Source organism: Panthera tigris, chromosome A2, assembly GCF_018350195.1.
Source record: "Panthera tigris isolate Pti1 chromosome A2, P.tigris_Pti1_mat1.1, whole genome shotgun sequence".
NCBI classification, from domain to species: domain Eukaryota; kingdom Metazoa; phylum Chordata; class Mammalia; order Carnivora; family Felidae; genus Panthera; species Panthera tigris.
The window spans coordinates 4833602-4894549 of NC_056661.1; the positions used below are offsets into that span (position 1 = coordinate 4833602).

The 60948-nt window shown below is 48.6% G+C and overlaps 2 protein-coding genes across 2 annotated transcripts; both read right to left on the reverse strand.

The window, feature by feature from the left end:
- Positions 1-11762: 11762 nt before the first annotated feature.
- TNFSF14 (TNF superfamily member 14) lies at positions 11763-15565 on the reverse strand. The gene is made up of 4 exons (XM_007075133.3): positions 15222-15565; positions 13893-13929; positions 13587-13628; positions 11763-12998 (listed from the first exon to the last, which is right to left on the reverse strand). Exons 1-4 carry the CDS (start codon positions 15441-15443, stop codon positions 12571-12573), a joined length of 729 nt encoding a protein of 242 aa, XP_007075195.2. The 5' UTR covers positions 15444-15565; the 3' UTR covers positions 11763-12570.
- Positions 15566-20785: 5220 nt separating this feature from the next.
- LOC102968326 (complement C3-like) lies at positions 20786-60745 on the reverse strand. Its single transcript, XM_042977955.1, has 41 exons — positions 60634-60745; positions 60050-60242; positions 59487-59649; positions 59320-59390; positions 57479-57573; positions 57316-57398; positions 57143-57233; positions 56766-56868; positions 56548-56674; positions 54939-55054; positions 54687-54833; positions 54081-54290; positions 53757-53963; positions 53273-53431; positions 52839-52968; positions 52493-52564; positions 52136-52333; positions 43416-43524; positions 43050-43135; positions 38289-38431; positions 37971-38183; positions 35858-35924; positions 35663-35749; positions 34705-34908; positions 34195-34270; positions 33748-33907; positions 32737-32835; positions 29877-30033; positions 27821-27984; positions 26586-26744; positions 26382-26441; positions 26175-26265; positions 26006-26057; positions 24616-24703; positions 24446-24535; positions 22484-22589; positions 22195-22284; positions 21935-22018; positions 21294-21377; positions 21067-21202; positions 20786-20970 (listed from the first exon to the last, which is right to left on the reverse strand). The coding sequence occupies exons 1-41, from the start codon at positions 60708-60710 to the stop codon at positions 20829-20831; spliced, it is 4989 nt and encodes a 1662-aa protein (XP_042833889.1). The 5' UTR covers positions 60711-60745; the 3' UTR covers positions 20786-20828.
- Positions 60746-60948: the final 203 nt, after the last annotated feature.

The following is a 60948-nucleotide window of genomic DNA, read 5'->3' on the forward strand; positions in this document are numbered from 1 at the left end:
TTCCTCACCAATATCTATTGATCTATACATTCAGTGCGATCTCATCAGGGAATGAATGTGTGAGTGTTTGTGTGAGTGCGTGGGTGGGTGGGTGATACCGATTCAAACGATACAAAGAAATGCAAATGACCCAAGATAGCCTGGATGGGGTTCCTAGGTGGCTTAGCTGGTTAAGCAGCGTCTGACTTGGGCTCAGGTCATGATCTCACGGGTTCGTGATTTTGGGCTCTGTGCTGACAGCTCCGAGCCTGCTTTGGATTCTGTGTCCCCCTCTCTGCCCCTCCCCTGCTCACCTCTCTTTCTGTCTCTCAAAAATAAATAAACATTAAAAAAAATAGGCTGGATGATCTTCAAGAAAAGAAACAAAATGGAGAGTTACCCTTCCAGATAGTAAGACCTATCATAAGGCTACAGTAATTTAGACAATTAAGGTATTAGTGCTAGGATGAACTATAATCCAGGTAGATTATAAATATAAAAGTGAAGGTAAAACAATAACACTTATAGAAAGAGAATATTTATATTCTTGTAGGACAATATTTATGTTAAGGTAAGCAAAGAGTTTTAAAAACAGAGCACAAAAACACTATAAATGTAAAGGAAGATATTAAATTTATTATTAAATTAAGTTATTCTTAGAGTATATTAAAGTAAATTAATTAAATTAAATTATTCTTAGAGTATATTAAAAGTAAGATCTTCTGTTTTTCAAAAGATACCAGTTCAGAGAATGAAAGGTGATCCACAGAGCAAGAGAGAGAATATTTGCAAAAATATAATTGACAAAGGGCTTGTTTCCAGATTATATAAAGAATTCCTATAAATCAAAAAGAAAAAGGCAGCCCAATTAAAAAAGGGCCAAAAGATGTGACCCAATACTTCACATAAAACAATATGTAAATGGACAATAGACAGAAAGCAGTGCTGAACATATTAACCATCAGGAAAATGTAATTTAAAACTACAAGGGGTTGGGGGCACCCAGTTGGCTCCAACAGTGGAGCATGTGACCCTTGATCTTGAGATTGTGAGTTCAAGTCCCATGTTGGGTGTAGAGATTCCCTAAAAATAAAATCTCCCTCTAAAAAACAAAACAAAACAAACAAAAAAAAAAAAAAAGAAAAAAGGTGTATCTCATTACAGAACAGTGAAAACTGAAGGCCAGCAACGCTGGGTTGGTGTGTTATAAAGCAATGGGAACTCTCACACTTGGTGGGTGGAGATGATGTAGTGACACCTTCTTTGCAAAACTGGTATTATTTCATAAAGTGGAACATAGGAAAACCCACTCCTAGATACCCACTCAGCACGAATGTATACATATGGCCACTAAAATGCGCAAGAATGCACTAATTTCATTTATAAACTTATATGCAAAAGTTCTAATAAAGATACTAGTAAGCACCCAGTAGGGATCAAAAAGAAAAAACCAAGGGACACAAGGAAAAGGTGTTCAGTGTCACTAATCATCAGCGAAATGCAGATCAAAGCCACAGTGAGATATCATCCCCTAGTGTCAGGACGGCTACAATCCATCCAACACAAAATCCCAGACAAATGGGAACAGGCACTGCTGAGGATGTGGAGAAGTTGAGACCCTTGTACACTGTTGGTGGTGGGAATGCAAAATGGTGCTGCTGCCATGGAAACTGGTGTGGAGGTTTCTCAAACATTGAACATAGAACTACCTTACCCCCCAGTAATCCTACTTCTGGGTATAAACCCCCAATAATTGAAATTGGCATCTCCAAGAGATCCTACACTTCCATGTTCATTGAAGCATTATTTACAGAAGAAAAGCCGTGGAAACAACCCAAGCCATGGAATGGATAAAAGACCATATTTTTCAGGCTTAAGAAAGAAGTTAGTTCTGCCATTTACTGCATGAAATTAGGCAGACACAAAAGAACAAAGATAATTCCACTTATATGAGGGATCTGGTAGCCAAATGTATAGAGATAGAAAGTACAATGATGTCACCAGGCGCTGGAGAGAGGAATGGGGAGCTGGTGTTTAATGGGTATGAAGTTCTAGTTATAGAGGATGAGTAAGTCCTAGGAACCTACTATAAAGCATAATGCATATAGTTAACAATACTGTAATGTCTACTTAAAAATTTTTGAAAGAGGACAGATCTTATAGTAAATGTTCTTATCACACACACACACGCACACACACACAAAGAAGGAAAGAGGAAACTTTTAGAAGTGATGGTTAAGCTTATAGCTTTGTGGTGACAGTTTCGTGGCTGTTTACTTATCTTTAAACTCATCAATATGTACATACTAAATATACATAGCATTTTTCATATGTATGAAAACCATACCTCAGCGAAAAAAATAAATGTAGGGGTTTTTTTTAAGCCACTAAAAAAGAAAGTGAACTCGCAATCTTTTGTGTTGTTTTTTGGGTTTTTTTTGGTTTTTTTGTTGTTTTTTTTTGCTTCTTATGATACTTGGGTTGGTTTTTGTTCTTTTGGTGAGTAATTCCATTTCTGAAACAATAGAAAAAAGATATTTTTATCCTAAAAATGTTTGTGGTCACATAGATGTCTTTACATGAGATTATCTGTGATTTTAAGTAAACATTACACATAAAAAAAAAAAAAGTTTACCCCAAAATCTCACTTGACTGCCATGCAGAGAATGGCCTGTAGGAGGCGAAAGTGGATACAGGCAGCCCGTAGGAGGCTTCCGGAGATGAAACCCTGAAAAGCCTTAGAGTCTGACACATTAAATCTGTACGTTAAGATGTCTAAGGAAATGGCCAAAAGAATAAGAACAGAATACATTGTTTCTGAACTAAGTAGAAGAAAAAACTGTAGTGAGAAAAAAAAAAGTCCAAAATAAAGCAAGGAGGAAGAGTAAAAGAAATATAGAAAAGGAGGGATGGTCAGAAGTCACAAAATAAATCCAAACCCATCAGTAATTGGAATGAACACAGATACTCTATATCTCTGCCACCCGAAACAGTGGGCGCAAGCCGGCCAGTGCTGTGGAACACCTGAAAGGTGGGCGGTCTGGGCTGAGATCGTCTGGTGCCAGTGGGAAATTCACTGCAACAGTATTTGGAGACCTGGAATAAAAAAAGAGTGTAAAGTACCTTATGAGTCACTTTATTCTGATTACACTTTGACATGATTAACATTCTGGATGCGTTGGTAAGTGAAATATATTATTAAAATTCACCATTCTTAAACTCTTAATTGTGGCTGCTAGAGAAAAATTATAGAGCTGGCTCACATTATGTTTGCATTGGACAGCACTGGTCTAAGTACTCAAATTAAAAGACAAATACTGTCAGGCTGGATAAGAAAACTTAAAATCCAGCAACATGTTGTTTACATTTGAACATAAAAGATATAACAAGTTTCTAGTTAAAGGATGTAAATAGCTAGAGAGAAAATTGGTTTAGCCCTATTAGTAACAGCACAGAGTTTAATGTAAAAAGCGTTACTAGATATAACTAAATCTCTGCCATGGGAATATAAAACAGTTTTAGTGTGCATGCACTTTAAAACGGTCTTGAAGTAAGTGAAGCAAAAACTGACAGAACTACTCAAACGTGGACAGTATGAATTGAGATGTGCTGTTAGTGTAAAATGATCTGCAAACATTGAAGACCGGGAATGAAAAAAAAAAAAAAAAAAAAAAAGGAAGGATAAAATAGCTTGTGTTAGATAATTACACCACTGAAGCGGGAGATTTTAAAAACACCTCACTTGTCCATTGATATATCAAGCGGGCAAAAAATAAGAATATAGATTTGGACAATGCAATGAACAAACTTGATCTCATGGTCACATATACATGTCCCCAGACACTGCAAAATACACGGTAAAAAAATGCTTAGGGAGCTGGTAGGAATGTAAAATGGTGCAGTCACACAAGGGAATATTTTTAAGCGTTAAAAAGGAAGGACATTCTAACACCTGCTACAACGTGGATGGACCTTGAGGACATTATGCTCGGTTGACATAAGCCAGTCACAGAAAGGTCAAATACTGTATGGTCCCACTCAAATGAAATATTTAGAGTGGCCAGATTCATAGAGACAGAAAACAGAATGGAGTTGCCAGGGTGGGGTTGGGTGGGGAGTTACTGTTTCACAGGGACAGATTCTCAAATTTGGGAGGGTGAGAAAGTTCTGGAGGGGGATGATTGCATGACAACATGAATGTCCTAATGCTGGTGAACTATACACTTAAAAATGGTTTAAATAGTAAGTTTTATGTTGTGTATGTTTTACCACAATTAACAATAAAACTAATTTTAAAACACTTAGAGAATCTCTCTCTTTCTCCTTCCCTCCCTTCTTTCCACCTCCTTTTTTTTTTTTTTTAACCAATCATTAAGAAGCCTTGTAGTTTTCAAGGGTGAGTGTGGGCATTTTGTTCATTGCTACCAACAGGTGATAAACAGGCGTGAGAAGCCCCAAAATTATGCAGGAGGCAAAAGGCAGAAAATGTTCATTAACAAAACAGAACACATGGAATGCAATGTTTTCATATCTAGGTGAAAATAGTTAAGTATCAAACTTACAACATGTAACCAAAAGAAAATTTTAGGTGAAAAATCTGCAGCCTTAAATGAAGACCAGTGAGCTTGATATTGAATTGAGAGTCAGAAAAGAACAGAATAAACCCATAGAAAGCATAAGGAAGGAAATAGCCAAAATAAGGGTAGAAACTTTAAAAAACCAACATAATAAAAAGACCAAGATTTAGTTTTTTGAAAACAAGAAGAGATGAACTTCTGGTGACACTGATCAAGCAAAAACCAAGAAAAGAAAAGGTGCAAATCAGAATTATTTATGATGGAAAAGGGAACATAATGACAGAGGCTACAGAGGTTGAAAAGGCAATGATTTTATTTACCAATATGACACCTATTCACCCATAATTGTGAAAATGTAAATAAAATATACAAATTTCTAGGAAAATGTGGCTTAGAAAACCAAGTCAAGAAGAAATACAAAATCTGAAACAGTTAAAAGTCATTAGAGAAACTGGATAACAAACTAAAAACCTCCCTCCACACACACACACACACACACACACACACACACACACAAAACCTTTCCACAAATAAGATGTCAGATCCAGATATTTTTACAAGTGAGTTTTACTGAATATCTGTGTGACTCAAAATGCTAACCATGTGCAATTCAATTCCAGCATATAGAACAAAAACACACCCGTTTTTTTTTTTTTTAAATGAGGTCAGCATTGCCTTAATACCAAAACCTGACAAGAATAGTATGAGTCAGAAAAGTCACACACCATGGTCCTCCAAAGCACAGATGCAAAAATCGTATCTAAAATATAAGTATATTAAATCTAGTAATGTATTAAAAAATATATCCTGATCAAGTTGGATTTATTCCATGAATAAAAAGTTGGATTAATGGGGCACCTGGGAGGCTCAGTCGGTTAAGCATCTGACTCAAGTCTTGTTCTCAGGGTCATGAGTTCAAGCCCCATTTTGGGCTTCGTACTGGGCACGGAGCTTACTTAAGAAAAAAAGTTAGATTAAGTTTAGAATACTGATGAATGTAATTCACCACACTGTCAGTTTAAAGGAGAAGAATTATGTGATACAGAGAAAACATTTAATAAAATTCAACATTTATGTATGATTTTTGAAAAACCTCTTAGAAAATTAGGAATAGAAGGGGATTTACTTAATTTGATAGGGGCTACCTGAAAAACCTAACAGCAGATTCATCCTTAAAGGCGAAACATGAAAAATATTCACTTAAAGATCAGAAATAAGACAAGGATGTCCAGTTTTTCAATGTTGTTGTGACAGCTACTGATACCTATCTCACTGTATATACCAGCAACAGATGTTGGAAAATATAATTTCCAAATGGCATGCCACTTACAATAGCACCAAGAAATGTAACACGCTTAGAAAGAAATCTAAAAATGATGTAAATTCTTTATGGAGAAAATTATGAAACATTCTTGAGAAACACTAAAAAGACCGTTTTGGAAAAAGAGTTATACCATGTTCATGGATTGCAAGACTCAGTGTTATGAAGATATCCATTCTTTGCAGTTTGATCTACAGATTCAATGCAGTTCCAATAAAAATCTCAACAGGGTTTTTCATGGAACTTGACAAGCTGAATACAAGGCATACATAACCGAGATAATCCTGAAGATGAAGAATAAAAATAGCAGGACTTACTATGTTCATTATATTCATTATATTAATGAAAGCAGTGTGGTACTGGTGTACGTATAGTTGGATAGGGTTTATCTGCCTGGCTTCCTCTTGGAAAACGAAGAATGCTCCCAGATGACTTTCTTGTCACCAGGATGATGACTATATGACAACCTATTGCTTCCTCTAAGTTGGATAGAAGTTTGGAATACAGACTAGCCCTGTTTTGTTTTTTTTTTTCTTCTTCTTAGTTTCACAGATTGTAACTTAAAATTTGGGTACATCCTACCATACATGCCTACATTATATGACTTAGTATTTCTTTACTTTATGCCAAAATAAATAGGTTGTTACTCTGCTTAAGTTTGATTTAGAATATGTGTGTATATCCATCCACTCATCATTCATCCATTTACTGTTTTATCTGTACACCCATCCATCTATCCAATTGATCATCCACTTATCAACTGCCCATCCACATATTTATCCAACCATTGACCCATACATCTTCTCACCCACCCATCCATACTTTAACCCGTCTACCTATTCATTCATCCTTCCCCTACCCATCTATCCACCTCTCTGTCTGTCTGCCTGCCTATGTGTACAACAATAGAAACAAGCTTGCAGGGTGCCTGGGTGGCTCCGTCATTAAGCATCTGACTTCGGCTAATCATGATACCATGATTTGTGAGTTCAAGTCCCACAACGGGTGACCTTGGGCCCCGCTGAGCTCGTGCCCCGCTTCGTTGAGTCCTGCTTCTCCTTCTCTCTTTCTCTACCCCTAGTGGGATTCTCTCTCTCTCTCTCTCTCTCTCTCTCTCTCTCTTGCCCCTTGCTCACTTGTGCACTCTCTCAAAAAAAAAAAAAAAAAAAAAAAGCTTGCAAGTTCTGTCAGTTACCTACTGATGCATAACAAACCAGTCTAAAACTTAGTGGTTTAAACCAACAACTGTTGTATTTGCTTACAATTCAATGAGATGGCCCTGCAGGGCGTGCGGGGGGATAGTTAGCTTCAGCCCCAAAAGCTGGGGCAGCTCATCTGGGGCTGGTAAAACTATTACGGCTTCACACCCTCCAGGACGTCTCTGTCCACCCGTCCTCACTCACAGGATAGCCATATTTCTTTGCACTTAGGACTCTGAGAAGGCAAGAGTGGAAGCTGCAGTCTTCTAAGGCCTACATTCTAGAATTCAGGTAATTCACTTCTGTCACATTTATTCATCAAGGTAAGTCACAGTTAATTTATTTAGCTGTTATTGTTTGAGAATTTACTGTGTATTAGGCACTGTTCTGGGTCCCGGCAATAAGAGGGAGAATAAAACACAAAACACAAGAGACAAAAGTTTCTGTCCCCACAGACTTTCTGTTAAGGAGAGACTCCGTACTCACTCACCTGTTGAGCAGGTCTAAGGTCTTGATTTCTTGTGGGAGACTTTTCTTCCCATCCATAATAGGTAGGGTTTTTCTAGACTCCCTTTATTAGAGAGCACTATTCTTCCAGGTTCCAGGTTCCAGCTTCTCTCCTTGGCTTGTAGATGGCTGCCTTCTCCCTGTGTCCTCACGTGGTCATCCCTCTGTGTGTGTCTGTGTCCTAATCTCCTCTTCTTATAAGGACCCAGCTCATATGGGATTAGTGCCTACTCTAATAACCTTATTTTACAGGAGGGGTGCCTGACTGGCTCAGTCAGTAGAGCATGCAACTCTTGATCTCAGGGTCGGGACTTCAAGCCCCATGAGCCCCATGTTGGGTGTATAGTATACTTTAAAAAAATACCCCTTATTTTACCTTAGTTTTCTCTTTAAAGGCCTGATTTCCAAAAGCAGTCACATTCTGAAGTACTGGGCGTTAGAGGTCAACATATGAATTTGGGGGGACACAGTTCAGCAGCCATAACAGGGGGAAGCTCCTGTGTTCAGCTTTTTGGAACAAAGAGAAGAGGTGGAGAAAGCTCCCCAGAGAAATTCTAGGGGCACCTCAAACTAGAAGAGCCTCGAGTCCTTCATTGCACAGCCCAGAGAAGTCGCAGGTCCCCAAAAAGGAAATGACTCGACGGTGTCTCTGGGCAGTTGAAGCCACAGACAGCCTCAAAGAGTTTCCGGTGCCTCAGCCTGGCTGAAAATCAGCCTTGTGAGCAAGTCTTGATAGGTCACAGGCATGAAAATGGAGGGCTGATGGGTAAAAAGCAGGCTGACAGTGGGCACCTGCGTGGACAGGTGAGAATCGTCTGGATCCCTCCATCAGTCTTAATGCTGAGGCATTGGCTAAGCTCCCTGAAATGTTTGCAGTCTTGGGAAAGCAGCATGTGGGAAGGGTCGTTCCCAATTGACTGATAATAGTTTTCAGCATCCTGGCGCAAAGGGCTCTCTGCACAAATCGAGTCGCATTAGGAATAAAAAGGAAGTTATGTTATCTGCACTCCTTGCAAATTGAGACTTATGTATGCTTATGTATTGCTTATATTATGCTTATGTACTGCGACTTATGTATGTGTTGCAGTTTGGGAGGACCCCGATAAAAAGACGTGGAGCCACACTTTCCCTCCAGAAGGCATGAAGCCATGCCGGCACATTGGTTTCAGTGCCATAAGACTCATTTCTGACTTCTGACTTCTAGAACTAAAAGATCATCAATCGTAGCATGTTAAGCAGCAGCAGGAAATGAATAATAACACTATGAACCCTCGCTCCTCTTGAAACTTGTGGTCATCCCAGGCTGTCATTTATTTTTCCACCTTCATCTCTCTGTGCTTAGATTTCCCCCTAAGGTGGGTATTACAACACTACCCACCCCACGGTCATTGCGAGGATTGAGTTACTGTGAATTAATGCGCTTAGCACAGTGTCTGGCAAGCGGTGAGGACATTAGAAGTATGACTGAGGATCCTTATTACTTTAAGAGCAAAACCACATAAACACATTGCTGAAAGGCAACTGACATTCAGCCTCTGTATGGGAGACCACGAGGAGTGGTGGAGACTGGTGAGACCCCATGCCCTATCCAACAGGGACAGCTACTGCCCAGCCTGGGTTGTTGTTCACAGCTTCCAAATTTCCAAGAAAATCCAGAAATTCAGATTTGTCCACATGCAAAGTTTTGTCATGTTTAAATATTGGCTACTAATTTCCGTTTTAAAAACACACCCCGTGACTAGATGTGGCCTGTGGGTGTGAGGTCACCTTTCCTATAATCAATGAAAAGAATTCAAACTTTAAATGGACACATGATTACAGCTATGTTTATACAAAAAAAAAAATCTACTGTGGATTAAAGAGCTCACTGTGGGCCAAGCTCTGGGAAACTACTTAAACACTCAAGCCATTTCATCTAACAATAACCACGGTAGGGTAGAGGCCACTATTTGTGTTCTTTTACAGATGAGGAAACTGAGGCCCAGAGAGGCCAAGGATGGATCCCGAGATCACCCAGCTGGGAAATGGCAGAGTGGAGGCCTGGCTTCCCTCAAAGACCCATTCTGTTTCTCTGAGACAATGCATCCCAGTATTTGAACACAGTGCTATTTAGCAGGAGGGACACAGCATTATAATATGAGATTAATAAATGATTTATCATCATTATTTTTACTTCTACTGCCTCTGGGTCTTGGCAAGAGGTGAAGGAGACCTTTCTAAGGGCTGGGGGAGGGTAGGAATGCACACTTCAGGTCTGGAGGAAAAGCTGATTGTGGGGGAAGATGATATCTGAACAGATGCCAGAGCATGGGAGGTGAAAGCGGAAATGAAATAGATAAACTTCTCAGAAGTTGTAAAGTAGGTCAATGGCCTGGACTGGGGGCTCACTACCCCGTGCGCTATCTGAAAGTCTAGGTCTCCTGGTGCACCAGCCTCGACACCTGCCTTCAGGGCTCTCTGCTCCTCCTCACTCCTGCCTCCCTCCATCTTTCCCTCCCCTCCCCTCCCTCTCTTTCCATGTCCCTCCTACCCTACCCGTCCTCTTACCCACCCTCTTTTCTTCCGCTTGCTGTACCACCTCAGGGCTGGAGGCCCCTCCCAGGAATGATCTTTGGAGGCTAAACTTAGTGACAGGTTCCATCCCCAGGCGGAAGTTGGTGGCTGCTGGTGGCTTTGTACTATATTGTCCCCACACCTTGGTCTCATCAAACCCACGGAAACAGAAAAAAACGGTGATAAGAGTAAAGGAAACTCCAGCGGGGGCTGGGGCTGGGCATTAGGGGCTGCCCCACCTCCCACCAGCCCTCAAGGGCAGAGAGGCGTGAAGCTGTGTGCCCTTGGTGGGAATGGAGGGGGAGTCCAGCATTCCTGCCTCTATGTCTGGAACATGGGGACGGCAATAGCTCCCGCCCAGGTATGTATATAAGGCATCTAAGGATGTGACTCACACAAGATGCCTGACATAGGGAAAGTGCCTGACAAATGCTATAATGGCCTTTTCTGTGTCTGATCTGATGCAATCTTTACAACAGCCCCACGGGCAAAAGCTGGTGTTACCTCCCACTTTACAGATGAGGAAACTTAGGCACTGAGAGGTGGTGGGACTTGCTTGAGGTCACACAGGAGCAGGTGGCAGAGTGGAATTGGAACCCAGGACCATCTGACTGCAAAGCCTGTTTCCCTCCCTCCCTGTTCAGGGCAACGATGACAGCACTATAAACAATAATAAATAAACACTAACAACAATAATCGTCTACCTCTGGGGTCTGAGCCCTCAGCTTTGGGTCCTGGGCACCAACACCTCCCTCCAGCCACACCAGGGTACATGCTCGTCTCTACAGACCGCCTGATTTGCATGCATATTGTTATCTGCCCCTCTCTCTCCTCACTCTTCCCGTGTTCCCACTTAGTTCAAGCTTCCAGCTGGCTGGGTAGACCGCCACTCTGTCCCGATGTCCGCAATCAGGGTTCTTGGCAGGGTGTAGCCTTCACTTCATCATCAGGAATGGGAGATTTGAGGGGGAGGCAGATCTGGGCATGAGGCTTCTGATTTCTCCCACCCTTCCCCCCGAGCTTCCTACAGGGAGTTGGGCCAGCTGGGTTCAGTTTACTTATCTGTAAAGTGACCTCCACAGGTGACCCCATCTACCGCCCCTCTGCCTCTACAAGCCACCATTCCCCTGAGAAGAGACAGACCCAGTTGCAACATTTACCATTTATTTCCAAGACCCATGGTCAGGGAGCCCAGGGCTGCCGACAGTGGTCCTCATCCCAGGATGTATTGATCTTAGCTGGGAGGAACCTCAGGCTATGTGTGATGTGGTGTGTGTGTGACGGGTTGGGACCATGATGCAGCATGTGATGTGATGTGCGTGGCATCCCATGTGTGACACTTGGTGTGACCGTATGGCCCCTTTGGGTCACTGTGGCTGTGATGATGACTTGTGTAGGATATATGTGTCATACGTCACATAATCTGACTGTGTGTTTGTGGTCCTATGACTTGTGTGTGACTGTGCGAGTATCTGATGTTTTGTGTGTACGAGTGCAGATCTGAAGGGCACCTTGTGATTTTCTGTGATGCCGTAGGCATGTCCACATTCTCTCTCCATCTTCCTTTCCTTCCCTCTTTCCCTTCTTCCTTCCCCTCCCCCCTTCTTCTTTTCCCTCCTCCCTCCCTCCCTTCTTTCCTACCCTCCTCCCTTCCTCCCTTTCTTCTCTCTGCAAACATTTTCCAGGTGCCTGCTACATGCCAGACCCTGACCTGGGTGCTGAAACACAGCCGTGTGCCCTGGTGGGATGTGAACACCCAGCAGTGCTGAGATCCAGCCAGCCAGCTGGTGATACGTTGGTAGCCAGAAACCAGACACGACGGGAGCCTTTACACCAAGGAAATCACAAACACTACAGAGCCTCTCCCTCCTGGGAGAGCTGGTGGTCAAACGGTCACCGGCACATCCCTGCGCCCGTGTCTCTGAGGGTGAACTTACACAGCCAGGAGGAGGTACAGCCACACACCTGTGAGCAGATCTTGAGTGTGTGGCTATGGCCGTGGGGGGCACTGGCTGGGCTGTCCACATGGGTCAGTCTTGATGATGACTCCCTTCCTCCAGCCACCCCCACTCATGAGAGTGGGGGAGGCTGGGGTTGCCCGTCCTGGGCCAAGTCTCTGGACCCCCACGTCCCACTCTTCTCTGAATCGAAAACATAAATACCCACCCCTCACCCCTTCTTCCTGAATATCAGGCAGATCAGCTTTCCCCCGGTTGGGGGGCCTACAGACCCTCAAGTCTCTGGGTCTTTGTCTTCAGTATTGCCCGTAGTGGCTCTGCAGTTTCCTTTGGGGCTCCAGAGGTGCCGGCTGGGTCTTCAACCTTCAGGGGTGGCTGGGTTGTCGGCCCCTGGAGGTGCCCGCTGAGCTCTTCGCTCACTGGGTTCTCGGTTCCCCAAGGCACCCTCTGAGGGAGGCATGACTGTCACTCCTTCCTTACACCATGAAGGCCCCAAAGTAGGAGCGGGTCCCGTCACGGAGTCGGACCAGGCGCTCATCCGGCACACGGACGACCACCTCCTCGCCAGCGTCCAGGTGCACCACGCCTCCCAGGAAGCTGCTGTCCCACCAGACGCGGGGGCCGGTGGCTCGCCCACAGGGTGACCGCCGACTGACCAGCAGCTCGAGCTCCTCGGGGTAGCGCGGTGTGCGTTTGTAGAGGCCATGCGTGATGGGCAGGCCGCTGCTCAGCCCCTGCGGGCAGCCCACGCCCCCCAGCTGCACCTTGGAGTAGATGTAATAGTAGCCGGCCCGGGCAATCACCAGGGAGCCGTCACGGTAGCTGAGGCCCCTCAAGAAGGCCAAGCCCAGCTTTGTCTCCCAGAGCAGCGGGCCCCCGCTGCCCGTCAGGCTGGAGTTGGCACCTGGGGGCAGAGACAGAGGGGTCTGGTCAGCATGTGTCCCTCTGCGGGTGGGCGAGGGTGACGACTCCCCTCCGTTTTAGGTTGGGGACTTTATATGTGTTAATTCACTTTATTCTCACTTTGAGGGGAGGGAACTGAGGCACCGAAAGGCCAAGTCACTTGCTTCTTACCCCCTCCCCTTGCAGGTGGGGAAACTGAGGCATGGAGCCATTAAGTGACCAGCCAAAAGCATCAAAACTTGTGAGTGGCATAACCAAGGAACAGAGAGAGCGTGCACCCCGGGCCAGAAGACTTGTAATCTCCATGCTCTTCAGTTTTTCTCCATTAAAATGGACATATGAATAGCGCCTCCTTGAGATTTAATGAATTAATATGTATAGAGCGTATTATAGCCCGTGACACACGGTGAACGCCTTGTAAGGGTTTATTCAATGATACGACAAATGCATGGACATAGGCAGCGGGGCAGGTCTGTGAATCAATAGTGAACGGGTGACTGAATGAATACTCAGACATGCTGGGTGTCTGTCTGGTCTCCCCAGGACACCCTCCCCCTCTCCCATGCCACGAGCCGGGGGTCCCCCTCACCTGTGAGGTGTGCTGCTGGGTTGGCCTGGAGGGACCTTCGTCCTGGAGAGAGATGGTGAGCGGTTAGGGGCAGAGGTGGTGAGGGGTGAGGGCCAGCCTCCAGCCAGGGTCATCAGGTCCACCTCCTGGTGTCAACCCCACCCTTTCCGGAGTGCCCCAGACTTCTGCTTCTCAGGCCTGGGGGAGGGGCACCTGTGGAGCTCAGGCCAGTTGTGTAAATCACATTGGGCAACCGGCTGAGGGGGCGGGGGCAACGTGGGAACCATCCTACCCCCGCCCTCCCCAGGACCCAGGACTCTGACTCACCTTGTGTCAGCTGCTTCCAGGATTCTGCTTCTCCATCCTGAAAATGCAGAGAAACCCACGGTGAGGACCTGCGTGGCCCACACCTTGGCATCCTCAGACTCATGGCTGTGAGACACACACAGATGCAGCACACAGACACTGTCCTCACCCCAGTGCCCAGGGCCACGTGCACACTCCTGCCCCACCCAGCAGCCTTGTAACCACCCGGGCTCTCATATTCTCCCTCTGCAAATAGACATATGAATATGGTGCCTATTTGAGACTCAGTGAATTCACAGGGACAAAAGCATGTTCCTCCAGTGCATAGCGCATAGTAAGCACAGTACGAGAGTTAATTAAATAAGTAATATTATAGATATATAGACATCGAGACGGCAAGACACGTGGACATCTGTGGCCACAAGTGGATATGGGCATGTGACACAGGGCACAGACCTGGACACTTATGTGACACGTGGACACAGATACATGGGTGTGTGGTTTATGGATCCGTGTGGGTCTGTGCACAATGTCAGCACATGGGCTGTAAACAGGCCAGTACGTGGACATGTGGGCACACGCACACAGGACAGCAGTACGGGTTCACACGGGCGACATGCCCATGCGGCCGTCAGATCCAGTCACAAGGACAGATGCTTTGGAAACACACAATGCAAAGGGCCAAGACCACACGGCCATGGCGTGGGATGCAGAGACTCACAGGTGTGGCAAACAGATACATCCACAGCCAACCGTAAAGAGAGGCAGAGAGAGATTCTCGCAGACTCGGACAACGTGAATTAGTGACAGTCCCGAATAATGGTGACCAGGGTATGGCTGACAATACTTCGCAATGTCAGAACATCAGTTCCGCGGGTTGCAGACAACCAGACTGTATTATAAACATGAAATGTGCTTTGAGACTAGGTTTTATTTGTTACGACTACTAGAAGAAATGGTACTTATGTGACCCCACAGCATGGTTAGCTACTGCTACAATAGCAATCATATTGCAGTATAAATGTATCAAATCCCTATGTTGTACACTTGAAACTGACAGAATGTTAACATGTCGTTTACATCTCAGCTTAAAAAAAATATCGGTTCTGGTTGAATTCTTGCCCTGGGCAGCCACTGACGGGCACCACACACGCAATATCGTATCTCGTTCCCTGTGAGGTGGGCACTCTTATTATCCCACCCATTTCACAGATGAGGAAACTGAGGTTCAGAGAAGTGAATTGACTTGCACTGAGCTGCTGTTAGCCTATGGTCTTGCACACACGTGCACAGAGACGTGCGCAGTGACACAGGAGACCCACCTGCCACGAGCCCCGAAGCCCCACTCACCAGCAGGGGTGTGACCATCTCCCCCAGTCGCCAGTGCAGCTGCAGCAGGAACCAGCCCTGGACGGCCAGCCCAGCCGCCAGCAGCAGCAGCAGGAGGCCCAGGCCCAGCTGGGACGCACTGCAGGGCTGTCTTTGGCGGCGGCTGGGCCCCAGCCGTGTGAATGGGATGTCTGTCTGTCCGTCCACCACAAACACTGAGGGTCGCACAACCGTCTCCTCCATGTCCTGAGACACCTCGGGGCTGGGCTCGCACGGCTGGGTCCCTGAGGGCAGGGAGGAAACCACGATTGCCCAATGCTTCTGGGCTTCGCACGCTGCAGACAGGCACCCGTGGGTCCCGGGGTTCAGCCTTTAGAGCAGGGGCTCAGCCCCTCCCCTTTCCCCACTGGCCCTCCTCTTCTTCCTGTCCTCCCACCCCCAGGCTGGCCCCATCTCACTCTCACTCATACAGCCTCTCACTCTTTCCAGGGGCATCTAAAGATGTGACTCAGGTAGGGATGGAGGGGGGAGGCCCCAGTTTTTCCCTGTGGCCACTTCATTCACTCCGTGACCAAATATTTGTAGATCATCTCTGTGTGCCAGGTACTGTTCTAGGCTTGAGGGCACAGGCGTGAACAAGAGAGACAAAAGTCCCTGGTCTTACAGAGCTCCCATTCTAGTGGGGTGAGAGACGATGAGCCCGTAAAGAAGAAAATACTATAGAGTGTTTGAGATGGTGGTTAGGGAAGTGCAAACTTCAAGAGTGGTTTTTGTGTGTGTGGGTGTGTCCAGGTGTGTATATTGGGTCCAGTGCACGTGTGCATGTGTATGCTGTGTGCGTGTGTGCATGGAGATGTGTGCAGGTGCAGGCATGTGTGTATGTGCACCTATGCACACATGCGGGTGTGTGCAGGTGTGTGTGTATGTGGGGGGTGTATGAGTGTGCATGTAGGTGTGTGTGCATGAGTGTGCATGCATGTGGGTGTCTGCAGGTGTGTGCATGTAGGTGCGTGTGCGTGTGAGGTGTGCATGAGTGTGCACGTGCACGGGTGTGTGCAGGAGCAGACACACATATGCCCGCATGTGTGGATGTGTGTACACGTGCATGAGTATGCCTGTGAATGTGTGTGTGCATGCTGTGTGCATGTGTGCATGGAGATGAGTGCAGGTGCAGGCATGCATGTTGGTGCATCTCTGCACACATGTGAGTGTGTAGGTGTGTGCATGTAGATGAATGGGTATGAGTGTGCATGCATGTGGGTGCATGTAGGTGTGTGTGCGTGTGAGGTGTGCATGAGTGTGCACATGCATAAGTGTGTGCGTGTGTGGTGTGCATGAGTGTGCATGCACGTGCGTGTGCATGTAGGTGCATGTGCGTGTGTGGTGTGCATGAGTGTACGTGCATTCAAGTGTGTGCAGGAGCAGACACACATACGCCCGCATGTGTGGATGTGTGTACACGTGCATGAGTGTGCCTGTGAGTGTGTGTGTGCATGCTGTGTGCATGTGTGCATGGAGATGAGGCAGGTACAGGCATGCATGTTGGTGCATCTATGCACACATGTGGGTGTGTAGGTGTGTGCACGTAGATGAATGGGTATGAGTGTGCATGCATGTGGGTGTCTGCAGGTGTGTGCATGTAGGTGCGTGTGCGTGTGAGGTGTGCATGAGTGTGCACGTGCACGGGTGTGTGCAGGAGCAGACACACATACGCCCGCATGTGTGGATGTGTGTTCACGTGCATGAGTGTGCCCGTGAGTGTGTGTGTGCATGCGTGCATGCATGGATGCAAGTTTAAATTGGAACTCACAGACAGGTGGTGTAACCACCAGCCGCTAGGTTAACTAGGCTAAATCCAAGGCCTGGAAGTCGTCCCGGGGGCAGCTCGAACTGGCCTGAGTAGCCCTCTTTCTCTTCTCCCCCACATCCCACCCTTTCGCAAGCCCTGGCCATTCAGTCCCAATGTCTGCTCTGAACCCAGCCGCCTGTTTCCAGACCCACTGCTACTACCTTTGCTAAGTGCTGTGGGCTGAGTGTCTGTGCCCCTCCCCCGTTCATTTGGTGATGTCCTGATCACCTACCTGATGGCCTCTGTAGGTGGGGCCCTGGGGAGGCGGTTAGGTCAGAAGGGTGGAGTCTTCCTGAATGGGATGAGTGCCCCTGACGGGAGGCTCTCTCCCTCCCTCTCTGTCTCTGCCATTTAAGACGTTTGAGGACCCAGTGAGAGGGCCACTGTCTACAAGCCAGGAACAGAGCCCTCACCAGAGCCCGACCAAGCTGGCACCTGTGTCTCAGACTTCCAGCTCCGGAACCCTGAGAAATGCACGTCTGCCGTTTGAGGCGCCCGGTGTAGGGCATCTTGTTACAGCCGCCAGACTGCACTAACACACTAGGGCATCCGTCATTTCTGGCCTGACTCTTGCAGTGGTTTCCAGCTGGACGTTCTCTCTGCCTCTTGCCACCTCATAATTCATTCTCTGCCCTCTACAAGTGTGGACTTGTGTATTTGTTTCCTTTAATTTATATGGTTTAATTTAATTTACTATTTTCTTTTATTTTAGAGGTGAAATTCACATAACGTAAAAGCAACCATTTTAAAGCGAGCAGTTCAGCGGTATTTAGGGCATTTCCACAGTCGGACAACTCTGTCTGGTCCCCAGACGTTTTCAGTGCCTCGAAAGGTAAGCCCATACCCATAAAGCAGTCCCCATCCCCCAGGCCTCCCAGCCCTTGGCAACCACTAGTCAGCTTTCCTGCTCTGTGGAGTTACCTGTCCTGAATAGTTCAGGTATTTCATAAAAGTGGAAATACACAACCTGTGGTCTTTTGTGTCTGGCTTCCTTCACTGAGTATAATGTTTTCAAGTCTCAGCCAGGTCCTTCCTTGTTAGGGCTGAGGAATGTTCTAGTGTATGGACACATCCCAGTTTGCTTGCCCATTCACACGCTGAGGAATGCTTCAGTCGTTTCCACCTTTGGGCTACTGGGCAAAGTGCTGCTATGAGCATGCTCGCACGTATATTTGTCTGGGTACCAGCTTCCAAGTCTTTGGGAATATAGCTAGGATTGGAATTGCTACCATCAGCTTTCCAAACACATAAGTCAGCCTTCATGTCTTCCCTGCTTAAAATCTTGCAGCGGCTGGGGCACCTGAGTGGCTCAGTCAGTTAAGCATCCGACTTCAGCTCAGGTCATGATCTCACGGTTTGTGAGTTTGAGCCCCGCGTCGGGCTCTGGGCTGACGGCTCAGAGCCTGGAGCCCGCTTTTGATTCTGGGTCTCCCTCTGTCTGTCCCTGTGCTGCTTGCACTCTGTCTCTCGCATTGTCTCAAAAATAAATAAACATTTAAAAAAAAATTTAAAAAATCTTGCAGTGGCTTCCCACGGAGTGGTCAGGGGCTACCACATTACGCCTCGTGGCTCAAATCCTCCAAGGCTTTCTCCTGTCATCTGTGTGTTGGCTTAAGAATCCCCTCCTCATGATAGGTTTCTTTGTATTCCCTGACCATCTGCATTGGTCATGACTCTCCAGAGAAAGAGAACCAGTAATATATGTCCATCCATCCATCCATCCATCCATTTGTCCACTCATCCATCCATCCATCCATCTACCACCTATTATCTATCATCTATCTGTCTGCACTCACACACAGACACACACACACACACATGCACACATACACAATTTATTTTAAGGAATTGGCTCATGTGACTGGGGTTTAGCAAGTCTAAAATCCACAGACAAGCCAGCAGGCTGGAGATTCATTTAAGAGTTGATGTTATAGTTTTGAGTCTAAAGACTAGAAACTCGGGCAGAATTTCTATGCTGATATCCTGAATTCCATCTTGCTTAGGAAACCGATTCTTTTCCTCTTCTGCCCTTCAACTGATTGGATGAGGCCCACTCACATCGTCAAGTGTAACCTGAAAGTCAACTGACTGTAGGTGTGAATCACATGTGAGATTTACCCATGCAGCAGCATGGAGATCAGTGTCTGAATAAACCATAGCTGTTAGACTGACACATAAAATGACCATTATTTGATCTAAACGACCATAGTGGTGGCCCCAACGTAGGCAGGTTTTCTCACAGTGCCCTGTTCTTCATTCCTTTTTGGACACCTTACATGTCTGAAATCAACTCTACACTGTCTTTAGAATGTGAGTTTCATGATCAGGTCTGTGCTGTTCGCAGTCTGGAACCACAGGTGCCCAAACAGAACAATACCCAGTGTCTTTTTTTTTTTTCTGAAAAAAAGGAAGAAAATGAATCCCAGGGCAGAAGAAAGGGGGAATTGGCATGAAAAACCATGACAAGAAGGACATAAAGGTGGCCGGAGGGGCAACCTGCCAGAGGTCGGCTGGGACACCTAGTGAGTGATGAGGACTTTTGAGTCTCCCCTTGACAGGGGTGCTGACAACCAGGGACTGGAAGTAGCAGGAGGGACGGTGAATATATTTCCCTCATATTCCTGGAATTGGGAGGTGGGGTTCACAGGACACAGCCAATTTCATACAGGAAATGGGCTGAGAAGGGGTGACTGCCAGGCTCAGGGCTTTTCCCATGATGACCTCATCTAGAGTCAGGGACTGGATCCCAACATCTACAGACCTAGACGTACTGGTGGTTATTAAACACAAGAGACATCCAGGGACTCAGTTCTGTCTGCAGAGAATGAAACTATTCACCTGTGACTGCTGCCCCCGATGCAGCGCACGTGGTGCTGTGACCGCAATACCCCCACGACAACCCCCCTTCAGCCCTTGAATGCTGACTCATTCCTTCCCCTCCCTGGTTCACCCTTATCTCCAGTGGAAATGAGCCCAGCCTGCCCCTTAACGCCCCCTTCTGGGCACAGCCGCTTGAAATGCAGGCAAAGTAGTGAATGGAGTTGTAAGTGAGCTGCATGTGAGGGGCAAGTGGGGAGAAGGTGAGGGGGGAGGATCCAGGTGGGAGGAGGTGAAGAGGCAGAGGATCCACGTGGGAGGAAGGTGAGGACACAATATCCAGGTGGGAGGAAGGTGAGGAGAGTGAGGGTCCAGATGGGAGGAAGGTGAGGAGGGGAGGATCCAGGTGGGAGGAAGGTGAGGAGAGTGAGGGTCCAGATGGGAGGAAGGTGAGGAGGCAGAGGTTCCAGGTGGGAAGAAGGTGAGGAGGGGGAGGATCCAGGTGGGAGGAAGGTGAGGAGGCAGAGGATCCAGGTGGGGATGAAGATGAGGAGGCAGAGGACTGTGGAGCCCTCGTGCATAGTGATGCTCGTGAGGGCTGGGGTACAGCAGGTGACGATACTGGTACCCACACAGTGGATGAGAGAAGGATGTAGGTGAAGATACTGGTGAGGACCCAGAGGACACACAGGTCACGATGCAGGTGGAAAGAAAGCAAGTAGGTGAGCACTTGGCGCAAATGCAGGCTCACTTCAGACTACGTGCGGGTGCAGTGCAGGTGCACGTGGGCGCGGGCTCCCCGGGGGAGGAAGCAAACGTGCAGGTGATCCACAGGGAGGAAGGAGTTGCAGGGGAGGAAGCAGGGGATCACAGCTGCCTCTTCCTCCCTCTCCAAGACCTTCCGACTTTGGGAGACCCATGAACTCACAGGGAAGCTTTATTGTGGGGACTGTGGGCAGGGGTCAGTTGGGACAGCCAAAGACAACCATGTTCTCAGTGAAGTTGGCCAGGTCTTGACACAGCTTCTCATTCTCCTCATCCTGGCATTCGTCAGCCTCTGGCCACTGTTCCAGCCAAGTGTCCTTCCCAATGATGTAGTTGATGCTGCGGGGAGGACGGCAGGTCAGGATCAGGGCAGGGAAAGCATGGGAAGGGGCGACCCACTGCGGGGGGTGGGGCATGCACAGGGCTGACACTCACTTGTGTTTCTCTCCCCACAGGTCAGTGGACACGCCCCACATGAGGTAGTGTTTCCCCTCCTGCAGCTTCAGGGCTTCTCTGCACTTGATGTGGCTGATGAACCTGCGCTCCTGTCCAACCTGCACCTCATCAGAGCCTGGAAGGGACGGACAGGGACGCTGAGTGGGGGAGGGCAGGGAACCAGCAAGAAGAAAGTGGAAAGACAGAACACAGACTGCAGGGCTGACCTGATTTGATGATCTGCTCGATGACCATTACGTAATCATCAAAGTCTTCTGACAGCTCCTTCTTGATAAGCCTGGTCTTGTACACTGATGGGGGAGGAGGGGAAGGACGGTGGGGTCACAGGCAAGGGGGGCTGCGGGGACCCTCAGCTGCAGGCGCACCTGGGCATATGGCATCCCCAAGCAGACACATGCAGGGTCACAGCCACACGTGCAACAGTCCCTGCCCCCCAGTAACACACCTGCCACATGTGTTCCCACAACCACCACGTCACACAGCCACACACGGCCATGTGCACAATTACAGTCGCCACGGTGGAGTCCTATGCATAGCCTCCCATCCACTATCCCCCACAAGCACTGTCTCTTATCTCCATGGCTTGGCACGACTACAATGTCACACACACAAGGGACAGACAAGCATATCCGCTCTCACACTGGCCGCACACCCGGCCGACTCATTAGCATGGCTCCCCATGCACTCATGGCCCCTCATAACACATTTACACCCACACACACATCGGCTGCAACCACAGCCTGACGTATAGCCATATGCAGCCAGGGGCACTCACAGCCAGTCACACACACAGCTATGGCCACGCAGTATCGCTCACCCAGGCACCCACATGCACGTGCCCACTCACCGTAGTCTACTCCTGGTTCACAGGCCTTGTCCAGACGGTCGTCCAGGGTGATCTCTTCATCCATCGGGTGCATGAAGCAGTTCTCTGTGTGGTGGATGAGTGGGGGACATGGTTGTATTACATGCGTTGTCCAGGGCCCCCCACCTCTGGGTCCGTGTGGGTGTCCACTGGGTGTGGGCTTTCAGAGCCCCCTTGGGCCACCCCCATGGAAGGAGGATCCAGGGGTGTGTGTCCACCCTTCCATGCTTCTCTGCACCCACCCTCAGCACAGCGGCACATGTCTTTGTGACAGAGCTTGCTCAGCAACCCGTCTTCTTTGTCTGGGTGGTAGAACCGGATGCAATTCTCATCTGTGGGCAGAGTAGCAGGGAGGTGTCAGAGGGCTAGGGCCTCCGGCCCAGAGACCCAGGGGCTTGGAGTCCCAGCTCCAGTCCCTCAGACCTGGAGAGGCCAGGTCCCCAACTCTGGGACCCTCAGGCCCCCGCCTCGCACGGATCCCTTGGACCCTCAGGCCGCCCAGGCCCCCCAGACCCTAGGTGGGCTGCTCACCCAGGTTGTAATAGGAGTACACCTTGACCGACCCGGGCTGGATAAGCCCCACGTTGAAGTACTGGTGCACTTTGAAGGTCAGACAGTCCTCCTGGTCATGTGAGATCTGGGGGGAAGGAGGAGGCTGGTCAGTGGGGCGACAGGTCGTGTGAGATCTGGGGGGAAGGAGGAGGCTGGTCAGTGGGGCAACAGGTCATGTGAGATCTGGGGGCGGGGAGGAGGCTGGTCAGTGGCGCGACAGGTTGTGTGAGATCTGGGGGGAAGGAGGAGGCTGGTCAGTGGGGCGACAGGTCATGTGAGATCTGGGGGGAAGGAGGAGGCTGGTCAGTGGGGCAACACAGAACGGAGCCCAGCATAGGGTCCTGGGGGTTGAGACAGTGGTGGAGAAAGTGAGGGAGCAGGAGTCTCCACCAAAAGACTGATGAGCACTTCAACACAGCCATTTTCCACTTCGCCAAGGCTTGAAGCTACATTATCCCTGTCAGCTTCCTTTCCTAGTTCAGTGTGGCCATGTGATTGAGTTCTGGCCACCGGACTGCTGTCTCTGCCCATAAAAACATCCAAGGTTAATGGTACTGAATGCTATATTTAAAAGTAGTTGTTGGGGTGGCACCAGGAGGGCATAGTGGGTTAAATATCCGACTCTTTATCTCAGGTCAGGTCATGATCTCATGGGTTTGTGACTTTGAGCCCCACATTGGGCTCTGCTCTGACAGCACAGAACCTTCTTGGGATTCTGTCTTTACTTCTCTTTGCCCCTTCCCTGCTTGTGTTCTCTCTCTGTCTCTCTTAAAATAAATAAATATTAGAAAATTGAAAAGAAAAACTTATTGAGAGGCTAGATCTTAAAAGTTCTCATCACACACACACACACACACACACACATGCATTAAAACTATGTGAAGTAATGAATGTGTTAAGTAAACTTATGGTGGTGATCATTTCCCAATATACACATACATCAAATCATTATGTTGTGCACCTTAAACTTACACAATTTTATATGTCAATGATACCCCATTCAAGCTGAAAAAATAAAGACAAAGAAAGGGAGAGAGAGAGAAACAGAAATAGATATGCATAGACAGGTGTACTTGGAGGAACAGGCTAGCACTTAATGAAGTTGGGTAGAGAGTATATGGAACTGTGTTTTACTGCTCTGCAATTTCCCTGTAAGGTTGGAATCCTATAAAAATTTAAGTGCACAAAAACTCCAGTACAAGAAAACGTCAACCACTAGCTCATGCACAATCCTCTTTTCTTCCAGAGAGGAGGGGTCCAGCAGAGGACTCTAAGATCCTAGGGATTGCAGAGCCCCAAGAAGGAATGTGAGCGGATCCCTGACTTACTGTGTGGAGCAGAAAACCCTTCCCTTAGCCTCCCGGCTGGACTTTACCTGAGTGGGAGGCACAAGACTCTTGTGTTGGGACCCTCATATTCTTGAGAGGCTTATTACAGCAGCTAGTGTTACTTATACTGACTAATATGGGGTGAGGGGACTTTGGGAATTTTGGAAGTTAGCAGGGGGCATGTGAAGATAGGGAAACGGAAAGATGTAAGTAGGGGAGAGGAGGAAGCTCAAGTCAATGTTAGAGAGGAAGGCAGTGACAGAAAGTCAGATGGAGAGCAAACATGGAGAGAGAAAACCCAGGGGGTGCGGAGCAAGGGGAATGCTTTTCAGCACTGAGCACTTTATTTTTTAAACCCAAGTGGCTCCTTTCAAAAGTTGTTGAAGACTACGATGAGAAATTGGAGGAAGCAAGTGTAAAATGAGGTTGGAAGGAGACTGGTCAGAAGGTAAGCTGCTTAGAAAAGATGAGATGACCTGGGTTGTCCACCTTCTTTTTATGCCCCTTCCCTCCACCACCCAGCAGCACAGACCCCTCACTTCCTAGACTGGGCCTGGTGTGGCCCAGAAGGAGGCCTGCCTGGTAGAGGTCAGATCCCCATTGGAAGCCTTACCTTGTCCAGGTAGATGGTGACGGTGTTCTTATTTGAGAAGGCCTTGTTCAGCTCGTACATAGAGATGTATCTGTCAACGCCGTTGCTCAACTGGGGAAGGGTAAGACTTAAGAATATCCTCCTGAAGCCTCCGCCCTCTGACCCAGCCCCCAAGCCCAAGCCCTTCATACCAGGTCAAGGTCACCAGTGTCAGGAGAAAAGCCAGTCATCATGGATATATCCAAGATCGACATGGTAGCATCCTGCTCTCCCAGGTACCTGTATAGGGCAGGGAGAGGGCACTTGGGTCCCAGGGTAGGGTCAGCCCTGGGGCACAGTGTCTGTACAAGGGGGTCTGGTCAGAGACTGGGGTTACTGGTTCCCACACAGCAGCACAGAAGGATATTAGATTGTGGGAAACATTCCCCAAATGGAATGAAGGAAAGGCAGTGTCATGGTCAAGGTGACTAAAAGCTCAGGCTCTGGAGCCCCTGTGCACGGGTTCAAATCCCAGCTCCATATGACATTTGATGAGTCGCTTGACCTCTCCATGCCTCAATTCGTCCAGAAAATGCAGACGAGAAAATGTTACCATGGTCTAGCTCAATAACGCCAGGCCCCCAGCACCAGGGTACAGTAGTCAATTGCATAAAGTACGAGTACAAATCTTCTCTCTGGATCTTGGGTCCACCAATCATTGTGCAAATCACAGACACGCATCACGGTCAGTGACCAATCACGTCATTCCTTTCAAAGTCTGCCCGTGATGGGTCACTGAGCAGTTCATGCACAGATAGCAAGGCCTGTGGTTGTGGTACTTCCTTATCTCCCAGGGATAAGCCGCATGACGTTTCACAAAACTGGTCAACTGGCAGAGGGAACTGCCAGCCAAGATGAAAGGCAGCAGAGAAATGAAGACACTGGAGGTAAAATTTGAAAGCACAGAAATGGAGTTAGAGAAGGAACAGCAGACTGTGCGAATGTCACCCTTGCTGCCATTGGAGGGACCGACCGGCTGTCTTGTGACATCGGCTGCTCAAAAGATTAGAGTTGGAAGCTGACCTAACTTAGAAGGGAGCGTGACAATTCACTATGTCATAGGAAAGATGCCGGCTCAGTCCTTATCCCAAGTGACACAACAGAAGGAAGACCCACAGCACTTTTGGTAAGTGTTTTACAAAGGAGAACAAGAATTGCTTGTTATCTCCATGTTCTAATGTTGTAGTTTACAGCATGCTAAACAAATTCTCATGTTACTGTAATTTCCATTTCTCTGTACCTTCCTAACTGGCATTTTGAGAGTTCTGAAGCTGTGATAAACGCTTTAAAGGTCATGCAACAATGGCAAATTCCCCCACTGATTTGTTGACACTGCTTGAATAATTTCAGGTTATGGGGCCATCGCTCGTGTTGGACTGCCAATGCAAAGTGAGGACTGCCTGGGGTACCCACCTCCTGGCAGGTACTTCAGACAATACCAGATGCACAATACGCTCTTAGAAAGGATTAGGTCATGGAAAGGAGAAGTCTTGCTATAGACAGAGGAATTGCCAAGATGACCCCCAGTGCCCCATCACTTACCTGGTACAGATGTCAAGGATCATGGTGTCCAGGGCTTCCTGAGGCCTCTTGACTAGAAACACAGACAGAAGAATGGGAGGGGGGTGTCCCTGGGTCCCAACTCAGGAAGGAGGCAGACATTAGAATGAGGGCGGGGGAAGGGTAACAGGTAGGGTCTTAACTCTTTTACCATCTTCAGGAGCTCGTCGTACATTAATCTTGAGGTCAAACTTCTTGCAGGTGTGGTTGCTTTTGAGCTTGGCATGGTACATTGTCACCACCTGGTGAGATCACAGGGCAATGCAGTGTCAGCCCACTTGAGTTGAGAAGAGGGTCCCTCGGGGCCAGAGGGGCTGAGAGAAGGCGGGCCAAGCTGGTGTGTGTTCCTGTTCCTTACCGACAAGGTGCCTTGTCCTTTCCCTTTAGCTGTTACTACAAAATCCTCATTTTTCTTGGTCTGCAGGGAGCAGGGAAAGAAGAGAGAGGGTGTTGGGAACCAAGCCTTCCCCTGGTTGCTACAGTCATATGCCCTATTTCTTGCCTGTGGCCAACACTGGTTGTTGTGGAGGGGGACGGCAAGCATTTGGCTAGGCAGTTGTACCTCTGCTGACCGCTGGAGGCTAGCAGATTCCCAGAGGATGGTGTGCCTGATGGCAGAGCTGCGGCTGGGCAGTTCAATGGATACTTCCAGGTTCAGGTCCTTGTGGTCAGGGACATCCTTCTGGAATTGGGCCAAGGCCTGGAACACCATGAAGGTGGCCTAGAGCCCATGAGAAAGAATGAAGGTGAGCCAGGAGACTGAGAAAGTGGTTAGAACCCACTGGGGAAGGAAGAGACTCAGATCAGAGGGAAGGGGGTACTGGGACTATAGCTTAGGACCCCCTGCCCCAGAGAAGGTGAGGATAAGATTACGGGTTGTTAGACACTGAGGACTTGTTCTTGATTCTCCAAGGGACAGTGGCTTAGACAAGAGCTTGGACACACTGAGAACAGGTCTAGAATCCACCAGAAATTGTAGGTATAAGACTGAAACTCTAGCACCATTGAAAATATGGCACAACCCATCCAGGGCAGAGTCTAGGACAAAGGTTTGGAGCCACTGGGAATGTGTTTAGAACCCATTTGTGTAAAAGGAATGAAGTTGGAGGGGCGCCTGGGTCGCTTAGTCGGTTAAGCGTCCGACTCCGGCTTAGGTCATGATCTCGTGGTCCCTGGGTTTGAGCCCCGCGTCGGGCTCTGTGCTGGCAGCTCAGAGCCTGGAGTCTGTTTCGGATTCTGTGTCTCCCTCTCTCTCTGCCCCTCCCCTGCCCATGCTCTCTCTCTGTCTCAAACGTAAATAAACGTTAAAATAAAAAAATTAAAAAAAAAAAGGAATGAATTTGGAGCTTGGGGATACTGATCATATGCTCTAGATTTCAAATGGACAGAGACTGGCAGCTTGCCAGGAAGAAAGGGGTCAACTGGAGCCTGAGGCTATTGAAACCATGTCCTAGAACCCACTCTCCTGGGTCAGAGAGGCTTATATGATGTCCTAGATGATGTCCAAGAACATGATCTAGAACCCACAGTAAGATGAACTAACACTGGGAGCTGGTGGAACTGAGAACATGGTCTAGATATCAGGAGGCTCAGAACACAGCTTGGGCATCCAGAATGTAGTCTGGAATCCACCACTGGGTTCACAACTAAAAAATCCTGACCTCTCAGTTCCATTACAGCCACTGTGGCTTGTGGGACAGAAGGACTGCCCCTCTTGGTTAACATGTTCTCTGGGAGACCAGTGGGAAGCCAGAGGAGGTAGGCATGCAGGTGCCTGGGGGATATGGGGTCACTTGCCTGGGTGGAGCCATAGCCACCTTCGTAGTATCTCTGCTCATTGAGCCAGCTGGCGATGGGACGTACAGAGTCAAAGTCTTTGAGCAGCAGCAGGGCCAAGAGGGCATAGGATGTGGCCTCCACGTTGTAGAGGTGCTTGCCAGGCTCCTCCCAACTTGTCTTGTCTGCAAAGAGATGCACCCCCCCCCCATCCCGTTCCCCATGCTCACTGCACAGTCCAGCCTGAGATGGCTCAAGAAAACTCAGAAAAAGACTCACAATAGACCCCTTGGTGTTCAGGTGTCCTGACTGACATCCAAGGCCCTCAATCTGCTGGCTCCTGCCTCCCTCTCTTCTTTCATTAACCTTCACTCTTCCATTTCAGTTCTCAACTGCAGCCCCACTGATCTACAGGAGATTCCCTAAACGTTCCATGGTCATTCTTACTTCCTGGGCCTTTTCACATTCTGTACCCTCTATGTATTCCCGGTTAATCCCATCCTGCACAATTCAGCTTCAATGGCACCCCAAGAGTTTGTGAGGCCCTCCCTCTGTCTCTTAAAACATCATGTGCTGTCCTGTCCTAGCACTGTGATGCTCTATAGCAATCTATTTACTCATTTGTTTCCTCAACTGGAGTGTGAACCATGTTGGCAAGGGCTGTGCTGTATTCACTGCGATGTCCCAAGTGCCCACAAAAGCACTTGTGGCAGAGATCATCATTAAAAAGCATTCCCGGGGCGCCTGGGTGGCGCAGTCGGTTAAGCGTCCGACTTCAGCCAGGTCACGATCTCGCGGTCTGTGAGTTCGAGCCCCGCGTCAGGCTCTGGGCTGATGGCTCGGAGCCTGGAGCCTGTTTCCGATTCTGTGTCTCCCTCTCTCTCTGCCCCTCCCCCATTCATGCTCTGTCTCTCTCTGTCCCAAAAATAAATAAAAAAAAAAAAAACGTTGGAAAAAAGCATTCCCTCCTCAGGGACACCTGGGTGGCTCAGTCGGTGGAGCTTCCAACTTTGGTTCAGGTCATGATCTCACGGTTCAGGAGTTCAAGCCCCACATCAGGATGTCTGCTGTCAGCACAGAGCCAGCTTTGTACTCTCTGTCTCCCACTGTCTCTGCCTCTCCCCTGCTCATGCCCTCTCTTTCAAAATAAATGAACATAAAAAAAAAACACTGCTCCCTCCTCCTGGGCACACAGTTGCAATGCATCTCCCATATGTCTTTGCAGGCAGGTGCAGCCACATGACTGAACTCTGGATGATGGCATGGACACTGGCAATGTTAGGGGCCCCTTCCATGCCTGGTCTACCTCCCTTCAACAATCCACCTGACCATTTCCCCTTATGCTTAGATGGAGTGGATCCCAAGCACCCCGTGGTGGCAAAGTCATGAAAAGATAGAGGCCCAGATCTCCACATGACTGTCTGGAAGAGAGCTGTCCACCAACAACAAGCTTCCATTGTGCTAAACCACCTCAGTATATGTCCTGACGTATGTTACATCAGTGAGTGCAAACCTGATGCAGTATATTACCTGAGCCAACGATTAAGTGCTCACTGTGTGCTGGGCACTGTGCTAAATTCCCTATGGCATTATCTTATGTAATCCTAATTACCCTTGAGATAATGACGACAACAACATCGGAATAGAGCTCTCACTGTATGCTAGACCTTCTACCTACATTACTCCTTCAATCTTGTCAGCCACCTATGATGTCAGTATCTTCTTCAGATGAGGTCCAGGGAGGGTCAGTGACTTTTACAAAGTCGCACAGTGAGAATGTGGCAGAGGGAGATTTGAATTTGGGTCTGTCTGATGTCAGAGCCCACGTCCTTGTTCCTGTGTCATAGCAAGTGCTCAAAACATAGCTGTTGAATGAATGATGCTACCTTCTTGTGTAGCTTACAGTGAGGATTCTGACACCTCAGAGCCATTCACCAAGCAGGGCTTAGCACCATCCACTCCAGCTCAACCTGAAGCTGCCCATCGTAGCATAGCTTAGAGCCACATGCCAGCTCAAGATGACCACCCCCAAACCCTGGCCATGCATGCCTCTGTTCTTCACCAGGCTGCCACTCACCTTGGGCTGCGCTCAGAAATTTTTCGAGGAGATCTTCCTTCAGCCTGCCTAATCGGGCCAGGGCGTAGCCTGCAATGGCCACAGAATATGGTCTCCGCAGGTTCCTATAGTGGAATTCAATATAATCTCCTGCCTTATTGATGTTCTTTTCCAGGCTCTGTGAGAAAGAGGATTGGTTCTCTGGTAAGTTGGACATTGCAACCACAGAGAGCTGGTAAGCATCACACAAATGCCAATTCTTGGGTATGAGGAAGGATTCTGTCCTTGGGACATATTTGTTTAGAATCTGTCTTTTTTTTTTTTTTCTTTTTTGGGTTTTCCAGACATTTTAGTCTCCGTGAACTGCCTCGTTGTTGAGTAACTCTGATGTGCCTGGGATAGTTTATATACCCAGTGGTGTTTTGGTAACAGTTTAAGCACCAGCTCTCCGGAGTGTGTATGAGGTCCAGGGGTCTGTTTTATCGCCTGCCGATTACTGTGGTGTAAATGCTCCCACTGTGGGCAATTTCAAGCTACCAACGTAATGGCCCTCAACATAAAGGGGAGAATATGTGTCGCAGATAGACACTCATGACCTAGTATGACCCAGCTTCAGCACCCCACTGGGAAACCTCTTCTCTAATCATCAGCTTCACAGCTAACACTTACTATATGGCAGTCACACAGGCAATCGCTGAACTTCAGGATCCCATGGGGTTGGCATTATTTTCATCATCATCTCTACTGCACGAATGACAAGATTGAGACCCAGAGAGATGATGGAAGGAGGAAGACATGATGTGCAGCGTTCGCCAACTTTCTTGGTGTAAATATTACCGTGGCCAATTTCAAACTATGTGGAGTCAGTGAATGCAGAGTTGGGGGGAGGGGGGCAGTAGCACAGAATTAGATAGCATTTCCACCTTATAGGTACATAACCTCGAGATGGATAGATTTGTCATAGATAATGAGGGAAAGTAATGAAACAATCAGGAAGTGATGAGTTTTGAGCGTTTCTTACCTTTGCTTTTAATGCTTAGTGTTTAAAGTCAGTTTACATAATTTGCTTGAAAAGAATGATTGTGTTTAACAACTAGCTTGTGAAAGCCCTGGAAGTTTACCGGTTGGCTTTCACAGACTGATCCCAGCACACTTTTTTTTTTTTTTAATGTTTATTGGTATTTGAGAGAGAGAGAGAGAGGACAGCAGCAGATAGAGACAGAATAGAAGCAGGCTCCAGGCTCCAAGGTGCAAGATGTCAGCGCAGAGCCCAATACCAGGCTGGAACTCCCTAACAGGGAGATCATGACCTGAGCTGACATCAGAGGCTCAACTGACCAAGCCACCCAGGCACCCTAGTTCCAGCACACTCCTGATCTGCACCCCAGCAATCTGCTTCTATAGCCTATGCTATGCTCAGTTATACTGTTGTGGTAGGGCCCCTCCCTAAGGAAAAACAAAAGAAAACAAAAACAAAACCTCAGGCAACCTGGCTATAAGAGTACTTGACATCCCTCGTGACCCTGTAACATGAGATCCCTTGATCAGACTGCATGTTTGTGTGTTACCATATATGGGAGACAAAGGAGTAAAAGATATGTAAAACACTATGCCACCTGGAGTTAGGGGCTCAGTTCTTAGGGTATAAACCCAACTGAGCCTGCTGGCACGAATAAAGTTGCTTCCTGGAAAATAAGCCTCTATGTCAAGACTCTCTCTGCAAGAATCCTGCTACAGTGTTGCCATTTTGTAGAAGAAAATGTTGGTGCCTTGCAGCAGAAACTAATCCTTTCCCAGCTGCCCAGCTTCCCTGCCCAGCTGCCTGTTCTCCATCCACTCTTAACTTTTGCAGAAACTTCGGTCTTTCATTCACTCGGCCACAGTGGAAGCAGCCATATTTGCTCAGTAAGACCTACTTCCTGGCCTCAGCTGATTGGACCAGGTATGACCACCTGACCCGGGGTGGGCCAATCAGAATTTACCCTATGGGAATCTGAAAGCTGTAGGTTTGGTCTGGTTATTTCCCCAAGGAAGGCAGCCAAGTTCTGTTGGGCAGGCTGGGTGGCAGGGAGAGAGGAATTATTGGGCCCAGAACGGCCTGGGTCCCTCTGAGGCCCTCAAGTCAACAGCCCTGTCCCCTCTATCTTGAGTCCGATGAAGGGAGGGGCAGCTGCCTGAGGCAAAATCCTGGGCTCTCTAACTTGGCAAGCTAAGGTCAAACAAACCACTCTCAAACCCCAGGACAAAGCAGAGGGAGTAATTGCAGAGACTCTCGGGAGTCCATCTTTCTAAGCTTCTCTGCTTCAGAACCAAAACCAGAGGAAAAAGAGACAGCCGTGAGCCAATATTTGTAATCATTTCCTTTTTGGGGGCATGGGCCCCTTGGAAAATTTCCTAAAAGATCTCCTGAACTAAGAGAGTAGCCTTGATGTGTTCTTGGGTCTGGGTTGTGCCTTTTCTTCAGGGAAGCAGCAAGGTATGCTGCACTGATCATGTAGCAGTGATGGGGAAAGCAGGCTGAGGGGGCTTTTGTTGAAATTGGCTGACACTCTCTGGACAAGGTAAAGCAGGCAGAAAGGACCCATTCTTTGATCTCTTTCTGTCTTAGTTTTCTCCTCTGTAACCTGGGGATAAGAAGAGTAGCCTACGTCTCGGACTCTTAGAAGGATTACAGGACTTAGCATGTGCAGCACCTAGATGAGCATCTTAGTTAAATGCTCAATAAATGCTGGGAATTATTATGGTTTTATGGGCATTATGGCTGCTGTGGTGGCTGCTATTGCACTGGGAGGACCGGGAATCACCCTAATGCAACACCCACCCTCCAAGGTGGATGTGCCGTGGGTAGGGAGGGGAGACGGAGAGGGTGGCAGACACTTACATTGACCCTTTGCTTGCAAATATCTTTAGCCTCTTCCAGTGCAATGAGAACAAAGGCTGTGAGGGACACATCCTTCTCCTCATTCTCCTGGTAGCCACCCTAGAATGGGAAGCAAGAAACAAGGATAGTATGACCACTGTGTCCCCACATGCTGACCAAACCTCTTGTAGGGTCAGCAGGTCAAGGCAGGGTTGAATCTCTCATCAGTATCTCCCTAGGTGGGCCACACTTTTCAGTATTCATTGATTCAGCAATTGTTGCTGGTGCTGTGGATAAGATGGTGGGCAAGAACTAGACACTGGCCCCAACCCCCACAGTGCTCCCCATCTAGTAGGGGAGACAGACATGAACCAATTGGCTCACCAGTAGATATATCATTACAAATTGATGAGTGATGTGCAGGAGGAAAAGTGGATGTGGCATTGAGAATGGACAGTGGGAGTGTGACTCAGTTGTGGAGATCAGGAAAGATTTCCCTGTAGGATGACCAGGGTTGGCATGCCAGACAGTGAGAACAGCATGTGCAAAGGCCCTGTGGCTGGCTAGAGCAAAGCTCCTTGCAGTACAGATGGCATGTGATGGGGGTAGGGGGATGGTGTGAGATTGGAAATCTTAAATGTCAGGCTAAGGCAGTGATTCTCCACCTTATGAATGCATCAGCACCTCATGGCATGGGGAGGGGGTGTTGTAGCAACTGTGATTCCTAGGCCCTACTCCTGAAGTTTCTGATTCCTGCATCTCAAGTCTATATTGAGATCATACTTTTCTAACAAGTTTGAAGGTGATTATGCAGCTACTGGCCTGGGGACCACAGTTGGAGAACCACAGCTGGGAAGGGTTCTATATTTTCAGAGTGAAGGGGGAGGGACTTCGGTGTTGCACTAGCCTCTGAAGGTCTCTGGTCTTTGCATTGGGAAAGTGACACTCTCAGCTGAGGGGTAGCCTTTCTCCTGTCTATCCTGTGACTCCAGTCGTCCCTCCCCCAGCTTGCCCGAAACCCATGCTTCTTACAGTCATTGCTTGGGACATTACGGGCGCATCTTCCCGGAAGACCCCGTCGGGATTCTGCCTGTGAAGGATCAGCCATTTGACCGCCCCGCAGATGACATCGGCCTGAATGGCAATGAGGTTGGAAGCCAGAGAGAAGACCTTGACCACGTAGGCTGTCAGCCTGTGGGCGGCACAAAGCGTCAGCCAATCGCCTCCGGGATCCAGAGACTGCCATTCCAGGAAACCAATGAGCAGAGAGGGGCGGGGCCTACAAGCTGGCCCAGCTTCTCCACCCAAGTCAGGCGCCAGCCTAGCCACAGGGGGCGCTTAATGTCCACAGGCCACGTGGCAGCTCAAGGTGGGCGCCTCATCTCTGTGGGCTGAGGGTCCATAGCACAGCGTGTTCGGGCGACACCTGGCTGGAACACCCCAGGTGGACCTGCTCAGTGGGGTGCCAGAACCGCTCACCAGGTGCTGGGCTTCCTGTCCAGGTAGGCCGCATAGGCCGAATTGTCCTGTCTGTAGGCCAGCTGCTGGGAGTACCCTGCAGGGAAGCCAGAAGTGTCTCCAGAGGAGCAGGGGCTGAGTGGAGGGGCTCAGGGGACAAGGATTCTCTGAGGGGGGCGAGACAGGGGTTCAGGGAGGAATGAGGGGGCTCAGGGCTGAGCAGGGAAGTCTGGGAGAGCAGAAGGGACTTCTAAAAGGGGAAGGAGTTCTCAGAGGAGAGGGGTTCAGAGAGACGAAGGATCTCAAGGGGGTTCAGGGCAAGGGGGCCTCAGTGAGACAGGGAGTTCTAGAGGGCTCAGAGGGGCCCAGGGTCTCAGAGAGGGCAATGGTCAGGGGAGGTCTTTGAAAAGAAGGGATCCTGAAAGGGGAGGAGCTTAGAGGAAGGGCGTGGCCTGGAAAGGGGCCTGGGTCTCAGGGAGGACCCTGCTCTGGAGGTGGCTGGAGCAGAGAGGGTCTCCCAGGCAGACCCACCCTTTTCGATGAGCTGCAAGGCTTCCTTTCTCTTTGTGGGTCCCAACTTCTCCCACTGGTCCGTTTGGTCCAGGTAATGGACGGCAATGACCGTGGGCGTCATGCTTTTCATGTTCTGCTCCCCACAGCCCGAGGGGATCACGATGAGGTTTTTCAGTCGCTCGGCGTCAATGGCATCCTCAGTCAACTGAGCCACCGGGGTCCCTGCAACCGGGCGGGAGGACAGGGCTCAAGCAACTCACCCACCATGGGGTGGGGTGAGAAGGGTCAGGGCTGTCCCCAGCGATCCCAGGCTCCAGGCAGCCAGTGCCAAAGAGGTCAGGGGCAGTTGAGGGCTGAGGGGACGTGATGGTAGGAGGTAGGAGACGGGGGTAGGGGAGTGGGGAGGGTGTCTACATTTGTAGGGAAGGGAGTCTTATGCTTCACAGAAATCTGCTCCCTGAGCCTCTTGTCACAAGTGGCAAATTAATTCCAGAACAATCGTCACCAATACTTAGATCATGCTTCATGCTGTTGCCAGGCGCTGTTCTAGAGAAACATCAGACAGTATCTCATTTAATCCTCTCAACAAGCCTTTGATATAGGTACTATTATTCACCCCATCACAGATGAGAAAACCAAGGGTCTCTCCCCAAAACCTTACAGCTTACAGGTTACAAGGTGCTTTTCCAGGAACTTTTCCCTTCTGGCTCCAGTCGTCTAACTCAGGCAATTAGTTCCAGAATTTCCTGCTCTTGAACTATACTGTTTCTCATTTAAGCTTCTCTATCAGCAAAGGCTATTTGCTGAACTAAATACTGCCTGGAACCCTCTATAAAACAGATCAGGGAGGTGGCCTGCTGTTCTAGCTGTAGTGGAGGCAGGGGACACACGGTAGTATACATGCCCAGAATTGGGAGAAATTAGGTCCCCTTCTCCAGAGCTGTGCCTTCCTGGGCGAGGGTCAGTGGCAGCTCACCTTGCAGGAGGATCCTGGTCTCTGAATCTGTGTCTGGTACCTGGTCACTGAGGTCTATGGCATGGACCTCCTCTCGCTGCACTCCGTCTGCCAGTGGAATGGGAAGGACCCGTGGCGTCACCCTCTCCCACAAGGCCCTGATTCATCCCCTACCCCGCACCCCCAGGTCTCACCCTTCTGCTGTGGATGACTCACTTTGGCCCCGGTTTTCTGGATCCAGTGTGTGAACGGCCACAGTTTTGTTGACTCTGATCCCTTCAGGCTGAACAGTGTTGGGATGGGATGGGGGAGGGGGAAGTCAGGTGAATAAAAGAACAGACACAGCTGATCAGCAGGGCATGGGCACGATGGCATCACCCATCCTAGTTCTGTGACTGGGAGTCAGTTTACCCCCACTGCCTCTCAAATGTCCTTAAAATAAAAGAATGTGCATAAAGTGCTGAGTACAATGCCTGGCACTTAGTAAGCGCTCAGTTAAACTAGGGGCTATCTTATTATCAGTGTCCCAAGTGAAGCTCTCCTTCCGTGCTGGACTGCTGCTGTTTGTGCCCTTCCATCACACATTCTCCTTGAAGCTGGTGCTAATGCACACATTTTCCTTTGGAGACCCAGTCTCCTCCGTGGCATGCTGGTAAACATTTGGTAGCCATCTCTCCAGGAAGAAAAGATCCTGATTTGTGGCACTGGCAGTTTCCATCCTGCGAACATCCCTGCCACAGTAGCTTTCAAGCTACCAGCATCAGAGGGTGCAGAATTGGGAGTTGTGGACACACTGGCTCTGGGGAGCCTTGTGCAGGCTCCGGCGCCCTCTGGGGTTTCTTCCCATTGGTGCCACACTGAGCCACCCTGGGACCCCTGATAAAAGGGATAATTAAGATTGTGCTCCTGGGGGTGCCTGTGGGGCTTGGTGGAAAAGCATGGGACTCTTGATCTTGGGGTTGTAAGTTCAAGTTCCACATCGGGCGTGGGGATTACTTAAAAATAAAATCTAAAAAAAAAAAAAAAAAGAGTTTGGTTCCATTAAGGAAAGAAATATTATAATAAATTCTAGTTTGGGTATAAATAAGATATTTCACTGTAAAATAACGCTGTCAGTTTTAAATCATTTTTTTTTTTTTTTGAGTTAGGCTCTGTTATCCTTTATTTTTGTTTTTTTTTTTGTTTCAATATATGAAATTTATTGTCAAATTGGTTTCCATAAGACACCCAGTGCTCATCCCAAAAGGTGCCCTCCTCAATACCCATCACCCACCTCCCCCTCCCTCCCACCCCCCATCAACCCTCAGTTTGTTCTCAGTTTTTAACAGTCTCTTATGCTTTGGCTCTCTCCCACTCTAACCTCTTTTTTTTTCCTTCCCCTCCCCCATGGGTTTCTGTTAAGTTTCTCAGGATCCACATAAGAGTGAAAACGTATGGTATCTGTCTTTCTCTGTATGGCTTATTTCACTTAGCATCACACTCTCCAGTTCCATCCACGTTGCTACAAAGGGCCATATTTCGTTCTTTCTCATTGCCACGTAGTACTCCATTGTGTATATAAACCACAATTTCTTTATCCATTCATCAGTTGATGGACATTTAGGCTCTTTCCATAATTTGGCTATTGTTGAGAGTGCTGCTATAAACATTGGGGTACAAGTACCCCTCTGCATCAGCACTCCTGTATCCCTTGGGTAAATTCCTAGCAGTGCTATTGCTGGGTCATAGGGTAGGTCTATTTTTAATTTTTTGAGGAATCTCCACACTAAATCATTTGCTTTTTAATGTTTCATTGTTATTTCAATGACTTTAACGTTACGGGGGAAAATTAACCACTAAACAATTTCAACCATTAAAAAAGACACGTAGATGGGGGCCTTCATTTGTCCTTTAGCTTCAGGCTCCTATTGTGGTTTGACTTGGCACTGTCTCTATTTAAAATTTTGATCTTTTGTGTATCATGGATTTTTTGGCATTAATTTTGATTCCTTACAATATTGCATTAAAACAGTGTTGCTCTTATGATCTCACATTTTGCTTGGAAATATTAAGGAAAGATGATATGAGGCTTTTATTTTTATTGAAGACTTGATCTCCTATTATATTTGAGAATGTTCATCACTAGGAAAGAGTGAAAATGTAAGTGTTTCGCACTTACTCACCCTAATCCTGGCCTTGCTTCCGAACTTGTAGGACTCCCAAGCATCCTAAGCTAGACACTGGACACTCTTGGTGTCTCAGAGTCAGTGTCTCCAACCTGGGTTGACAGCATGGGGAGACAGGAGCCTCTCCCAAAGGACAAGGGACTGCAGGTGCCCCAAGGACTCACCACGACCTTCAAGGGTTTCTTGACACCATCCATGAGGAAACGATTGTAGACCGCAGCCTTGACCTCCACCTCATGTAGACCGACCTTCAGAGGCACGAGGAGAAAAGGCACGGCTATTGAGGACTTGGCTGGGATGTTCAGAATCTGCTGATACGGTTTCCTTGCGGTGGCCTGGCTGCAGAAGGCTGGGTTGTAGAGCAGGGTCACCCGCACCTGCCAGGGAGAGAATATCAGTCAGGGGGGCAGGTGCCATGGCCACCTCCCCCAACCATCCAAGCTCTTCATCATACCTCTGCCCCCACCCCCCTGGGAACCTACCTTGAGCTCCCCAACATCCTGGTAATTGTAGAGCACGGCTCGGATCTCCACTTGCTCATTGCGCACGACAGAGTAGGGTAGCCGCAGGTCGATGAAGAAGTCTTGCATCACCGTGACCTCATAGGGGTCAGCCACACAGATCCCTGCCCAGGAGTGGAGTGCCAAGGGATCAGCCACGCAGATCCCTGCCCAGGAGTGTTCCTTCCCAGTGTCAAGGGAAGGAGGTGGACAGGCTCTCAGTGCTTACCCCTGACTGCGGGAGCTGTGCCAAGCTCAGCCTGTGTTTGTGCAAGCCCAGGGGCTAAACAATTGCACAGGTGACACATTACTGATAGTGGTGGCAGCTGGGAGTCACTCTCATGTACGGTTTCCATTTTCTTCTTGTAGTTTTACTCATAGGTAGGTGTGCAGGGGGAAGGGTTCGAGCACACCCAAAGGGTCCATACCTGGGCTCTCCAAAATGGTAGCCTGAGCTCTCTCTGGTTCCTGGGCACTTGGAATGTGGCTAACTCAGAAAACTTTTTAACACATGTTTGGAACAATTTGCATATGCCAACCTACCTTTTCAGCTGTACATTTTGCAAATCCTACAATACAGATCAAAGTATTTTCAATGAAAGGCTAGGGGCGCCTTTCCACTGACTGGCTCAGTCAGTGGTGGGTGTGATTCTTGATCTGGGGCCATGAGTTCAAGCTCACGTGGGGTGTGGAGATGACTTACAAATAAAATTAAAATCTTAAAAAAAAAAAGCACCCTCCTTGAGATGCTCTGCAGACATAAATTATGTACTAGATTTCAAAGGCTTAGTACAAACAAAAGCAAAATGCATCTTTCACAATTTCGAGATATTATTAGGTTACTCTTAAATATCAATAGATGATTATTATAACATTATCATTAGCGTGATGGTGGGCTTTTTTAAACATATTTTTCAGCATATTTTTTCAACGTATTTACCACAAGTTGCAAGAATAACATTGTGGAGATATTTGGTTACAGAAAATGTATGATAAAATTGATTTCACCTCCTCTTTTTTTATGGGGCTCCCAGAAAATTTAAAATGACATGCAGCTTGCGTCGTATTTCTGGTGGACAGTGCTGATCTACAGGCAGTGAAAATGACTGCAAAAGCGATGGTTAATTTGTGATTCAACAGCTACTAGGCTATATTCAAGCACTCGGTTGATGCAAGCAAAATTTGCAAAACTTTATCATATTGAAATGTTACACTAAAAAAATAAATAAAAATAATGTTGCACCAAAGGTGTATTAAAATTTGGGGCACCTGGGTGGCTCAGTCGGTTAAGCATCTGACTCTTGATTTTCGCTCAGGTCATGATTTCCGGGTGCCTGAGTTACAGTCTGGTGTCAGGTTCTGAGCTGATGGCGTGGATACTGCTAGGGATTCTCTTTCTCTCTCTCTGCCTGTGTGCTCTTCCTCTCCCCCCCCCTCTCAAAATAAACATTTAAAAAAGACAGTTAAGGAAAAGAAATACATAAAAATTTATACACCTTATTTTTCAGCAATGGAAAAAAAATAGAGGCCTGAACCTTGAGCCTTGAAAATCCTTATTTCCTAACCTACGGTCATTATTTCTCATTCTCACAGGGGTCTGTTATAGTCATGGGAGGTAGTTACCATTTCTTATCTACCATTCATTTTTACATTTTTAAAAAAGCTTATTTATCTTTGGCCATCTCTACACCCAATGTGGGGCTCGAACTCACAATCCCAATATCAGGAGTCACACGCTTTTCCCACTGAGCCAGCCAGCAGCCCCTGTTTTCACATTCTTAAAGCCAGAGTTAGTTTACTCTGGTGGGTGAAAAACCAGCTTTTGCACCACAAACAGGAGGCTACCTCCAGGGAAACAAAACGGTTTTGTTTTGTTAAATACTGGCCAGCTCATGCTGTGCCTGCAGAAAGCAGACCTGCTCTCTCCTTGCTAATGCAAGTCAGTCAAGACCTACAGAGGAGATGAGGACATCCTTGCACCAGACTTAGCTTTTCCCTTGAACAAGCTGGAAGGAGCGAGAGAGAACCACACACAGAGTGACCTCTGACACACCATCCGTGTTATGTTTGAGGCAGAGAAACGCCTACTCTCCGTGACCCTGGAAGGACAGCTACATGTTTGTCCAAACCCACGGAAGGTACATCACTGAAAGGGAACCCTAGCTTTTGACTGCAGTTGATGATGATGTATCAGTGTTGTCCCAGAGATTTTGGCAAAGGTACCACCTAATGCAAAAAAGGGTTAGAGACGGGAATTGGGGGGAATTGAGGAGTGAGTGGTAATTCTCAGTTGTTTCTGTAAACCTAAATTGTTTAAGAAAACCCATTAATTAGGGGCCCCTGGGTGGCTCAGTCGGTTGAGCGTCCGACTTCGGCTCAGGTCATGATCTCACAGTTTGTGGGTTTGAGCCCCACGTCGGGCTCTGTGCTGACAGCTCAGAGCCTGGAGCCTGCTTCAGGTTCTGTGTCTCCTTCTCTCTGCCCCTCGCCACCCCAGCTTGCAGTCTGTCTCTGTCTCAAAAACAAATAAATATTTAAAAAAATTAAGAAAACCCATTAATTAAAAAATATCAACCAGGGCACCTGAGTGGTTCAGTCGGTTACACATCTGACTCTTGTTCTCAGCTCAAGGTCATGATCTCATGGTTCATGAGTTCAAGCCCTGCATTGGGCCCTGTACAGCCAACAGTGCAGAGCCTGCTTGGGATTCTCTCTCTCTGCCTCTATCTTCCCCTCCCTCAAACATACTGCCTCTCTCTCTCTCAGAATAAATAAATAAGCTTAAAAATATAATCGTACCTGGTAAGACAACAGTATTGAGAAGATGTCACAAGGGTACAGAGAGCAGAATAGAAAAACCATAGGGCCCTTTAAGATGCTGCCCCATCACTCCCAGGGGGCATTGGGCAACTTCTGGGGATATTTTGGGGACATGTTACAACGGGGGTGGGGGTGCTCCTGAAGTCTTGTAGGTAGAGGCCGCGAATGCTGCTCAACATCCGATATTGCACAGGGAACCTTCCACAGAGAACCACCCAGCCCTGAACAACATCAGTGATGAGGTGCAGAGACCCTGGTGCAGGACAGGCCTTCCCCAACCTCCAGATACACACAACCCCCCACTTCCTGCCCCGTGGGTCATGTTAAATGCAGGTTCTGATTCAGCAGGTCAGGAGTGGGGTCCAAGATTCTGAATTTCTACAACCCCCCAGGGAAAGCACCTTTGCCAGATTGCTAGTGGTTCAGGGAGCAGGCTTTCAGAAGCAGGGATCTAAACTGTGCCTTTCAACTTTCTCTTTTCAAGCTGCAAGAACCTTTCTTATTTCAAGGAAACCTCATGCAGGCCCTCCATATGCGAACAGGGACAACGAGGATATAGGAAGATGCTCTGATCTGAAACATGGGCGGGGGCCACCGACCAGAAGTGTGCTGAGCTGTTACTGGAGCTCCAGATGAAAGGAAAAGTATGTGCCCCATGAATGCATGCACCACCCTCCCTTGGTCAGGAGAAACTGCCAGTTTCAGTTCCCTCAGTTAAAACAAGACAAGCAAAGACGCAGGTTTTGAACATCTTGAAGCCAGGAAAGGGAAGTGATAATGATGTGTAATGTATTATAAATGGTAACAAAACAAAATTATTAAACACATTGGTTTCGCATGAAAGAGATATTCATGCCTCCCGTCCTGAGTCTTCACGTGTCCTTTTTAATGTTTCAATATTTTTTTCAACTACTTTAATGCTCAGGGAAAAAATTAACCTTTACAATATACCTAAATCATGGGGCGCCTCATTGGCTCAGTCACTTAAGCCTCCGACTTTGGCTCAGGTCATGACCTCACAGGTTTGTGGGTTCGAGCCCTGCGTTGGGCTCTGTGCTGACAGCTTAGCGCCTGGAGCCTGCTTTGGATTCTGTGTCTCCCTCTCTCTGCCCCTCCCCCACTCGTGCTCTCTCTGTCTCTCAAAAATAAATAAATAAATAAATATTAAACCCCCCCCCAAATGTACCTAAATCAGGCACAGGGGGCAGGGGGCACACATTTTCCCTCTTGCCTCAAACTCCAATATGTTTCGGAGTGGTGCTGGTTTCTATTTACAATGAAGATATTTTGTTCATCACTGATTTTTTTTTTATTCACATTGATTTTTTCAAAATCATCACATGAAAATATTACTCATCTGGTGTTAAAGTCATTGCCTCTCTCTCCTCATCCTGCTCTCAGGCCTGCCTGAGATCATCACATTAGACCAGGGCTTGCCAGCTCCCTGTGGTGAGTCCCCCACCCCCGGGATACCTTTTACCCAAGATTCACAATCTGACTGTCTATGTTCCAATCATGCATTTCATCCTGCTTCCTCTTTTATATTTTCTTAATCACTTTACCCATTATCCTGTCAACATGTCAACATCACCCCTTAAGGGTGTTTTTTGTTGCAAATTATTCTAGAGACTGTGCATGTCAACATGGGGGAGATTGTATGTCAGGGGTGGGTGGAATGGAGGTATGTGGGAACTCTTTGTATCTTCCCCTCAATTTTGCTGTGAACCTAAAACTTTTCTCAAAAGAAAATTTATTTACAAAAAGCACTATGTTCCCACAGAATAGGATCTGACACTCCTCTAATCACCTGGGAGCAGAGTGTCAGACACCGAGAAACAGGGGATCTCTCTGGATGGGATGAGAAAATGCCCAGTGTCCCTGGGGTCTCTGCCTGCTGAGCATGGGGGCACCAACTTCACTCACCTTTCTTGTCTGACAAGCTCACGGCCAGAATCTCCCAGGTGGTGATGGAGTCTTTCAAAAATATATTTATGGTCTTTGTGGAGATTCTGGATGGATGAGAAGTGGGGGTATTAAAAAGAGGCAGGTGTCAGGGGTACGGGGGAAGCTGGTGTGGATGGGTCCCAAGGGGCAATTTGGAGGGATGGGTGGAGGCTGGGCACATGGAGGGGGCCTGACTCTTGATTTTCTTTCTAGGCTGGGTTGTGGAGTTGCACAGTGATTCCAGAAAAGAGGTGCATAAGGTACATACAAATGAAGTGGTCCAGTCTGGGGTGCCATAGGAGCTGGCCTGGGGTTGGGTTAAGGTGGGGGGTGTCTCAGCCTTACCCATCTTTCGCAGGTTCATTGAGATCCTCCATGCGCCATAGCCAGCTCTCAGGGAACTGGCTTCGGGAAATGATGTCTTCTTCCGGGATTATATCCTCATCCAAGTCACCTGGGAGGCACGGGTGAGGAGAGGGCATTATGGGTTTAGAACACACCCATTCTCCACTGTCCCCAGAGATACTTATCTCTACACATCTCTGGATTAACTTTATAGTTAATAAACTTTATAGTTTATTTGATTTTCTTCCTTATCTTTTTTTTATGCCCCTTTCATTTTTCTCTTTGCATGGGAATCAGGCTCCTCTCACCTTTCCTTTTTCCAGGGTTCCTTCAACGAACAAATGAAAACACACCTGGTGGAAGGTCCAAACCATCACCACCATGAGCAGTGTGATAGAATAGCCAAATATGCAACAGAGTGCATGATCACACTCCACAAGCACTCTGGAAGTCCCAGGACCTGGGCAGTGTATGACCTATTCTTAATATAGTAGGACTTACAGGTGCAAGACACATAACAACCTAGTAAAATAGGTAAAAATCAGAAACCTAGCCAAAATGATGAAATGGAAGAATTCTCCTTAAAAGAAATTCCAGGATGAAATGACAGCCAGAGAACTTCTCAAAACAGATCTAAACAATATATCTAGACAATAATTTAGAAAAACCATCATAAGACTGATAGCTGGGCTTGAAAAAAGTATAGAAGACAGCAAAGAATCTATTGCTGAAGAGATCAAAGACCTATGAAATAATCAAGGTGAATTATGAAATGTTGTAAATGAGATGCAAAATAACCCAGCTGCAGTGACAGCAAGGATGGAAGAAGTAGAGGAGAGAATAAGTGAAATAGAAGATAAAATTATGGAAAATGATGAAACTAAAAACAGGAGGGCAAGGATATTATTAGACCATGAGGGGAGAATTAGAGACCTAAGTGATTCCTTGAAATGAAATAAATCTGTATCATAGGTGTTCCAGAAGAAGAAGAGAGAGAAAGGGTCAGAAGGTTTATTTGAACAAATTATAGCTGAGAACTTCCCTCATCTGGAGAAGGAAACAGGCATTCAAGTGCAAGAGGTACAGAGAACTCCCTTCAAAATCAACATAAACAGGCCAATACCATGACATATCGTAGTGAAAGTGGAAAAATACAAAGATAAAGAGAGAATTCTGAAAGCAGCTAGGGAAAAAATAGGTCTTAACCTACAAGGGTAGACACAGAAAGGTAGTAGCAGACCTGTCCACTGAAACGTGGCAGGCCAGAAGGGAGTGGCAGGAAATATTCAATGTGCTGAATAGGAAAAATATGCAGCCAAGAATCCTTTATCTGGCAAGGCTGTCATTAAGAATAAAAGGAGAGATAAAGGCTTTCCCAAACAAAAACTGAAGGAGTTTGTGACCACTAAGCCAGCCCTGCAGGAGAGCCTTAGCGGGACTCTGTGAGTGGAAAGCAGCAAAGACTACAAGGGACTAAGACATCACCATAAGTGCGAAACCTGTAGATAACACAATGACACTAAATCCATCTCCTTCAATAATCACTCTGAATGTAAATGGACTGAACGCCTCAATCAAAAGACATAGGGTATCAGAATGGATAAAGAAACAAGATCCATCTATATGTTGCCTACAAGAGATTCATTTTAGACCTGAGGACACCTGTAGATTGAAAGTGAGGTGACGGAGAACCATCTGTCATGCTATGGGACATCAAAAGAAAGCTGGAGTAGCCATACTTGTATCAGACAAACTATATTTTAAAACAAACACTGTAACAAGAGATGAAGTAGGCCATTATATCATAAACGAGGGGTCCATTATCAAGAAGAGCTAACCATTGTAAATATTTATGTCCCCAACATGAAACACCCAGGCTTAAAAATCAATTAATCACAAACATAAATAAACATGTAGATAATACTGTTGTTCTGGAGGGGACTTTAATACTCCACTTGCAGCAATGGAAAGATCATCTAGGCAGAAAATCAATAAGGAAACAATGGCTCTGAACAACACATTGGACCAGATGGACTTAACACATATTCAGAACTTTTCATTCAAAAGCAGAATACACATTCTTCTTGAAGGCACATGGAACATTCTTGAAAATAGATTACATACTGGGTCACAAAACAGCTCTCAACAAGTACAAAAGGATTGTAATCATACCATGCACATTTTCAGATCACAACACTGTGAAACTTGAAATCAACCACAATAAAAAATTTAGAAAGCCCCCAAATGCATCGACGTTAAAGAACATCCTACTAGGGGCGCCTGGGTGGCTCGGTCGGTTGAGCGTCCAACTTCGGCTCAGGTCATGATCTCACGGTCCGTGAGTTCGAGCCCCGCATCGGGCTCTGTGCTGACAGCTCGGAGCCTGGAGCCTGTTTCAGATTCTGTGTCTCCCTCTCTCTCTGCCCCTCCCCTGTTCATGCTCTGTCTCTCTCTGTCTCAAAAATAAATAAACGTTAAAAAAAAAAGAACATCCTACTAAAACATAAAGGGGTAAACTGGGATATTAAAGAAGAAATTAAAAAATGTATGGAAGCAGATGAAAATGAAAACATGACAGTCCAAACGCTTTGGGATGCAGCAAAGGCAGTTCTAAGAGGACAACACATTGCAATTCACACCAATCTCAAGAGGCAAGAAAGGTCCCACATACATAACCTAACCTCACATCTAAAGGAACTAGAAAGGCAGCAGCAAAGAAAGCCCAAGGCCAGCAGCAGGAGAGAAATAATAAAGATAAGGGCAGAAATAAACAATATAGAATCCAAAACAAAACAAAACAGAACAGATCAATGAATCTAAGAGTTGGTTTTGTGAAAGAATAAATAAAATTGATAACCTCTTAGCCAGGGTTCTTAAAAATAAAAGCAAGAGGACCCCAACAGATAAAATCATGAATGAAATAGGAGAGATCACAACCAGCGCCACAGAAATACAAACAATTATTGAAGAATACAATGAAAAATGATATGCCAACAAACTGGAAAATTTTGAAGAAATGGACAAATTCCTAGACACCCACACACTACCCAAACTGAAAATGGAATAAATAGAAAATTTGAATGGACCCATAACCAGTGAAGGAATTGAATTGGTTTTGAAAAATCTACCAACAAATAAGAGTCCTGGGCCAAATAGTTTTCCAGGGTAATTCTACAAGACATTTAAAGCAAGAGTTCATATCTATTCTTCTGACGCTGTTCCAAAAACGGAAATGGAAGGAAAGCTTCCAGACTCATTCTATGAAGCCAACATTACCTTGATTGCCAAACTAAACAAAGACCCCACTATAAAGGAGAATTACAGGGCAATATCCCTGATGAACATGGATGCAAATATTCTCAACAAATTGAGATACTAGCAAATTGAATTCAACAGTATATTAAAGGAATCCTTTACCATGATCAATTGGGATTCATTCCTGGGCTACAGTGCTGGGTCAATATTGGCAAATCAATCAATGTGATACACCACATTAACAGAAGAAAAGATAAGAACCATATGATCCTGTCAATAAATGTAGAAAAAAGCATTTGACAAAGTACAGCATCCATTCTTCATAAAAACAACCAAGATCATTGGGGTAGAAGGAACATACCTTATCATCAAGGCCATATGAAAGGCCCACAGCTAATATCATCCTCAATGGGGAAAAACAGAGCTTTCCCCCTGAGATCATGAACATGACAGGGGTGTGCACTCTCACCACTGTTGTTAAATGTGGTGTTGGGTGTCATAGACTCAGCAATCAGACAACAAAATGAAATAGAACTCATCCAAATTGGCAAAGAAGAAGTCAGACTTTCACTCTTCACAGATGACATGATACTCTACCTGGAAAACCCGAAAGACTCCACCAAAAACTGCTAGAACTGATCCATGAATTCAGTAAGGTCGCAGGATACAAAATAAATGTACCGAAATAGGTTACATTTCTCTACACCAATAAGGGAGTAACAGAAAGAGATATCAAGGAATAAATACCATTTACAATAAAATACCTAGAAATAAACCCAACCAAATAGGTAAAAGATCTGTACGCTGAAACCTATACAAAGCTTATGAATGAAATTGAAGACACAAAGAAATGGAAAAGCATTCCATGCTCAAGGATTTGAAGAACAAATATTGTTAAAAGGTTGATACTACCTAAAGCAATGTACACATTCAATGCAATCCCAATGAAAATAGCACCAGCATTCTTCACAGAGCTAGAACAAACAATCCTAAATTTTTTATGAAACCACAAAAGACTCTGAATAGCCAAAGTAACGTTGAAAAAGAAAACCAGGGGCACCTGGGTGTCTCAGTTCAGTTAAGCTTTTGACTTCAGCTCAGGTCATGACCTCGCGGTCCGTGAGTTCGAGCTCCACGTTGGTCTCTGTGCTGACACCTCAGAGCCTGGAGCCTGTTTCAGATTCTGTGTCTCCCTCTCTCTCTGACCTTCCCCCGTTCATGCGCTGTCTCTCTCTGTCTCAAAAATAAATAAACGTTAAAAAAAAAAAAAGAAAACCAATGGCAGAGGCATCACCATCCTGGATTTTAGCCTATATTGCAAAGCTGTAATCATCAAGACAGTATGGTATTGGCACAAAAGCAGACACATAGACCAGTGGAATAGAACAGAGAACCCAGAAATTGACCCACAAATGTATGGCCAACTAATCTTCAACAAAGCAGGAAAGAGTATCCAATGGAAAAAAGACAGTCTCTTTAGCAAATGGTGCTGGGAGAACTGGACAGCAACATGCAGAAGAATGAACCTGGACCACTTTCTTACACCATACACAAAAATAAATTGAAAATGGATGAAAGACCTAAATACGAGACAGGAAACCATAAAGATCCTACAGGAGAAAACAGGCAACAACCTCTTTGTCTTCACCCGCAGGAACTTCTTACTTAACATGTCTCCGAAGGCAAGGGAAATAAAGGAAAAATGAACTGTTTGGGACCTCATCAGGATAAAAAGCTCCTGCATAGCATAAGAAACAATCGACAAAACTAAAAGGCAACTGACGGACTGGGAGAAGATATTTGCAAACGACACATCAGATAATGGGTTAGTATCTGAAATCTATAAAGAACTTACCAAACTCAACACCAAAAAACAAGTAATCCAGTGAAGAAATGGGCAGAAGACATAAATAGACACTTTTCCAAAGAAGACATACAGATGGCAAACAGACACATGAAAAGGTGCTCAACGTCGCTCATCATCAGGGAAATACAAATCAAAACCACATTGAGATACCACCTCACATGGGTCAGAATGGTTAACATTAACAACTTAGGAAACAACAGATGTTGTTGAGGATGTGAAGAAATGGGAACCCTCTTGCAGTGTTGGTGGGGATGCAAACTCTGGAAAACAGTGTGGAGATTCCTCAAAAAATTAGAAATAGAATTACCCTACGACCAAGCAATAGCACTACTAGGAATTTATCTAAAGGATAAAGAGTGCTGATTCATAGGGGCACTTGTACCCCAATGTTTATAGCAGCGGTTTCAACAATAGCCAAACTATGGAAAGAGCCCAAACACACACACACATACATACAATCGAATACTACTCATCAATGAAAAAGAATGAAATCTTGCCATTTGCAACAATGTGGATGGAACTGGAAGGTATTATGCTAAGCGAAATAAGTCAGTCAGAGAAAGACATATATCATATGACTTCATTCATATGTGGAATTTGAGAAACTTAACACAAGACCAAAGGGGAAAGGAAGGAAATTAAGATAGAAACAGAGAGGGAGGCAAACCATAATAGACTCTTAAATACAGAGAACAGACTGGGGATTTATGGGGGCAGGGATAGGAGGGGGGAGGAAATGGGTGATGGGCATTGAGGAAGGCACTTTGGGGATGACAACGAGGGGTTGTATGTAAGTGATGAATCATGGGAATCTATTCCTGAAGCCAAGATTACACTGTATATTAGCTAATTTGACAATAGGGGAAAAAAAGAAGTTCCATAAGGCTGGGGGAGAAAACATCTGAGCATATGTAAGCCATATCCTATGGGATACTTTTGTCTAGTTTTCCTCTTTGAGAAAGAAAGTCTGTAGGTCGCTGGAGCAGAAGGCAGCAAGCCTAGATTAGAATAATTTGCACAGACTGAAGATTCAGCCCTTTACTCATGTGTGTTGGGAATCTTTGTGTGTTTTTTGGGGGGGTGGTGGTGGAGGGAGTGCTAGCTTTCCAGCTAAAAGAATTTAGAAATATGTGTCCCCTTTGGCGATGTCTGCCTTTAAGAGGTGACTGCACAGTTCTAATAAATAAATAAATAAATAAAAATATAATAAATAAATAAATAAATAAATAAATAAATAAATAAAATAAAAAATAAAAATATGAGTGTACATGAAAAGTATGTGTTACCATATAAGGATCCATACCTGCTGTCATAAGGGCTACATAATAATTGATTTGGGGGAAAATTTCCCTTGGCTTAAATTTTGCCCTGATCTGATAGCAGAAAGAGGTTTAGAAATGGACTATCCAGGAATAAGGAGGAACTTTACAGTGGAGAGACCCAGCAGACAGCGCCTTAATCACGTGATCAAGACTCACAGCACCAACAATGGGACAAATCAATGTCTTTGGGCTCCTGACATGATGCACTGAGAATCCATAGTGTCTCTCCTGTGACAGTGCTGCCCCCAAATGCAAAACCTGGATGTCATTACGAGGAAGCAAGGAGCCAACCCAAACCGTGGGACAGCCCCCCAAATAGCTGGATGTGAAAGTCACTCAAGACGGCTGTGCTGCCAGGGGTTGAGCAGATCCAAGGACACTAAGGAGACCCCACCAGTAAATACGACGTCTGCTCCTGCACAGATCCTTTTCCTATAAAGGATCCAAACCAAACCAGACCAGACCAAACCAAAGGGAAACCACTGGCCAGCTTGAACGGGGTTGGAGGTTTTGGTGGTGGTAACAAGTCAACATTAACGTCCTAATTCTGATGACTATGCTGAGGTTTTGTGGCAGAATATCTTTGCTTCTAGAAATTCCACACGGAGCTAATTAGGGGCCTCAATGGTGCGGCCTCAAATGATTCGGAGGGATAAAAGGTTTTTATGCCCATTTCTCCTTTTTCTGCTTGAGAGTCTAAAGATTTAAAAAAAAAATGATTATGTTTGCTTGGATCGGGCAGCCTGCCGCTATGGCGTTTCCCCATCTTCCTTAGTTTTTAAGCAAAGGGGTTCTGTTTTGTGACTTTTCATCCTGTGGTCGATAAGGTAACTTCCCTCGGTTTCAAGAGCCGCTCACACTGGCCTTTGTTCTCAGAGCCCAATTTGGACGACACAGTTTCTGGTTCCCCACGAAAACGATGGGATGTGCAGAAGAAGTGTTCAAAGGGCCAGTGAGAAGGGTCAGTGCAGCAAGCACCACTCTGCACACAGGGGTTAAAAAGAGCAATCTGGACAGGGTGTGCCGAGAGGGAATCTGCCAGGGGGACCCTCACGACAGGGGCCATGCTGCCCGTGGTGCGGGGGGCTCTCTGTGGGTTTGGTTTCCACTGCACCCATCCTAGCAGAAAGGCCTTTCTCTACATAAGACACATCAAAAAGCATTTTTAAAAAGCAGACATCAGGCCTCACTGGGCTCAAAGGCTCTGAGCAAATGGCAGGTAGGATTCCCACCAGTTCTGTCAGGGCCACCTTGTGGTGGGGACCACTCTGGTTCTGCTTTCAATGGGCTTCTTGGAAGAGAAATTTCTCTTGGCTTAAGATTTATTTGGCTCGAGATGTAAAGTTTCAAGTGTGCACATGTTTTGTCTTATCCAGAACTGAATGAATGAATGAGTGAATGAATGAATGAATGAGTGAATGAATGAATGAATGAATGAAAACAAATCAACAGATGTTGTTAGGCATTGAGTTAGGTACCTCTTTGGAAAGCAACATAAATGAGTTTTCTTTGGTAAAGGCAGGCTAAAAATGCATCTCAGACAGAAGCATCCTCCCCCTTCAGACAGGCCCACCTCCCCGCTCAGACACAGGCATCCTTCCTCCCAGACTGGCCCCTTCCCTTCTCACATAGGTCCTCCTTCCCCAGACAGGTCCTGCCCCCTCAGACCAAGCCCTCCCCCATCAGACTGGTCCTCCCTCCTCTAGCAAGCCCCCCCCCCCCCCCGCACTCTGGCTGGGTCTCCTCCCTCTGACAGGGCCTCCCCACCCAGACAGGTCCTATCCTCTCCCACCAGGCCCTCCTCCATCAGACCAGGCCTCCCCTCCTTAACGGAGCATCCCCACTCTAGCTGGGCCTCCTCCCTCAGACCACAACCTTCCTCATCAGACCAGGTCTCCCCTCTCTCACTGAGCCTCCCAACTCTGGCTGAACGTATTCCCCCCTACTGGGCCTTCCCGCTCAGACAGGTCCTACCCCCTCAGACCAGGCCCTCCCCTCCTCGGACCAAGCCTCCCCAGTCTGGCCAGCCTCTCCCCTCACACCGGGCCCTCCCCCTTCTGATCCAGCCACTGCATTCTGGCTGGCCTCCCCCCTCAAACCAGGCCCTCCCGGCTGGCACAGAGCCTGCCCCTTAGACCAGCCCCTCCACCCTCAGAACAGGCCCTCCACCCTCTGACCAAGCCTCCCCACTCTGGTTGGTCTCCTCCCTCAAACCAGGCCCTCCCCCCCTGACCCAGCCTCCCCACTCTGGCCAGCCCACAGGCAAGTGGACTCACTCCGGGCCAATCCCAGGTGGGCACTACGGGTGTGGTTGAGCCTCAGCTGGGTGATGTATTTGCAACAGTCCAGGAAGGCCTTCACACAGGAGGCCTCGTGCTGGATGAACCGGGCCCTGCGCTCGCACGAGAACTTCATGGGGTTCTCCCGCATGCCATGTTCACAGCACTTGCGCAGCTCCTTCGGGTACTGACCCGCTGCGTGGACACGACACCGGTCAGGGCCTCAGCTGGGGTCTCAAAGCAGGAGGAGCTCGGGCGGACCACGGGTAGGACGTCCCCAGGGCCCAGACCTGCCCTCCTCCCTCCTGGGCTGGATCCCGGATGGGCAGGGTTTGGGGGGAGGGGGGGGGCCACCTTTGTCCATCCTCTTCTCTGTGAGCATCACCGAGCGGCGGCGCCGGGTAGCTGGTTTGGGGCACTCGGGATCTGAGGGGAGGGCACACGCGAACAAGATGGGTTAAGCGTCAACTGAGGGTCCCCGATGTCCTCCTCTCAGTAGCCGTGAGGGAGGGGTGTTGCTGCTCCCATTTGACAGATGAGGAAACTGAGGCTCAGCGGGCAGTGATTCACTAGGTGGGGGCTGGGACAGGACTTGAACCCAGGGCCCCCACCTATTCTCAGCATCTGAGGACCTCAGAACAGTGCCCTCCACCTGCTCTCAGCATCTGGGGTGGAGGCCCCACCCCTCCCTGGCCCTCACCTGTCCTATCCGGGGTCTGCAGGTTTGTGTTGGTCTGGAAGGCCAGCCCTGCGTCCGTGAAGACGCCGGCATAATCCTTCCCGCTGCCTGGAGTGCAGCCAATGTCAGCCTTCTCCACCATGTTCCAGATCTGCGGGAGGGCAGGGGTCGCGGGCAGGCCTCCACCACCAGGCTGACATGTCCGACCACCCCTGCGTTCTGGTCCCAGACCCCTCTCAGAGCTGTGTGCACAGCCTCCGCCAACCACCCCCAGCGCGGACTCCTCCATCTACGCTCCCACCCGCGGCCTTCACTTCCGCTCCACGTCTGTGTCCGTCCCAGCCTCCGTCCAGCCCACGCCTAACCCCACTTCCGGTTCCCTTCTGATCGCCACCTGCGCCTCAGCCCCAAGCCACCCCTTTGCCTCCGCCACACCCCAACGGGATAGGGCGCACCTTGCTCTGAGTTAATTTATTCTTCTTGTTCAGCACGAACACGCCCTTGTCCACCGCCACAAGCCCTACTCGGGCTCCTCTGTCACCCTCAATCTTGAGGGTCATCTGCTGGCCAGGTATGTACACCCTCTCTTCCTTCCTGCCACTTTTCACCACCAGCTGTTGGGGGTGGGGCACAGAGGTGGGAGTGAGGGGTTAGCCCTGCCAGGCTGGGTCTCCATCAGCAGTCAGCCCAGGGCAGTGTCCGTGCTGTGCTGGTCAGGAAGGGGCAACCCTGGAGACAGACAGACTGAAGGCAGAAAGGCCAGCAGGGAGGGAGATACTGAGGCTGAAACAGAGGTGGGGAGAGAAGGAGCTGGAAAAGGAGAAGATGGGCCCCGGTTGGGGACCCCACCCAGAAGGCTGGAGAGAGGCAGAGACGGAGCGAGCACTGGCCAGGCGGGGAGTGCCAAGATGGGTGCAGAGGAAGACTCCGGAAGCTTACCTTGCCCACACAGGAGTCCTTGACATCCACCCACACGGAATCGGCCACCACCTCCCTCTGGCCATTGTTGTTAATGAAGGTGTAATAAGCCACCAGGCGGAAGGAAGGAATGAAGTCCTCAGTGATGGTCAGGGGCAGCACGTACATGTCCTGGCCGGACTCCCGCGTCTGACGCTCCACCTTCAACAGCTTCCCTTTGTTCATGACCTGGGGGAGACAGGTTGGTGTAAGGAAGAATCAGCAAGGTCCGAGGGGGGGTGGCCCTGGACTGGGGGTGCTGCAGAAGTAAGGAGGAGGGTCTGGGGATCCTAGGAGGGCACGGACCAGGTAGGTGAAGTAGCGGATATTGTTCTCCTGGGTGGTGGTGGGGTCAATTCGCAGGTGGAAGTTGACGTTGAGATCTTCCCCTGGCTTGAGCTCCACGCGAGGCACAGAGATGTGCAGGTAGTTATTACTCATGGTGCTGTAGGGTTGGGCGTTCATAGTCCTGTTGGTCTGTCGTGACTCTGGGATACCGTCCTTCCTAGTGCTTACCTGGGTGAGGAAAGGGGGATGAATTCTGGCCCCCCAAAGATGTCCACATCCTAATCCCTGGGACCTGGGAATACGGTACCTTCCCTGGCCGAGGGACTGTGCAAATGGGATTAAGGGTCTGAGGATGGGGAGTCTGTTTTGGATTATCCAGGTGGGTCAGATGTAATCACAGGATCCTTATAATAATATACCTATGCAGATGGCCAGACTGCTGGTGCAGATAAGATCCCCTCTATGCAGATGAGAACACTCTATGTGAATGGCAGGATCCCCTGATATAATAAAAGGACCCCACTCCTCACGTGGCAGGATGACTGTGGTAGAGGACAGAGTTCCTTCCTGCAAATACAGTCCCCTATCTCCCAGAAGTGGGGCTAGAGGTGGGCGAGGACTCACGGTGATGGGCAGGGACCTAAAGGTTTTGTGTGTGTTGATGATCAGCTTGGCCACGCCATCTTCCTGGGTGAAGGAGCGTGATTTGGAGTACTGGGTCACCACGGGGATGTTGCGTGCTGGGGAGCCGTCGGGGTTCGTCACAAACACCTGTGGGTGCAGTGCAGGGGCAGGTGGAGGGCGTTCAGGTTGACCCAGAGGCGTGGCTGGTGCTCAGGGGAAGGGTGGGGGAGGCAGCCCTACCCCCAGTCTCACCATGAGGTCAAAGGGCATGCCTGGTTTGAAGAACTTGGACGTCTTGGTGAAGTGGATCTGGTAGGGGGAGGTCACGATGGGGATCCCGCTGCGCTCCGCCTCCACCATGTCGCTGCCTGAGGGGGCCAGCCGTGAGGGCAGGTTCCTGGGCCACCCCTCCGGGTTGGACCACACCTTACACTGGGCCTCCCTCAGACTGGGCCTCCTCCATCAGACTGGCTGGAACCTTCATTCTGTTCCTCCCCCATCAGACTGGGTCTCCTCTGTCAGACAGCTTCCCACCTTCATACTGGGCCTCCCCTCTCAGACTGGGCCTCCTCTATCAGATTGGATCCCACTTTCATACTGGGCCTCCCCCCTGAGACTGGGCCTCGTCTATCAGACTGGATCCCACCTTCATAGTGGGCCTCCCCCTTCAGACTGGGCCTCGTCTATCAGACTGGATCCCACATTCATTCTGGGCCTCCCCCTCAGACTGGGGCTCCCCTGTCAGACTGGATCCCACCTTCATTCTGGCCTGCCCCCTCACTGGGCCTCCTGTATCAGACAGGATCCCACCTTCATACTGGGCCTCCCTCAGACTGGTCCTCCTCTGACAGACTGGTTCCAACCTTCATACTGGGCCTCCCCTCTCAGACTGGGCCTCCTCTCAGACTGGATCCCACCTTCATTCTGGCCTGCCCCCTCACTAGGCCTCCTGTATCAGACTGGATCCCACCTTCATACTGGGCCTCCCTCAGACTGGTCCTCCTCTGACAGACTGGTTCCAACCTTCATACTGGGCCTCCCCTCTCAGACTGGGCCTCCTCTCAGACTGGATCCCACTTTCATCTGGGACTCCCTCCACCCTCAGAATGGGCCTCCTTTGTCTAACTGGATATCACTTTACTCTGGATATTCTCTCTTACACTTGGCCTCTCCCTTCAGACTGGGCCTCCTCTATCAGACTGGATCCCACATTCTACTGGGCCTCCCCCTTCAGGTTGGGCCTCCTGTATCAGACTGGATCCCACTTTCATTTTGGACCTCCCCCCTCAGACTGGGCCTCCCATGTCAGACTGGATCCCAGCTTCATTCTGGCTTCCCCCCATGAGATTGGGCCTCCTCTATCAGACTGGATCCCACATTCATACTGGGCCTCCCCCCTCAGACTGGGCCTCCTGTATCAGACTGGATCCCACCTTTATTCTGGGCTCCCCCCTCACTGGGCCTCCTCTGTCAGACTGGATCCCACCTTCTTACTGGCCTCCCCCATCAGACTGGGCTTCACTATCAGAATGGATCCCACCTTCATTCTGGCCTCACCCCATCAGATTGGGCCTCTGCTATCAGACTGGATCCCACATTCATACTGGGCCTCCCCCACTCAGAATGGGCCTCCTCTATCAGAGTGGATCCCACTTTCATTCTGGGGCTCCCCCCACCCTCAGAATGGGCCTCCTTTGTCTCACTGGGTATCACTTTCCTTTGGATATCCTCTCTTACACTTGACCTCTGCCTTCAGACTGGTTCTCCCCTGTCACACTGCATTCCACGTCCATTCTGGGCCTCTGCCCGCACACTGGGCCTCCCCCCTCATTTGGGTCCCTTTCCTCAGACCAGGCCTCACCTGAGTGCAAGATAACGGTGACAGACACGTACAACGACTTCCCCACCAGGGCATCTGCTCCGGAGGGTTCCACCCCGCTCAGCAGGACCTTTCGTTCCAGCCTGGCCTCCCCACTGCCATCATTGACCTGGGGGAGGAAGGAAGGCTCAGAGAGGGGGAGGGGCGCAGGTGAGGGAGGGGGAAGTCCAAAGTGGAGGAGGCTCAGAGGGGCAGAGCACCTGAACACGGGTGAGGGACTGGGGCAGCGAAATCCTCTGGTCACCATCCTGGACCCCAAAGATGACGAAGGCTATTCCATCCACATTCTTCCCATACAAGAACCTGAGAGGCAAGAGGGTCTCAGATGCTCCTCTCCTGAAGGGCGAGCCTGCCTGCAAACTTCCACGGACCCCTGGTCCCTCGCCTGGTGCTTACCTGGCCAGTATCTGGTTCTTCAGTCAGCGCCCACCTGGTCCCACACCTGGCCACACCGCACCCGGGTTCCCTTACCAGCCCCTACCTGGCTCCACCCCTGCCGCCAACCTGGCCCGTCATCTAGCCCTCACCTGGCCGCCCTCCCCTCCCCTCCCGCCTGGCCCCATTCCTAGCCCCTCACCTGGCCGTGATGGTGACCTCCAGGCCCTGTGGGTCATCAATGTAGTAGAATTTCTCTGTAGGCTCCACTTGGACCTCAAAACTGGGCAGCACTGGGGGCGAGACGGCACCAGTAGGCTGTCAGCACTGGGCCTGGCACTTGGGGCCCCCACCCTGACTCCTTCCTCCTCTTACCGTACTCCTTCACCTCGAACTCAGCAGAGAATACCTGCTGCGGGGCATCTTCATAGTGGGCTTCTATCTTCCACTGCCCTGTACTGTGGGGAAAGCAGGTGAGTGAGCCAGCCAGACGCCCTCCCTTGGCATAGGGAACCCCCTCTAGGAGGGCTTGACATACTTGACCAGCTCCGGGATGTTCCAAGACAGGGACAGGATGCCAACCTGGTTCTGAGAAGACAGGGAGTCCTTCTTGATGAGAACATTGTCGGGGGTCTGTGGAGACAGGGAGGGCGTGTCTCTTCAGAGACCTGGCTTAGCCCCTAGGCTCTCTTCCTCCTCTCTGTGTCTGGACACTCTCTGTGTGTCATGACTACTGGGGCAGTGGTTATGAACATGGACTTGAGTCAGTCAGCCTGGGTTCAAATGCCCACTCTCCCAATTATGCGCTGTGTCACCTTGGGCAAATTACTTGATGTCTCTGTGCTCAATGTGCCCAGCTAGAAAAAGGAGAGGAACATAGCCCCTACCTCACTGGCTTGGCACATGATTCATGTAAGCTGGAGCTCACTCTCGTCGGCGGCTGTCTGAATACCGATAGTAACTAGCATTTATCACCTACTTTGTGCGGGACCCTGTGGTAAGCATCCTATGGGCGCTAAGTCACACAGCATTGCCTACCTTCGACTCTTTGACCTACAAGAATACAAAGTCGTGTGGTTCAGCCTAACACACAGTATGTCATTCGTTGCAAATAACTAAACACCAGGAGACATCATGTAAAAATCTGGCTTTCTGGCTTCTCTTGGAAATTGGGATAACCGTGGATACGGGTTCCTGTTGGCACATAGCGACATTTGACTGGAACTGGGCAGAGGCTCTACCGTTAGAGGTGTGTGTTCTCCGTTCCCCACAAATCCCACCGATCCCCACAGTCAGCTTGTGGCTGTCAGGACCTGGTCCCTGTTACCTTTGTGTGATTGCAAGAAATACTCATGACGATCCTCTGAGAACGACCTACCTCTTCCCTCTGTCCTTCACTTCCTCCTTCCATTCCCCCTCCCCCCCACCCCTTTCCTGCCTTAGCCCAGAAAATTGTAATGAAATTACTGTATGCCAAGCACCCATCCTGTCTGGAATTTAGGTTCTGTGGAGGTCTAGGGAGCGGGCAATGAGCAAATGAATACATTCAATTTATAGGATGCCTAAAGGAGATGACAGGAAGGGAGACCAGTGGAGTGTGTGTGTGTGTGTGTGTGTGTGTGAGTTGGAGAGGGTGTCTGCAATTTTACAGGTCCTCAGAGAGGCTTCCCTGTAAAATTGTGCCATCGGTGACATTTGAGCAGAGACTTGAATGATGTGATGGGGCAAGCTATGTGGGTATTTGGAGGAAGAGCGTTTTGTGAGTAGTGGGGGAACAGCCTGTGCAAAGGTCCTAGGGCTGGCTCTTTATGGCAGTTGGAGGGACAGCAATAAGGCCCATGTGGCTGGAGCAGAGTGAGTGAGGGGAAGATGGGGAGGAGAGGAGGAGAGGAGGACAGGTAGGGGACAGGGCAAGTCTTGCAGGGCCTTGGGGAGTGCTGGGAGGACTTAGGCTTTTACCCCAAGGAGGTGGGAGCTCCTGGAGGGCTCTGGGTGGAGGAGGGTGGGACATGAGTTGGGTGCTCAAGGCTACCCCCTGGCAGCAGGAGGCGGATTGGGCTACAGAGAGTTTTTATCTGTCATCTCAATCTTCAGCTGAGAAAACCGAGGCCCAGGAAGTTGAAGTGACCTGTCCAGAGTGACATGGTCCCCAGAGATTTGCCTGGAGCCAGAATCCATGGGCAGAATCATCAGTGAGCCTGGTATCCCTGGATCTCTGCCCTGTGTCCAGGGCTCTTTCTGTGTTCAAGGCTCTACACATTTCTTTGCCTTTTGGCCTCTGCAGTCTTGCCCTTTCCGGAGTCTCTTTCTCTGTCTCAATCTCTTTGTCTCTCCCTGAGTCTTGCCTGGGGTGTGTGTGGGTCCCCAGCTGGCTGATACCTGGATGCTGATGACAACGGCCCGGCCCATAGGCAGTAGGTCATTGTTGACCGTGAAGATCCGATAGAGGACTGGAAGATGGTGGGAAAGAAAGGAGGTGGTGAGTGAGGCCACGCCCCTCCCCACAATCTGGCCCCTGGGTCCTCAGCTGCTGCCCAGCCCCTTACCCGTGGAGCCTGGGGTGTAGATGGGCTTGTCAGTCTGGATGAAGATGTACCCGCTCTGAAAGCTGACCAGCACTACGTTCTCCACCACGGTGCCCCCAAAGTCTGCCTGGACAGTCACGAATTTTTTCTCCTTCCCTGATGTTAATTCCTGGGTGGCTGGGATCTAGGCATAGCCAGAGAATAATTGAGATGTTGCCTCCTGGCCCCTTGCCCACATTCAGCCCCAGGCTTTCAGTGGGGTCCACACCTGCCTGCCCTTCCTGCCAATAGCACCTGTCCACCACTCCGGTCTCCCTGGTGTGCCCAGGTTGGGAGCGGAAGGGTAGTAGGGGAGGGAGCAAGGGTCTAAGATGGGTAGGGATCAGAAAGGGGGAAGAGTAGGGGGAATTAGACAAGGGGCTCAGAGGACCTCACTTAGGAGAGGGGCTCAAAGCTAGGGGCTCAGGATAGAAGAAGCTAATTGAAGGAGAATTCTCAGAGAGAGGAGGGGCTCCAAAGTGGGAACTGCTCAAAACAGGGAGGAGACTTAGACAGGTGGGAGGGGCTCCAGCAGGTGCACACACATTGATGTTGACTGTGCCCATGTGGTCAGTCTCCCTGATCAGAGCAATGGTCTCGCTGAACATCCTTTGCTTCTTGGCAGGGAAATCGTAGACGCTGACTGTGACTGCAAGGTTCCCTCCATAGTCATGGGCCTCCAGCAGCACCTTCTCCTCGTTTCCCAGCCGCAGGATGTTGGGGGTGATCATGGAGAACCTGCAGGTCGGGTGGAACACGGGATGGAGCTGCCGTTCTAGGGACCACGGTTCCAACCCTCACCCACATATCACGAAGCCCCCAAATCCTGTGAAGTCAGATCTCCAGGCCTCCAAGTGATTCCGCAGCCACGGAATCACTGAACACACCACAGGCACCCAAACCTGCAGACCCCTGCTTCTAGAAACATCCGCCTCCCATTGTAACCCGAGTGCCATGAACCCCCAGCTCATGAAATCATGAGCTCACAGGCAGCCCAAGTCCATTCACATCCCAACCCGCTGACCCCTGCCTCCACAGACACCCACGTGCGCCCTGGATTCTACTAGGACCTGAACCCCACCCCCACCTCACAAGTAGCCCGGTTTGGAGAAGGGTCATGACCACTCACATGGGGTCCCCCGGTGCCAGGGGCAGGGCGGTAAGCAGCAGCAGCAGCAGCAGGCTGGGGCCTGAGGCAGGCCCCATGGTGCAGGGATGGTGGAGGGACAGAGGGACGGAGGAAGCGGACTGGGAGGGAATGAGCAGAGGCTGCTGGAGGCTGCCTTTTATCTGGCTCCCGCCTCCCCCCTGCAACCTCAGCCCAGCCCGCAGCTCCCGTGGCTTCCCCCTTCCTGGAGCTGCCCCAGATTTCTCAATACCATTTCCTAAGTTTTTCAATCCCTGGGGCCAGTGTGTCCTGGGGTAACTAACCCAAGGGCATGTC

Bases quoted from the DNA above. Each gene is read 5' to 3' on its own strand.
- LOC102968326 (XM_042977955.1), bottom strand. From the start codon at position 60,710: ATGGGGCCTGCCTCAGGCCCCAGCCTGCTGCTGCTGCTGCTGCTTACC. The intron at 59,650-60,049 runs GTGTGTGCACCT...GGCTATGCCTAG, and splicing joins TGGGCACAGTCAACATCAAT to ATCCCAGCCACCCAGGAATT. The intron at 20,971-21,066 runs GTGAGTGTCAGC...TCCTCCCCGCAG, and splicing joins CTGTGGGGAGAGAAACACAA to CATCAACTACATCATTGGGA.
- TNFSF14 (XM_007075133.3), bottom strand. From the start codon at position 15,443: ATGGAGGAGACGGTTGTGCGACCCTCAGTGTTTGTGGTGGACGGACAG. The intron at 13,930-15,221 runs GTGAGTGGGGCT...CTGCATTTTCAG, and splicing joins AGATGGTCACACCCCTGCTG to GATGGAGAAGCAGAATCCTG. The intron at 12,999-13,586 runs GTGAGGGGGACC...CTCTGCCCCCAG, and splicing joins CCCAGCAGCACACCTCACAG to GTGCCAACTCCAGCCTGACG.